At 33.6% G+C, this 60,948-nt stretch overlaps 6 protein-coding genes across 18 annotated transcripts; 2 read left to right on the forward strand and 4 right to left on the reverse strand.

The window, feature by feature from the left end:
* Positions 1 to 18,195: 18,195 nt before the first annotated feature.
* Positions 18,196 to 27,306, reverse strand: LOC126708805 (signal peptide peptidase). The gene is made up of 12 exons (XM_050408758.1): positions 27,130 to 27,306; positions 26,831 to 26,956; positions 25,193 to 25,308; positions 24,938 to 25,089; positions 24,748 to 24,833; positions 23,751 to 23,878; positions 22,136 to 22,186; positions 21,203 to 21,289; positions 20,988 to 21,057; positions 19,879 to 20,015; positions 19,690 to 19,767; positions 18,196 to 18,570 (listed from the first exon to the last, which is right to left on the reverse strand). The coding sequence occupies exons 2-12, from the start codon at positions 26,868 to 26,870 to the stop codon at positions 18,484 to 18,486; spliced, it is 1,032 nt and encodes a 343-aa protein (XP_050264715.1). The 5' UTR covers positions 26,871 to 26,956; positions 27,130 to 27,306; the 3' UTR covers positions 18,196 to 18,483.
* A 1,722-nt stretch (positions 27,307 to 29,028) lies between these two features.
* On the forward strand, positions 29,029 to 31,431 carry LOC126709796 (rhomboid-like protein 11, chloroplastic). Its single transcript, XM_050410137.1, has 7 exons — positions 29,029 to 29,388; positions 29,811 to 29,935; positions 30,176 to 30,261; positions 30,366 to 30,406; positions 30,507 to 30,673; positions 30,760 to 30,822; positions 31,153 to 31,431. The coding sequence occupies exons 1-7, from the start codon at positions 29,145 to 29,147 to the stop codon at positions 31,351 to 31,353; spliced, it is 927 nt and encodes a 308-aa protein (XP_050266094.1). The 5' UTR covers positions 29,029 to 29,144; the 3' UTR covers positions 31,354 to 31,431.
* Positions 31,432 to 33,119: 1,688 nt separating this feature from the next.
* LOC126710055 (pentatricopeptide repeat-containing protein At5g25630) lies at positions 33,120 to 38,990 on the reverse strand. Of its 8 annotated transcripts, none has more exons than XM_050410439.1 (5): positions 38,774 to 38,990; positions 38,262 to 38,372; positions 37,151 to 37,374; positions 35,586 to 36,497; positions 33,120 to 34,223 (listed from the first exon to the last, which is right to left on the reverse strand). In XM_050410439.1, the coding sequence occupies exons 3-5, from the start codon at positions 37,253 to 37,255 to the stop codon at positions 33,327 to 33,329; spliced, it is 1,914 nt and encodes a 637-aa protein (XP_050266396.1). In that variant the 5' UTR covers positions 37,256 to 37,374; positions 38,262 to 38,372; positions 38,774 to 38,990; the 3' UTR covers positions 33,120 to 33,326. The 8 variants fall into 8 exon arrangements, with proteins under 8 accessions (XP_050266396.1, XP_050266393.1, XP_050266392.1 ...); XM_050410436.1 differs by having other exon boundaries at positions 37,151 to 37,388; XM_050410435.1 differs by having other exon boundaries at positions 37,151 to 37,388; positions 38,262 to 38,390.
* Positions 38,991 to 40,991: 2,001 nt separating this feature from the next.
* Positions 40,992 to 45,833, forward strand: LOC126708633 (uncharacterized). Its single transcript, XM_050408454.1, has 3 exons — positions 40,992 to 41,328; positions 44,224 to 44,315; positions 45,167 to 45,833. Exons 1-3 carry the CDS (start codon positions 41,179 to 41,181, stop codon positions 45,573 to 45,575), a joined length of 651 nt encoding a protein of 216 aa, XP_050264411.1. The 5' UTR covers positions 40,992 to 41,178; the 3' UTR covers positions 45,576 to 45,833.
* A 1,148-nt stretch (positions 45,834 to 46,981) lies between these two features.
* On the reverse strand, positions 46,982 to 52,928 carry LOC126708632 (proline-rich receptor-like protein kinase PERK1). The gene is made up of 8 exons (XM_050408453.1): positions 52,248 to 52,928; positions 51,108 to 51,590; positions 50,912 to 50,998; positions 49,545 to 49,615; positions 49,152 to 49,237; positions 48,643 to 48,790; positions 47,952 to 48,113; positions 46,982 to 47,568 (listed from the first exon to the last, which is right to left on the reverse strand). The coding sequence occupies exons 1-8, from the start codon at positions 52,894 to 52,896 to the stop codon at positions 47,365 to 47,367; spliced, it is 1,890 nt and encodes a 629-aa protein (XP_050264410.1). The 5' UTR covers positions 52,897 to 52,928; the 3' UTR covers positions 46,982 to 47,364.
* Positions 52,929 to 56,007: 3,079 nt separating this feature from the next.
* LOC126708634 (uncharacterized) lies at positions 56,008 to 60,729 on the reverse strand. Of its 6 annotated transcripts, XM_050408461.1 has the most exons (10): positions 60,433 to 60,729; positions 59,617 to 60,280; positions 59,473 to 59,516; positions 58,621 to 58,825; positions 58,151 to 58,241; positions 57,725 to 58,059; positions 57,523 to 57,615; positions 57,318 to 57,422; positions 56,883 to 57,227; positions 56,008 to 56,209 (listed from the first exon to the last, which is right to left on the reverse strand). In XM_050408461.1, the coding sequence occupies exons 6-10, from the start codon at positions 57,947 to 57,949 to the stop codon at positions 56,123 to 56,125; spliced, it is 855 nt and encodes a 284-aa protein (XP_050264418.1). In that variant the 5' UTR covers positions 57,950 to 58,059; positions 58,151 to 58,241; positions 58,621 to 58,825; positions 59,473 to 59,516; positions 59,617 to 60,280; positions 60,433 to 60,729; the 3' UTR covers positions 56,008 to 56,122. The 6 variants fall into 6 exon arrangements, with proteins under 6 accessions (XP_050264418.1, XP_050264414.1, XP_050264412.1 ...); XM_050408457.1 differs by lacking the exon at positions 56,008 to 56,209 and having other exon boundaries at positions 56,624 to 57,227; positions 58,621 to 58,822; XM_050408455.1 differs by lacking the exon at positions 56,008 to 56,209 and having other exon boundaries at positions 56,624 to 57,227.
* Positions 60,730 to 60,948: the final 219 nt, after the last annotated feature.

Consider the following 60,948-nt stretch of genomic DNA (forward strand, 5'->3'; position numbering starts at 1 on the left):
AAAACAAACAAACAAACATATTCACTATATTTCTCTAATACCCACAAAAAGATATCTCAAAGAAATTCACAATCATTCTAAAAAGTATAGCAAGACAAAGCATAGTTAGTAACCTAGATACTGAGCATCAAATGAATTCACATACCTAGTAGAAGAATGAGAAGCATAGTAGTCCTAAGCATTGACCATCAAAACATTCTCTATGAACTTCTAAAGAATAGTTAGGACAAAAAAGAAAGAGGAGAGGAAGACACTTAGAGAATGGTGGCATTGAGCAGCGGAGGACGGTGGCAGCGAGTGGCGGAGGCTGGGGAGAGAGAGAGGGGCTGTGACAAGAGAGAAAGGGAGAGTGAGGCGCTGTGGACTGTGGTGAGAGAGAAGACGAGACAGAGGGAGAGTGATATAAATGAGAAATTAGAAATTTAACCTAGGATAAAACGACGTCGTTCCATAATTTTGATTTTTTTTTTTAAAGTCCAAAACGACGTCGTTTTAGAATCAAAAAGTTTAAAAAATAAAATACAAAAACGGCATCGTTTTATATCAAATTACCCAACCCGTGTACTTCTTCCTCCTTCAGATTCAACGATGCCTCTCTAGCTTTCTCAGTCTCTCACTTTTAGTCTCCTCCATCGTCTTCTTCTTTAAGGCTCTCTCTATCCCACTGAAACGTAAATAAATAAATAAATATATATATATATATATAGGCGGTGCGGTGCGGTTCTCATCGGTGGGCAAAACTCACCACCGCTCCCCGCACCTGTTTGCTTCGGTTCTCGGAAAACGCTGCCGTCCACCGCGCCGGACACCTGCGGTGGAGCTCTGCGTCGGTCGGTGAGGTGCGGTGAGGTGCGGTAATATCGGTGGCGGTCGGTGGCTGAACAAGCCTAGTCACTAGATGATCAAAAGAAGTAGGAAGCGACGCTAATAAGAGTAACGCTTTATCTTCATCCTCATAATTCACCCCAAAACTTGACAGCTGGGTGTTTAACATATTAAATGTGTTAAGATGTTCCAACAGATCTGAACCCTCCTTCATATGCAAACTATACAGTTGCTTCTTCACGTACAACTTATTCGTCAGATTCTTTCTCATATAAAGACCTTCTAGTTTTTCCCAAATCTCCTTTGCGGTCTTTGCTTCTAGGATGTTGTGAATTACCTCATCACCAAGGTTGAGGCGAATAGCGCTAGCTGCTTTCTCATCCATCTCTACCCATTCTACATCCTTCATCGTTTCCAGTTTCTTCTCCTTCCCAAGTAAGGCCTTATGAACTCCTTGTTGAATTAGGAGATCCTTCATCTGCCTTTGCCAAAGAGAAAAATTTCCCTTACCACAAAACTTCTCTACATCATACTTTGTGTTTGACATCTTTACTGTATTCAAAGGATCTAATCCTAACTTGGCTCTGATATCACTTGTTGTGCAGATAGCACCCCAGGACTCAAATCAATAACAGTAAATAAGCGGAAATTAAATAACAAGCATACACAAAGAACACAAGAATTTACGTAGTTCGGCAAACTGCCTACCTTCACAGAGATGGTGGAGAAATTTCACTATAAAAAATAAGGAGATACAATAATGCACAATAACACTCTCAAGAAACCCAAATCCCAATTACACCCTAACTCTCTCTCACCCACAAGACAAGAAAACACTATTCTTCTTCTTATGCGGCTGCTGCTAGGGTTTTAGGAATTACTCTAATTCTCTCTCTATATTACCATTCAACACAAACCTAATATATATATATATATATATATATATATATATTATAGGTCGGCTGTACTAGGAATTATATTCCTAGTTGAATTCGGTTTACTTGTGACTGACTTTGGGCTTGTGGCAATTCAAGCCACACACACGACCCACTTCAACATATCTCAATTATTTATTCCATGGGGTAGATATCTTTCGTTTAAATTCTTCATTTCTCTATGATTCTCATTCATTATAACCATGCAATGCAAAGGTAAGTTTAACATAATATATATTTTTTTGTCTAAATATAAAATTTGATAATTATTATATATAAAATTATATATTATAGTATTAGATATTTATTATGAATTTATGGTTGTGTTTGTAATAGAATTTGTAGGGACATGATTTTTAACGACTCAAGAATGACATTGGGCTCGTATGTAAAGGGCCCGAACAATATAATTCATAGAGAGTGGGCTAGAAAGGCTGGACCTTGGTTGTTGGACGACGGTCTAATCATAATTTTCATGGAAGCTCATACGAAGGTAGGTTTGGCCTGAATAGTTAAGCCTCATATCGGTGTAGCTCGGAGGGTTTGAGTCCTCGGACTTAGTCCGAGGAGCAGCGCATTCTTCCGATCCTCCTTTTCGTAGGATTTTTTCTATCTCTCCTCCTCTTGGCTTTCGTTTCCTTTTATACTCGTATTTCCTTCCCCTTTTGTGTCCACGTGTCAATTTCACTTTTTGAGGTATGGACTTGTCCTATCAATCCATACATCCGAGTGGTTGGGGGTGATTGGGAAAGGTTAAATAGCATGGTCTGAAGTATGGGCCTGTCAGATGTAGGGCTCCATACTGCGGTGTCGGCAGTTTTTTCCTTGTCCTACCCCTGTACTGAGTTTGTCCTTTTCTTCAGGCGTTTTGTGAGGTGTTGAGCGTGAGATCTTCCTCGGCAATAGGGCTCCTCGGCCTGGGCTTTGGGCCCTGAATGTAAAGTGGCCTATGACCTCAGACTTCGGACCCCACAGAATTATATATATTACTATTAAAGAAAATATTATATACTAAAATTTCGATGTAAGATTTAAATATAAAATTAAATTAAAATTCAACTTTTATATATATATATATATATATATATTACAAAGTCAACTAAAAGTTAAAACGGTTTTAGTTTAATTTATATAGATTATAAATTAAACACCTTTAACCACTTATTATTCTAATTGAGAATGGTTATGTTCTAGGCAGTTATTGTGGTGAAAAGTCACCTCCAAAAGCTGAGAAAGTATAATTAACTCTTTGTTTTTTTTTTTTTTTTTTTTGGGATAAAACCCTATTTCAGTATCTACCAAGAGCAACGGTATCCTTCTTTCTTCAATTGTTCAGAAACAACGGGAGGAAGAAGAGGTTAATTACTTATTAGAAGATCCAAAATGAGTTTTGAACGTGTATACTATTAGAACGAGTTTATCAAGATAGATCACATCACATGGTGGAATAGAATAATTGTCTTTCAAAATGTGCTTTTTTCTTCACATCTCAACAAACAGTTTTGGAGGCATGTTTTATTATCTTGTGAGTATGTTATGCAAAAATATTCGCATATTGTGGAATCAAATTAAGCCTCCTTCATATATTATATATTATAACACTGCTATTTTTTCATTTGAACATTTTACTTATTAGTATGAGTATCTAGCATAATAGCATTACATATACCAAAAAAAAAAAAAAAAAAAAAATCCTGCTGCCTATGGAAACGTACGTAATGGGAATTCTGTATATCGGCGTTAAAAATGGTGGCGGTGTCAAGGGAAGTACTGGTTTTGAGTTATCCCATAAGAATTCGTTTATTGTATTTTATGTTTCATATGGAAGTGCTACATGGTTCTACATTAGGATGCACTGACACTTCAAGGCGTCGTACCTATATTATACCAGTGTCGTATTTGTCATTTTATGTTATAATTTTTTTTAAATTACTTATATTGCTGTGTCGTCCCGTCCCGTACCCATGTCCGTGTCCATGCAAAAACTACTTTATGTCACATCATTACATTTTATATCAAAATTTGGATCAATTTTATAAAGTGTAGAGCTAATAAAATTAATTTTTCGTCAAAAATTTGATATAAAGAACAATAATAAGATATAAAGTAGTTTCTCAACGAGCACCTTATGGTGCCCTTAACATTTCCGTTCATTTAATAGTTTTATAATTCATAGGTTAATGCCTCTATTCCAAAATCCAGGGGTTAGATGGCCCACTGCTTTGGGATGAGCAGCTTTAAGCCTCTCCATTTGATTATGGTAAGATTTCCTTTAAGGTAATATTATAGTACTTGCGTAAGTTGCAGCCAAAATTTATATATATATATATATATATATATATTTTTTTTTTTTTTTGAAGAGAAATTTATATTTATTTTAGTATAAGAATTTATTTTTTTAATTGTACATTAGATTATCTGTTTTATACTAGATTTTATTAAAATATTAATTTTCTTGATTATTTTAATTGTTTCTCTTTCTTCACATATAATAATAACTAACATCTATTATCTTTTTTCATACTCAGGATATATAAAGAAATAATAAAAAAATTAAATACAAAACAAATAGTGTTAATATAAATTTACACGGTTATTATAGCATATTTTTAGATTTATACAATTATACATTCATTAATATAGGTCATTTTTAGGCCAAAATCTATAAATTTTACACATTTTTCTATTATATACTTGCTATTATATATTCACATCGGTCAAATAGAAAGCTACAATAATCATATAAATATACACAATTATTGTAGCAATTTTGGAAATGTACAGTGTTATAAAAGGACTAATGTGAGTAGATTTTGAGCAAAAAATTATAAAATGAAACACTTTTTCTATTATAAATGGACTAATGCAATTGCTCTTAGGTACGAAATAGTGATGGTCCTTGTAAATTGTTGAAGGGATTTGATTTTGTTTGATCACCGGAGCTTCCAACTTATCACGTACTTATCTAAATTGGGACAATATTAAGCATGTCATATAAGGAAAGGAGTAGACCTTCTTGAACATGACGTTTCATGAAAGTGCATTTATATGTCATTATTTTTGCATTATTACCTAAGCTAACTGGACAAATTTGTAAGGTACTGTCACATGAATTAAGGTTATTTGGTGGCTTGTTACCTGGCATTGTTTCCAATGTTTGTAATGTTTTGTCATCAACAATCTATGTATCGATCTGGCAATAATTTTATGCCTGGCAACATTCTGTATGAGTATTCTCATACGAAGATGCCAAAAAAGAAAAAAACATTTTACCTCCAAAACTACCAAAAGTCACTTCATTAGCAACAGATTCTTCAAGACCACATTTAGACAAAATTTTGCCCTCTAGTTCTCTCTTAAATGGTTTATACAGTTAGCAAGATCACAATTTGAACAATGTCAAATGAAAATTAAAGGTCAATCAAACTTATTTTGCTGAAACTGAAAATTGAAAATGAAAAATACTGTAGTAAAATAATTTTTAAATATGTGAATAGTACCGTAAAACCCATTTTTAATAAAAAGTAGCTGAAAAGTGAAGTTTGTGGGATCTATAAACAGTGCATGAGTACACTATTCACTAACAAAAAGTCAAAATATGCGGCTGAAAAAAAAAACGCAAATGTGAACAGATACTACTTATTTTAGATACAACTTATTTTTGTTAAAACTGAAAATTGAAAACTGAAAACAAAAAATACTGTAATAAAATAATTTTTATATGTGTAAATACTACCGTAAAATTTATTTTTAATATTTTTTTTATAAACAGTGCACAAACAGTTAAACAGTATATAAACAGTGCCACTAATGCGCACTGTTGGATCAGAATGGTCAATAACTGCGGCTGGAAAAAAAGGAAAAAAAAGAAAGAAAGGAAAACGCGCAAATAAGAAAGCGCACAATGCAAACGTGGATCCAGATCTGTTGAACAAACAAAGAAAAGGACAGAGAAAAAGAAAGAAGAAGACAAAGCAGAAGAGATAAAATTAAAAAAAAGGCAGCTCGACAAGGGGTGGTCTGATGAATTTTTGTATATTAAAGGGGGGGGTTTTTTCGAAGGTTGGGTCCCAAGGCAGGTCTGTCTCTGGCTACAGTGATAATAAAAATGATATACTATTGGGAAAAAAAATCTCTTTAAAAAAGTTTAGTAATGAAATACGAATTTCATGCAAACTTTTAGGAAAAAAAATATTTTAGCCTTTTTTTTAGAATAAAATAATATTTTAGCCTAGATAATTTTATCTCATTTAAAATCAATAATATATAATTAAGGTAATATATGCACGAACTTTAAATTTAAAATTATATATATATATATATTGGTGGTACAAGTACTTCATATTTTACTATAAAGTGGTTGAAATTTACGAATCTTATTTATTGTCACACTTGCTGGCATTGAGCTTACAAAATTACAAATTGAAACTTAATTATCTCAATTTGTAAACATTATGCGGGAAAACTTTTAATATTTTTGCATTTTGGTTAGAATGATTTAGGCCAGGAAGGCGGGATAGTTGGATGGGAAGTGGAAACTTTTATAGATCCCAAGTGGGAATGGACCATTCCCACAAAGTAGCAATGGACCATTCCCAGTTTTCCACGAGGGCTGGCCTGTGGCAAGTGGCAACCACGCGTGCCAGCCAAAAGCAGCCAGACTGTCATAGAGAAGATTAGAGAATCTTTTGTGGTCAGTGATGATTATTGACTCCAACAGAACAGAAAAGAACTCATCATCAATCTACTTAACGCAAAGCTGCCCATTAACATTTCATTTGTTTTTTTTTTTTTTGCACGTTGCTTCTTATACCCTTTTCTTTTTTTATCTTTTTCTTATACACGTGGACTTGACAAATTTTTTTTTTCTTTGCTTTTAGAATTTAAAATTAATTATTAGAATAACTACGTCAGCTTGCGTAAACTTTTGCAAAACAAAAAAAAATGTACTCCTTTTACACATTTTGGCCTCAAAAAAACATTCACGTCAATAAGTGTAAAATTGTACATTTATGCACAATTATTACAGTAACCGTGCATATAAGCATTTGCATATAATATTTTAGTATTTTTATTTTTCTCTTCTTCTCTCTATCACATCTGACTCTCACCTCACTCTTTCGTTTTCTCCATCAGATCAGAACAGTGAAACACACACTCTCTCTCTTTCTCTCATCTCATTCCTCTAGCTTCCACGATCGCCGATCGCCACCGATCACTTGCCGCCACTACCACCAATTGCCACCGCCACCGAGTGCTAATCTCACCACCGATCTGATTGCTTTCCTTTATTTCTGGTTGTTTGATCATGGGTTTCAGGTTGAATGGGGTTTCCGGTATTTAGGTTGATTTGGCTTTCTTTTGGGTTGAATGGGGTTTCGAGTATGTGGGTTGATATGGCCAGGTGAGTTGATGATGTTTGGCTGGATGGGTTGATAATGGTGGAGGTTGGTTGCTTGATGATGACGATTGGTTTGTTAATGATGGTGGCTGGTTGCTTGATGATGGTGGTTGGTTTGTTGATGATGGTGGCTGGTTGCTTGATGATGGTGGCTGATCTCTTTGACAGTGGGTGTGGTTTGGTCATTGATGGTGGCTGGGTGTTGGTGATTTTGGGTTTTGTTGGGTCTGTGAGAGAAAGATAGGCAGTGAGTGAGAGGGATGTGAAGAAAATAATAAAAAATTGTAAAAGAATGAATATTTTATTGAATAAATGTGTAGAATAGATAAACTGACGTGAGTGTTTTATAAAAATGAGTGTATAAAATACAAAAAGTAGGTTTTAGATATGCAAATTTACAAAATTTTTGCATCTACTGATGCGAATGCTCTTACACCCACAAATTGCAATGCTTCTAGCCAAAAGCCTCTCTAGCAAAGGTAGTTCGGAAGCAGTGCTTTGTGTTATTATGGGACTCATATCTCATGTGAGAGTTTGAAATATTGCTCTAGGATTACTTGAAGTTCTACACTTTGTTTGGTTACAACTGATTAAAGAGAAATGAAATGAAATGAAATAAGAGAAAAGAAAACATTTCTCTCATGTATGTTTGGAAATAAGAAGAGAAAAGAGAAGAATTTATTTTGCTTTCCTTTGTTTGGATTGTAAATGGAATGAAAGATATGTGTATTTTTACTTTAATACCCACCTAAATTGAGAGAGATGAAAGTAAAATTTTGAATTAAAATGTAAATTTAATGTCATAAAGAGTCAAAGTGTCAGATTTTTTTTTTTTTTTTTTTAATTTATACAAGATGGAAATTCTACTCTAACCTAATTTAAGTGTATATATGTGTAAAACTCCTTTCTAGAGACTTGAATTTTAGCCCTTACCCTTCACACCCCGCAAGTACTTATTCTTGTAGAGTGACCATTGCGCCAAGGGGGCCTGATGGAACTTTTATCCCTTATTTTTCTCTCTCCTTGAGCAACCAAATGGAGGAAATGGCCAATCTTCTCTTTTTTTCTCTCATTTTCTCTCCACCTCCACCCTTTTCCAACACAGTGTTATATATCCTATGTTTTAGGCATTGTGTGAGTGAGGTGCTAATGCCATAGATGAATTGTTTCATGTATTTCGTGTGCCAATATTGCACAGGATATGTATCCCAAATTAATAGGTGTGTTTTGTAGAAAAACTTACATAGTGCAAAAATTCCTGTCTATTTTAGCATAAGAATTTTTTTTTTTTTTTTTTTTTTACATATTTATTTTTCAAAATACCTCACATTAGATTATCTATTTTATACTATATTTTATTAAAAAACCAAATTTTCTTGATTTTTAATTTTTTTTTTCTTTTTTCACACACAAAACCAGCATCCACTCTTTTCTTTCATCCTCAAGATAAGTAAAGAAAGAATAAAAAATTAAATATAAAATGAATAGTGTCAATGTAAATTTACACGGACTGATGTGAGTTATTTTTAGGCAAAACAGTGTAAATTCTATATATTTTTCTATAATATACGAACTGATGTAAATGCTCTTATATGTATAACTTGACGGATGGAGAATGCTTAATTAGTTAGGTCTCAAGTCTCAAGTCTTAATAACATTAATGGCACTATGGCAATGAGAAAATACAAATTACGTTTTAATTGAAAAACAAACATTCACAGTCACAGCACAGGGAGTCACTTGAGTGGCACTGAGGAGCTCATGGACTCATGGACACAGTAGTGTTAGCCTGTTAGGATCGAAATTTGAGGCTTCTTAAAAATGTCAAACATTGTTGGACCCTTAAACAAAACCCTAACCCCATCCATCGAATTCTCAACCCTCTCTTCTCTTACTTGCCATTTCTTCTCCTTCTAGCATTTGAGGGATTTCGAAAATTGAAGGATGTTATTTCCTTATGTCCAATTATAGGTAAGGGAGAGTGTATTGATAGGCTTACATTTATTTCTATATATTAAAAAAGCACGAATGCGCAAATGCGCAAATCCATAGTAGTTACAATGTTTTTTTGGTTTGTTCAATTGGTATTGTAACTACAGTAGCTATATGGTCCGTTTGGATTGAACTTATTGTTGCTAAAATTGAAAACTGAAACTGAAAATTGAAAACACTATAGCAAAATAATTTTTAAATGTGTGAAAAGTACTGTGGGACCCTTTTTAATATTTTTAAATGCATGAACAGTGCTGCTACAGTACGTAAACAGTGATTTTTGTCTCTGCACAGTAAATTCACTGTTCATGCGCTGAAAAAAAAAAAGGGAAGGAAACGTGAAATGAAAACGTAGACGCAGGTTTCAGTCATATCCAAACACATACATAGTTTTTTTTGTTTTTGTTTTTTTTTTTGTTTTGTTTTGTTTTGTTTTTTTTGTTTTTGTTTTTTTTTTTTTTTGTTTTTTTTTTTGTTTTTTTGTTTTGTTTTTTTGTTTTTTTGTTTTTTTTTTTAGTCATCAGTTTCTACTTATTTTTTCTTTTAAATATTTATATGAGCTAGCATATATATTGTTATACTGACACAACAAATTTCACAATTATTGAGGTGTCAATTTCTTATAAATCAAAATAAAATAATAAAATATGAGACTGTGATCAACTACAACTAAAAATAAATGTATTGTAAAAATGTTGTAACACTTGTTATGTGAATGTATAAGAGCTATAGTATTTTTTGGTTAGTTCAATATGCACTGTTCATCACTTCATTGGCTTTTTTTTTCTTCAGCCATTGGTTTGCTTTTTTATTTTTTATTTTATTTTTAATATTTATATGAACTGGCATATATATTGTTATACATATTGTTATATTGATACAATAAATTTCACAATATTTTCATAATTATTAAGGAGTCAATTTCTTATAGGTCGAAATAAAATAATAAAATATGAGACTGTGATCAACCACAACTGAAAGTAAATATTTTGTGAAAATGTTGTAACACTTGTTGTAAGGACACGATTTCTTTAACGGCCCAATAATGATGTTGGGCTCGCACATGAAAGATCCCTCACAATATGATTTGTAGAGAGTGGGCTTGAAAGGCTTGCCTTTGATCACGGGGCGATGGTCCGGTCCTGATTTTAGAGGAATTCATGTAGAAAAAGGGGTTGGGTTTGAACATTTAAGCCCTATAGCGTTGCATCCTGAGGGGTTGAGCATTAGGGTCTTCCCCGATTACCCGGCGGTGGGTTTTTTGTGGTGTGCATACATCGTTAAGGTGTTTTCACCCCTGGAGTCTTTCTCCTGGAGATGGGATGTGAGGCTCTACCTTTTGGCCCCCCTCCCCCTTTGGCTTTAGTTTCCTTTTATACTCGTTTCCCTCCACTCTTTAGGGTCCACGTGTAGAGTTGTATTTATGGTCCTGATACTTGTCCCATCAGCCCATCCCTAAAGTCGTTGCGGGTGGTGTAAAGGCTGAAAAGCAGGGTTCCTTTAGTTGCAGAACACTTAATGCATTGGTAGCAGCTTTTTATTGGATATTTACATGCTTCCTTTTGTCCTTTTCCTTCTTAGTACTTATCTTCTTTCATGGAGTGGTCTGATGCGTCCTTTTCTCCTCGGCCTGGCCTGTCCGAGGAGGAATCCTTCCTTGGGCTGAGCCCTTGGGCCTTGATGTATAATGGGCTTGGGCCCTGAATTCTCAGGCCCCACACTTGTTATTATCACAATTGTTGAAATCTTGGTTTCTTATAGATCAAATAAAAAAAAATGCTAAGTCCACAACATTTTCATATTAATTTCACAACAAATCATAGGTAAGTTACTATTGATGGATAAAAAAATGATATCAGTCGTGGATCCATTTTGAAATCAGTAACAACTTGTCATCTATAATTTGTTATGAATATATTATGGAGATATCATTTCTATAAAATAAATAATAATATATCAAACTGAAACTTACCACGGCTGAAAATAAAGATATTGTGAAAATATTGTGACATTTTATTGTGTTCCTAGACTTCTTTTTTGGTTTAGTCAAATTTAGTGAGCAAAAATTCACTGTTTCATGGGCAATTTTCTTCTGCTGGTTTTTTGTTTGTTTGTTTTTTTTTTAATGCATAGTTTAAAGTGGTTGTCCTAATTAAAAACCAATAATAATTCACTACTTAGGATTTGTTGTAAAAATATTGTGGATATAGTATTACTCTAAAATAAAATTATAAAATATCACACTAGGGCCCATCATAGCTAAAATAAAGGTATTGAGAAAATATTGTGATATTTATTGTGTTCCTAACTTTTTTTTTTTAGCCAATTTGTTGAGCCAAAATTCATAATTTTATGGACAATTTTCTTGAGTTGGCTTTTTTTTTTTTAATTTTTAAAATTTTTTAAACACATTGTTTAAAAAAAAAAAAAACACATAGTTTTACCAACAAAAAAGAATTATGGAAAAAAAGTACTTTTCCCCTTTATGTTTGGGGTAGTTTCACCGCCCCCAACTTTAAATTTGAATAATTTTCTCCTTTATATTTTGTAGACAAGTATATAGTCTTTGTTGTTACTCTCTTAGTCAAACTCTAACAAACTCTTATGATTCTTAGAATATTTCATTGTGCAATATTTAAAATGCCTCACTAAATTTTAATGTCCCAAAAATGTTCTTCGTGTATTTTGAGTTTTATGTGTTAGTCATACTTAGAAAGTAAAAATGGTGATGTGTGATATTCTATTTGTTACCTAGAGAACACTAATTTATTAGTGGTTTAAATCTTCTAAATTTATAATTTTATCTAATAGAAACTTAAATGACATATGTCTTTTGTTTGTTTTTTTTGTTTTGTTTTGTTTTTTTCTTAAAAAGGTATTCATTAAAAATTAAGTAGGCTAAGCATCGTAGTTAGGCTTATAAAATAAAATGATAAAGAAGGAAGTATAAATAACAAAATATTCATTGCAAATGGTTGTAGGTATTTAATTTAATGAAGAGTTTTAATTGTAACATATGTCATCATTTATTGCAAAAATTTAAATATTGTAACACTGTTTTATTAAAACTTAGTTATTTAATATTGGAAGATGACGACATTTGTTGTCATTCTTAGTAGAATCTTTAAGTGAGTAGATACTGTCTTTAATAAATAGGCTCTAAGAAATGAAAAAGTATTTTGTATCAAATGAAACCATGTTATCCATATCAAAATCCAATAAATGAGAGATATGTGTGCAAAAATAACTATCCACTAACACATGTCTTTCAATTATTAGTGGATTAGTTATTTTTTACTGACATGTTTCACACTTATTGGATTTTGATAATGCTGACATGGTATCATTTGATATCGAATACTTTTTCCTAAGAAACTATCATACTAAATAGATAGTCATATGCTAAATAACTATTCTAAATTTAAATACATGGTTTGATACTACTTTAGGGTTTGATTCTACTTCAATATATATATATATCTTAAATCTTCTCACTCAAGTGGTAGCACGCTCCTTGCACGTGGAACCCTTACCAGTAAAATATAAAATGTAGAAGTTTGGTTTGGTTTGTACTTAATTCCAGAGTTAAAGCTATATGTATCCCTCGAGTTTAGGGTTTAACTTGTTACGTTTTTTAAACTTCAAGATTCAATCAATTACTTCTTAAACTATAGGATTTATTTAATTTATAAGTTATAACACACCCTCAACTATTGGGTTTTTTTTTTTTTTTTTTTTTTTTTTTTTTTTTAAGTTACAAGCTTCTGCCTTTGTAGATGGCAATAGATAAAAAGAAATCATCCTTCATTTGGAGCCTACCCTTCTCATATAAATTAAGGTAAACCCACTCAGGGGTCTCACATATTGAATACACCCTAATGTGAAAGGGAATTGGAGGGGGAGGACTTCAACACAATGTAATAATTTCTTGTACTTCGAAAGAAATGGTTAAGATCAATGCACATCCAAATGCTGTTATTTTTATAGGATTTTCAAACATTTGATTAGTTGCTCTCTTTTTATAAAGAGTATTAAGATTTAAATTATCATTCATCATTGTTGTAACTATTGAATTATTGGAAAAAAAGAAGAAGAATATTTAGATACTCCATAAATAATTTAGATTTGCAAACACCATGATGGACTTAGTTTAATACAACTTAAATGAATCTCAATCCATTCAATGGCTTCTTAAAGCAATAATAAAATTACCAACGTTTTTAGCTTTATCAGGATCAAAATGTGAAGTAATGATAGCTAGTTAGTTTTCACATGAATCATGCCGGGAATGTTTAATGACAATTTGATACCATCTTGAGTGATCACCAATATCCATCATTGCTAAATTAACCACGAGACAAAGGAAAAATGTTAGCCACATCTGCGCTGTACCTCAAAAGGACTAGTCACAATTGAGGCTCCTTGTAGTTGTTAATAAAGCCCAGTTCAACCCAGTAAATACCCGATATGAGACTCATCACACACCCACACACATCAAACAATCAATCAAATTGGAGCATCACAATAATTATGTTCAAAGTCAAAGATTTCAACTTTCGGCTGCACTTTTAGACTCTACTCTGCGTGTGTTCAAATTGTGCCATCCACTCCGCCATTGATTGTCCATAAAATAATAATGTAGTGTATATATATATATATATATATATATATTTTGCTTATTAAAACGTGGTCAGTAAAAATAAAAAGATTGTTTACATCTCCTAATAACATTTTATTTTTTTTTTTTAATAAATAAAAAATATCATCATTGGATTATATATCCTTTATGTTCTATACAAATTTTATGTCAATCTAACTACGTTTATTATTTAATCTATAAACTCATCTTTGATGCATATTTAAACTATTAAACCTTGAACTTTAAAACATTTAATTGATTATATAGTTATTGACTTTTGATTGTCTTGAAATTTTGCAAGCATAGAAAATATTTGAACATAATATAATCCAATGATGAATTTGTTAAAATTTTCCTTCAATATATTTAAACCATTTCTATAAGTATATATATGCACCTATTCTAACTCCCCCTCCCCCCAAAAAAAGGTAGGTTTGTTCGTATTTCTTGTTGCAAAACTCACTTATAATTAAAAAAATAAGTGAATAATAATTAGTATTATTTACTTTTTAAAGTTGGCATGCCATTTGAAAATAAGAGTAGTATTCTGTATCCCTTCTTTTCCAGCAAAAAAAAGAAAAAGAAAAAGAAAAAGACAAAAAAAAAAGAAAAAAAAAAAAGAACAGTACTATTCCTCTAGTAAGATACACAATAGGTACATTAGAATTTTTTTTTCCCCTTTTTTAAAAGGGAGGACTTTATCAGTTTCGGATAAGAGATTATCTAAAATGTGTTATTATGAAATGGTAGTGTGATTCTCTTAGCAATGATGATTGTTGTTTGCTTTCATCTAATGATTTATAAAATAAATTTTAATAATTAATTTCCCTTACACTTTATAGTAGAGGATCGTTTCTAGTTCTTCTCTCTCTCTATCAGATGGTTGGCTAGCTCATGCCACACGGTCTTTAAAAAAAAATTAAAAAAAAAAAAAATTCTTAAGATAAAATTTATGTTAAAAATTATTTTATAAATTTTTTGGTATTTCATGTGGCTAAAATTATTTAGAGAAAAAAAATATTTTATCTAATTAGCATAGAAGTAAAAATAAACCCAGAAATAAGAAGTTAACGGTCTTCAATTAAAATTTCATTTTTATTTCTATTTTAAGGTAGTTCCTTGCTCTTGTATGCATATGCATGTGTACCATTTTTCTATATCAATATATTTCATATTAGTTCTTTTTTCCTCAAATTTTTGAAGAAGATGGTACTAGATTCAAAGCGCACACATACTTTTTATTCATCATTTTTTATATTGAATTATGGGCAGGATTTGTAGGAACTAAACTGTTAATTAACCTACCAAATTTATTTATAGACTAGTCATATACACTTATTCTTACTCTTCCAATTTTTACTACAAGTCTACAACTATGCTATAAATATTTTCAACTGACAATATGATCAAAATTAGGTTCTCAACAAAAATTAAAATAAAATTTTAAAGGACTTTTTGATGTGGTACATTGAAAATGAAATTGCTAGGAAATTTAGTAAATAAATTAATCTTATATGATTTTAAAGATTTGGATCCAGCATTTACATGGCGCTGTGTGTCACAAAAATGAATGCCAAAATTCCAAAAAAGAAGTTGTCTTGACAAAATGGCTGCATAAAGTATTTATATTGCATCTTTATAAAGTCTTCTTCTAGAGGGTACAGTGCAAATAAGGTCCTTAATCAAAGAAGTTATATCACTGTCATTACATTTGTATATTCTTATTTTTAGCTAAGTTTTTGTACAGCAAAAGCTCTCGCACATGTCTTTCAACATTTCTAAAAAATAAAAAAATTTCTCTTCCCCTACTAAAGCTCATTGCTTTTACTTTTTAGATTTCCACGAGATTGAGAAGGAATTCAGGTACAGAAATGGCAGTAATTAATCTTTATGTGCTTGTGATCGTAATGGGTGTAAAATAGAACAAATTTATCAACCTAAACTTTAGCTAAGATCAGTTTGCATTAAGATTGTTTGTATAGGCCTCAACTCTCAACCAAACTCTTAGATTTAGAACATTTTTGTTACCATTGTTTAAACAACAGTTTTCAGTATTTAAACAATATTACACGTATTTTTACACACTTTTTTACTTACGTATATTTAAGTTTTAATTTACATTCTTAGAACAAAATTACCAAATGGACTCTTAGGCATGAAGTTCATGCAAAGGCCAAAGTGTAAGCTTTAAATATGTTCTTTTTAAACTTCAAGCGCAAAGCTGAGCTTAGCATGAGTTAAAAAATGACACAATTCTACTGATCAATGGGAACATGCATTTAAAAAAGTACCCCACTTATATATTTAAAATTTATTTTTTTGGCTCATGGACTGAATCGAGAGTCATCTTAAAGCCGTAGGTAATGCTGTCACAGTAATCTTCTATGATTAGATAGTGCCTGGCAAAAGTCATGAAAAAGGTGTTCAAAATTGGGGTCAGCTTAAGTGGGTTTTGCTTTTAGTCCCTATTAAAAAATGAAGAAGATGAATGTATTTCTGTTTTTTTTGGAATGAATAGGTGCTTAGCTTAAAAAGTATTTTGTCTTTTTAATCGAACGATCTGGATATTGGAAATTGAATATATTCTCTCTCTCTCTCTCTCTCTCTCTCTCCCTTTTTGGCAGAGCAAGTCATGTGGTGAAATGCCTAGACCCAAAATGATAAAGCAGAGCTTTTGGCAGAGCAAGTCAAGTGAGATCAGGCTTTTCTGATAAAAAAAAAAAAAAAAAAAAAAAAAAAAAAAAAAAAAAAAAAACAGAAAGAAGAGGAAGAAGAAGATAGAGATAAGAGCAATTGCATCAGTTGATGTAAAAAAAATTTCATTTTGTACATCTAAAACCCACTTTTTCTATTTTATACTATTATTTTTATAAAATACCCACATCAGTTTGTCTATCATACACCTTTATTCAAATAAAATATTTATTTTTTTTATCATTTTTTATTATTTTCTTCATTGCCTCTCTATCCCTCTTAGACCCAACCACCATCATATTGGCAAACCACTCAAGATCAAACCAACCCAAGATTAGAAACCATTCAAGATTAAACCAACCCAAGATCATAAATCCATTTAGGCTGAAACCCACTCAATCCGAAAGCCAAATCATCACCCACCCAACCCGAAACCCACTGATCAAACAATGAGAAATCAGTGAGTTGATCGGCGGCGATTTGATCAGGCTTCGTGCGGCAGTGGTTTGATGTTGATCAACAACAGTGGTTTGATCTTGATTAGCGGCAATGGTTTGATCTTGATCAAATGAGAAAAACGGAGAGTGAGGAAAGAGTGATCGACGGTGATTTGATCAGGCAGTGTGTGGTTTGATGTTGATCGACAGCAGTGGTGTGATGTTGATCAGACGAGTTCTTCGTGCGGCAGTGGTGTGATGTTGATCACGAAGAGTGAGGCGAGAGGGTGAGTGAGGTGAGAGCAATAGAGACAAAGCAAGAGAAAAAATTACTAAAATATTTATGCAAATGCTATAGTAACCGTGCATATATTGTACATAAATGTACAATTTTACACCCATTGATATGGGTGTTTTTTTGACCAAAATGTGTAAAAAGAATACCTTTTCCTATTTTGCAAAACTTTCTACCAGTTGACAATTTGAAACGATCACTCACAAATCACAAATATAGTAACCTGATTAGCTGGTTGCAGCCTTGCAGGTTTCACTTTCACAGATTCCAAACTGCTCCTTCACAAATAATTTGGGTGTAATTATGACATTCAAAATCACACATACTTCTTTTTCTTTGTATTGCCTTGAGTCCTAGACCAAAATGAGTTGATCGCGGTAAAAGAAAGTGTGAAGTTTTGTTTGTTTGTTTATTTATTAATATTATTATTATTTTAAATTATTGAGGTTTTTTTTTTTTTTTTTTTTTTTTTTTTTTTTTTTTTTTTTTTGTGAAGATCAATTATATGAAGTGATTATAGAGGTTGAATATCTTTTGTTTAGTTTTTGAATTGATTGATTATGGATTAACATTGATTATTTGACTTTTTATGTTTAGAGGCCTAGAAGCAGAATTTTACTACAATATATTAGAATAGATTATTAAAAATAAATAAAAATTACAGACTGTAAATAGGTCATCGCATTCAACATCTTAAGGTCAATTTTACTTATGTTGTGCAGCCTTTTGTCCTTTGTCCTTCCATCCTTTGTCAGTCTTTTTTTCTTTTTCTTTTTTGTGTAGAATTGCAATTTGCCATGTGCTACACTTTAAACAAATATTAATCCATGAAAACCAAAACCTTTTTCCTTTCACAAAACATATCACCAGAAAGTGTAACTTCATGAAGGCTTAAGAGAAAAAAGAGGGTTGGGAAATAAGATTTAAAAAGAAAAAGAAGTATGCAATAAAAATTGGGTGATGTTAACTCTTAACTCTTAAGACCCCCAAACGGGGCAGTAGAAAAAGATATTATTGAAAAAAAAAACAGTTGTATTGGGCCCCTTAATGAAAGAACTTAAAGAAACGGCTGTATTAGGTTATAAAAGGCTAAAATATTATTTCTTCCTAAAGAACTTAATCCCAAAATCTGTTACAGCGGTGTGAAGTTGAATAAGTTAGCCATGACTAAGCTTTAAATGCGTTTGGGGGCCTCAGAGAAGATAAGAGAAGAGAAGTATTTCTTTCCTTGAGGTGGAAAACTCCAGAGTCCAGGGCTCTGCAACTTATTCCTCCTTCTTGCTAGAATTAGCATCGCTGTCACTACTTTCTTCGGATGAATTAGCAGCCTTAGACTCGTCAAACGCCAACAACTGCATAGTATGACAAAGAAAACAGTACATTAATCAACCAAGTATGGCCATATAACAAAATCAAGATTGACAAGCTTTGCATGGTCAACATGAGCAATTACATATTGTGACTTTCATATTTTAGAAAACCAAACCATTCTAAGCAGTATGATTTCAACTATTCTTTAGGATAACATAATAAACAGCATTCTGTTGGCCATGTTTTGCAACTTAGTAGTAATACTTGAGATTTTGCTAGCGATCTCAACTCATACATTACCATTTACACAGCTAGAAGAAAGGTTGAGAACAACTCTGTTAAATTGATAATGATCTTATTCCCCAAAAAAAGATAATGATCATGTGTTTCTAACGACAATGGTCGCTAAACTTATGACAAAAATATGAAGACAAATTATCAACAATAAAACTGATCATTTTTAAAACCTTGAGCTCTTGTTCTTTAACTATAACTTTGTGACCAAGATCTCTTTCTTCTTCTTTTTTATTTTATTTTTCTTAGTAAGTTACACACGCACTCAACGAGTTTTGAAGAAAGCTGCAACCACACCTTGCATCCATTCTTATGAGGGAAGGAAGTGCCATTTGAGCTAAAAGCTAATTGGCAAGACCAAGACCCCTAATTGTTACCTTCACTAAATTATTGTTTTCAGGCTTGAAGTATACATGAATTTCATTTTTCGTTTCTAAACTTCAAAAGGTTTGTTTTTTGTCCCTAAACTACAAAAATGTAACACTTTCTGTTATTAAACTTTGAAAAGTATCTTTTTTTCATCTCTAAACTATTGAAAAAAAGTTCTTTTTGGTCCCTATTTTTTGCCTCTAGAAAACTCGTTTTTTAGAGAAAAAAACGAACTTTTAAAAATTTAAGGATGAAAAACGAAATTCATGCAAACATTGAGGGATAGAAATAAGAGACTGGCATATCGTTGGCTTAGATCTCTGTTGGCCATGCATAGTTCTTTGTTTGTCACTGGCTATACCACACATAGATTTTGTAGGACAAGTTTCTAATTCTATTTTATGCATATGTACTTATAAAAAATTAATTGAGTAGATTAAAATGAGACAATCTGTGCAGATAGCAGAGACTAATTAATATAAGGGTGATGAACAAACCGGTTTGACTTCACCATTCCATATGCAATGAGCCGCCAAAAATCCAATGACACAAGGTACAATATACAATAGAGCAGGCTGGAAGGTACAGTTAAAAAAAAAACCATCAGAATCAAGCAGTAAAGTGAGGGAACATTCCCAAAAAGTAGAATATAGAGATGAATACAATAAAGAACATGCAATAGTCACCTGTGCAGCCTGGAACCAGTTCATGACAACAATTGTAAGCACCAAACCAACAGAATATCCCAGAAATGCACTCCTAAAGTACTGGCTGTGTTTCCCTCTAGACACATCAAATCGCAAAGCCAATGCTACAAAAATACCTAAGGGGAAAATAAATACAAAACCATGTGTAAGTTTATAAAAAAATGACTTGAATGAGGCACACATTAAACACATTGGCAAGCTATAAACTGAAGAAATTCACATTTAAATGACTGCCCAAAGACTTAACATAACATCTGATACATAGATGAGGTAGCTGTGCCATAGGAGTAATTTTCAGTGCTCATTTTGCTTCCTAAGGGTGAAGATGCGTCCAAACAGTTTTGTTGAACCAGAGAGAACATTGATCACTTGATCAGTTTAATTTGCATCAAAATTTACTAGAACTGCCTTACCATAGTAAAAAGGAAATTTTTTTATTGATTTATTTACCTAAAAGGTAGATATGCTCAACTTCTCACGTTGAAGCGAATGCAGATTGATTCTAGATTATAAATTATAATTAAGGGCAAGAGAATTTTTCAAAAAATCCTCAGATGAAAACAGAGGTTGAAAATTTTCTTCTGGACAACTTCCATCCACCACCCAAAGAATAAATTGAGAGAGAGAGAGAGAGAGCAAAAATAAAGCCAAACTAGGTAATGCAGGGTAGAAATGGGTCCTAGAACACATGCTCTCAAGTGGAAGCTGCTCGCAAATTTTATAAATGTGCCATAAAAAGCATAACAAAGACATTTCTGGCCAGTTCAAACAAAAAGTTCCCCATGTGCCTTGAACATAAAGTCTCAACACAACACTAGAAGTGATGTTAGCTGCAAATGATGCACAAGATTTTGAAAAATTAATCCCAGAAGCAAGGGAAGCTATTCATGTCAAGACAATGCACCACTGGATATAGACAGCATCTGCAGTAATGGTTTTAAAAAAACGTTCAAGGTCTGCAACAGCCATGAATGTATCCCACTTATTTCGCATAATCCAACACTCAAGACCCAAGTGACTTTAGTAACAAAATCACAAACTTCAAACCATACATAACCTTCACAGACCACTTAAAGGCTCAACCTTACCAGGGATTACGATGTCACCAAGTCCAAGCATAGAATATGGTCGAGCAGTATCTGCTGTAGGGAACAAAAGCTGCAGAGAAATTGAATAACATGGTAATTAGAATGATAGGCAGCATCAACTGCAGATATGAAGCAGTGGAACACATGTAGAATTCAAAAGACTAAAAAGAATTTTAATAGGGTACATGTACATTTCAATTAAGTGGATTACTAACCTTAATAGGAGCATCAAAAGATTTTGCAACACTAACCATCACTGGAGTGAAGAAAACCCAGAAAATATCATACACAAAAAGTCCAGCCTGCAATAGATGAGAAAGGGAAAAGTTACATATACACAGAAAGATGATCTGAGCATGGTAATTGCATTTTAAGGTATAGGTATACAACATCTCAACAGTGTCAGACAATCTGCAACAGGAAGCATGTTCTTAATGCATTACATCTGAAAATTCCAAAATATTTCAAGAAGCTAACATTAAATGTATAACTTAAGAGATAGGAAGATTATCAAAAGGGGAAAACTACAGTTAACACATAAACATGAAGCACGACTTGACAATAGTCTAAACAAGTAATGTAAGATTAATTACAGCAAGCTTTAGTTTGTTATCTATCTTATGGATCTGTAACCAAGCTTAGTTCACACTATAAGTCCATGTATTTTCATGCTTCACTTGTTTTTTTATGAGCCTGGAAAAGGGTGACAATACAGGCTTAGTTCATAAGCATGCTGAGCCAAGCCCCTGATGAGCTGCACCAAACAGCTCAGCTAATTGGCAGACCCCTAACAGCAACAGATCTTAGGAACAAGATATTCGCAAAAAAGAACAACCCATAGAGATATTTTTTTGATAATTCGGTACTTAGGGAAAGAGAAGGAAAGGGGGGGGGGGGGGTGTTGTGGGGGGTTTAAACTCTGGACATCTAAGTTGAAAACACCAAAAGGTGAGAATTGAGCTACAAGGCTATTAGCCACAACCCATAGAGATATAAGATATATATGAATACACACACACACACAGTACATGTTTCTTTTTGGTACATTTTGCACCATGGGGGAAAGCACAATATACATTAGACAATGTATAAAGTCAAAGTAACACTAATTAGTAGGAAATAACTAAACCCAAAGTCCCACATCTTACCAAAAGAATGGCGCCAGTCTTGAAAGACCCAAGAGAAAGCATCTCGATTCCCTGCAAATGATAAAAAATGAAATCTATCAAATCATCATACCCAGTCGGTAACTATAATTTACATGAAACAAAAATGGATCTAAAATTGTTCATAACAATATTGACTAAATAAAGCTTCCTATTTGGGTGGTGATCATGCTTGGAATCCTCAGTTAAGCAGTCACCTTAAGCTTGGGAATTGAAGTTTGTGGGTAACTTCTTTGATCTATTGAACTCGAATTCCCTACTAGACTAGAGGAGGATTGAGTACTAGGTTTGACTGAAGGAGGATTGTATAGCTTGAAAACCAGCAAAAGCAGGGAAGTTAGATGTTTGCTCTTATTGAGTTTTGAGAGGTGCCATAAGGGCTAATTCTCCATTGAAAAGTATCTGGAGTGATAAGGTGCCTAGAAAGGTGGCATTCTTTGCAGGGACAACATCATTAGATAGAACTCTAACACTCAATAGTCTACGGAAGCAAAATACGTTGATTACCGATTGACGTTCTATGTGCAAGAGTAACAGGGACTCAGCTAAGCACTTTCTACCTCATTGTATGGAGGCTAGAGATATTTGGTCTTTTGTGTAAACAGCTTTATTTGGAACTTCTTGGGTTATGTTGGAAAGAGAGTTTTTCGACATAGTTTTCATTGCTAAAGATATTTTAAAGCCTGGAATGCGGTTCCTTTATGTGTCTAGTGAACAATTTGGCATGAGTGAAATAGTATAATGTTTGATGGAGGTTAATGGCCAATCCACATGATCAAACAGTTAATACTACAATGTTTGTCTGATTGGATGAAATACTTACTCATTTCCTTTTCTAGCATTTTTAGATAATCCCTGAAGTTCAGGATGTTTTGTGTACTTTATTAATCTCTTTGTTAAATAGCACAAAGAATCCAAAAAAGTATCTCAACGAGATTATTTTCGTACACCAGTTGGAGTTAATGATTGAATATAAAACACACGTGGACATATCAGGATGATGAAGCACCGTGCCATTGTTACAAACCCATATGATACCATTAAATTAAATGCCTTATGTCAATGGGAAAGTGATGAGAAATAATCAAACAAAATGCTTAAAGAGCATCAGTTTCTAAACAAATTATAAAAAGTAGAGCGCATGCCAGATGCTCCCTGAACAGAAGCATGTGCCAGATGCTCCCTCTCTTTTCGGTGATTTATTATTTCCTTTTCAGATATAAATATCATGGCAGGAACTTGATATATGTCTCGCCCAACTATAACTACCTTGATTTGTTCCTAAAGAATACTAGAAGTGTAAATGATGCAAACAAAGCACCAAACAATTACATTGACCAAGCATTATTAGTTACTTGATATCAAGAAATGATGGCGAATTAAGCAGGAGTATAACTAAATTGCTTACAAGTAAAACTCATAGTTATAACATGAAATATAAGACATTATGATACATGAAATTATCCATCATAATTCATAAAATACTACAGGAAATTTTCAAAAAAACTAAAGATTCAAATAAGTAATGGCAAGGTGATTCTTATTGAATAAAGACACTAGCAACACACAGGTTTATTTTAAGAGGATGCTAACAAACCTGAATGCAGAAGGAAAGTCCCAGTATATTGTTAGCTAGCCAATGCTTCTGTGAAGCATACCATGCACAGAAAAAGGTTCCAGGGATTGCAGCAACAATCTGAGACCTTGTGAACTCAACGTCCAAAGCTGTGTAAGAAAGGTGAAGGAAAAATATCATTCTGCATAATACAAGCAAGATAAAGTCAACCGGATCAAATGAAAACTCAGCAGAGTGGAAGACCAATAAGAATGCTTTAACATCATGACAGACATCAAAGAGGATAAATTATCATGCACTAGACCAAGATTGGCATATAGAAGCTAAAACACTGACTTATAAAAAAAGATGTTAAAACACAGTGTCCAAAGAAGAAGCTGTTTAGACACTAACTAATTGAGCACATACGACAAGGGGCATTAATGAAACTATGTAATAAACAAAACATAGCACACACACACAGACAGTATCTCTCTCTGTGTCCCTCTCTTTCTGCCCTCAATTCCTTTCTTATTTCAAGATGCAGAATGACTCCATTATATTCAAAGAGTGCAAAAAAAATATATAGAAAGATTAGCATGGCCCATAGGAATGCATACACAATGTGAAATTCACATAGTATACTTTTTTTTTTTTTTTAAAGAGAAAGTTAAGTAGATGTCAATATACTTTGTCCTTAAATTTATACTCACAAACTTGCCATCCCAGAACAAAGTTCAAAGCCAAACTAAATAAATATTGAGAAGGTAATTGAGAAAACAAATACAATCCATTACCAAACCAAAGAACAGTTATGGCCCAATTAAATCTCTGAACATACTGCAGAATAACAATAATATATAGAGCAGTACCATATTTGCATAGTCTATCAAATATTTACTTAAAAAAGATATTAGCATCAATTTACTAGTGATTTTAAGACTTGTGCAGATATGAAAAAATATGATTGGATTCCAACTATCACAAGAATATTCACAATAACAATTATAAGATAATAAAAACCATGGACAATACATACAACGGAAGTAAGGAAAACGCCAGCTAATAACGTCCTGATTCCAATGCGTCGGTAAATAACGTTTAATAGCAGGTAAAAGTGTTGCCCTGACAAATTAAAAGAGAGACTATGTAAGATAAAGAAGCATACAAGTAGCGGATAATATTTCAATTATTATAAATAATAATAGTCTCATATGGAAGGAACATACGAAAGGGCAACGATCCCAAGCACAAAGAAGTAGCATGTCAAAACGGCATTGACCAAGTCCTTTGATAGAAACTTAAAAAGCAAAAATAGTGATAACAGCATCGCACTCCCAACAAAAGGGAAACGCATGGCATGCTCATTAGACATTGTCTCCTGCATAAATATAACATATTTCACAAAGCTTGATCCGGAGATGTAAAAAAACAAATGTTGTGTAAGATGTCAAGATGATGAATATTAGTGCTAAAGTACTTACAGAAGGTGGAGTTGGCTTGACAGATCTGTAGCAACCCACAAAAACTGTGAGGGACGCAGTCAAAATAACATTTAAGTTTGGATCTACCTTCATAACAAGTGGTGCTAAAGTTAAACCTGCATTAAGAAAACAGCATATAAGTTGCATAAGGTCAAGTTCCATAATTTCCAGGACATTTTTATAAGGCAAATATAAGTACAACTCATGCACCCATACAGGATTGACCCATGCCCAGCCTCCACCCATGTTAATAGAGAGGAGATTCCATTTGGTCTAAAAACCACAGGCTCGACTATCTCAAGGACATGAGAAATACACTACAGAGTTTTTAACAAAATAAAAATTTTGCAGCAGCATCTCAGGGACAATGGGCTACAACATAGAGTCATTTGAAACACACATAACCAATTTCAGAATACCTGTTGCACTTTACTCAAAAAAAAAAAAAAAAAAAAACATAGGAGGTTTTCAGAAGTTTCTTGAAAGATTAATGCCTACCAAATACTACCAAAACAGCCACCCAGGAAGTGAATGCAGAAACAGATAGCTTCACCACTATTTTTGAACACACATTTGCAATTTTTTTAATTAGTAAGATAAACACACAAGTCACTGGGTTTCAAACCCAAGACCTCACCCTTCATCCCATTATTGTGGGAAGAGGTGGTGTCATTTGAGCTAGAACTCACTGGCACAAATTTTCTTGGGTTTTCTTTTTCACCATACCAAAACTAAGGGTCTAAGAGGGTAAACTCACAAAGACAAGTGGAAGAAAAAACCTAACAAGCAAATTAATCACTCATCCAGACAAATATATAGTAAACATATAAACGAACAAGCAAGGTTATACAAACATGAAGACAGAATTCTGTATAATATTCAATTTTGTAAGACAGCCACTTTATCTAAAAGTGGACAAAGCAGCCCAGAGCCATGAATTAAATAAAACTTAACAAACAGCCAAAAATATAAATTGATTGCATGTATAAAATAATCTAGACCAGGGTAAAAATTTCAATTGCTGAATTTTTTTTTCTTAATAAATATTGGTTTCAATTGGTGATATTATAAGGAAAAAACAAAAAGAAAATTGGTAAATTTATGCACACTAATGGTCCGTTTGGATTGAGGGGGAAGTAGGGTAGAGTAGAGTAGATTTAATACAAAATTAACTTATTTTTAGCCAACTCTACTCTACTCCCCTCCTTCCCCCTCCATCCAAACAGGCCATAAATGCAAGACTTCGAAGGTCCACTTAACAAAAGGTGTTGCTTTGACGTAATTCATGGAAATGACAAAAAGTCATAGCTGAACCACCATAGCTGAGCTTCAAATTTCTTTTTTTTATTTGAAATTCAAGCCAGTGTATGCATGTTCTTAAACATAAACCCAATTTTAACAACAACGCAATACCCATTTTCTTATGAAAAGAAAAGTATTCAATCCAAGAACCACAAGAATTTTCAATCTTTACCCAATAAACAATCAGCCTCAAGAACCTAAATTCCATTGCAGTTTGAACAATACCATAAAGTCTCACTCTTTAAATAAAAGCAATTGATAATTACACACAAAACCGAATCTCAGCAATAACACACCAAAAAAAAAAAAAAACAGAACAAGTAAAAAAAAACCAACCTGCTAAAGCTACATTCGCAATTCGCTCAACGCTTTTCATCGTTATCTTATTCTAAAATCGAAAAATTTGACTAAAATTTCCGATCAGATTAAAAAACCAAAACCTTTCCTCTGCGATCACAAAACCTACAAAAAACAAATCAAATCGAAACGCCTTAGAATTACAAAGATTCATCTGAATTGCGCTCGAAAACCTAATTGAATTTCGCTTTCGCATCAAAGAAACCTAAATTTCAATATCTGAAACAAAAAATAACATAAAATGTCGAAATTGAAATGAGATTAGAAAATGGCCGTACTGTTTCGTCGTCGTCGGCGGCTCAGATATCTTCTAGCGTCTTGATTTTTTCTCGCAGATCGGAGAGACCACCGAGGAGAGAGAGAAAGAGAGAGAGAGAGAGAGATTCAGATTTTGATGAAATGAAACGAAGAGATTAGGGTTTTACCAAAGAAGGAAACGGAAATTTGAGCATGTTAAAAGAGCTGGTTAAACAGTTGGGGGATTTAGATTAACGACGAGTGGACATGTCGGTTACGTAGAATTTGGTGACAGCCAATTAGAATTGTAATTTTGTGAAAAGTTGGAAAATTTTGAATTGAGATTCAATACGTGGCGAAATTCTATTGGTTTTAGTGACGAGCATAGTGTGGTGAACGTGCTGTGAGCATAGTATTTTTGGTAGTAAGTAGTAGTAGTAAATATATATATATATGTATATATAAATATATATTTTTTTATAGATAAAGTAGTAAGTATTTTTTTTTTTTTTTTTTGGATAATGGATTAATGGGTAAAATATGGGAATGTGTCATAGACGCGAGATTTGGCTCCCTTTTAAGAGATCCACGTAATGGGAGGTCTATTGTCCAATCAAATTTAACCACGTCAGACTTTAAAATACACTTCTCCAAGTCTTACCGTGCTCGTGGCGTCTAAAATGAACGAATTTGCAAAAGTTTGTGCAGTGCAGTGCACATCCTCCTTATCCTGTTATCCATAGATTAAGAAAGAATCTTTTATCGGAAAAAAATAATAATAATAAAGAATCTTAAATTATTTTTTAATGTGTTCAAAACGAAATTGTTTTAACATAGATTTATTTTAGAAGTTGTTTCAACTTTCAACATAGAATTTTTTTTTAACTGTTTCAACATAGATTTGAATTTAGTTGGAATTGTCTAATAATTATAACATATAGTCTCTTGTCCCATCTGATTTAAGGCAAAAATATAATTTTATTCATGTTATTTTATAATTTGTGTTTTAAAAACATGATTTCATATTTATATATCTCTAATACAAAATCTCAATAATATTGTGTCTTAAAACACAATTTCAATTCATACAGAAGTTTGGATATAGGCATCCACCTTTAAGGAAAAAAGAAATACAATTTCATTCATGTTATACAAAAATCATGTCTTAGAAACACTATTTCAATTTAACATCAAAACTTAAATAGTGTAATATTGTGAATGCTTAGGGGAAAATGATGGTGAAGTTGAAAGATTGTTTCATCGTATCAATATAGATTTTCTCGTTCAATTTCCCTTTAAAAAAAACCAAGAACACCCAAAATTCAATTGTCCATTTTCAATTTTCCCATTGCATTCTCTTAAGCTAGAAGCTCGACTAGACCATAATAGTCCATCTTTTTAAAAGCTCAATTGGACCCTTGGGAGAAGGAGACGGTTGTGTCTTTGGCTAAGCCAACCTCTTCCATTATAACTAGAGCCTACCCGTGTTCTTCAAGAACATAGCTAACCTCCATTACCCATATGCTCTTCAAGTGTTAGGTCATTTGATTGGCTTATTTCTAGATAATATGAAAAATGCTTACTTAGCTAATTGTATCATATTTTACTATCTTATTTAGCCATGTGGCCTTTGTGTGTACCCATGTGTATATTTCCGTGTGTGAATAGACACCACTCATGTCAAAATAGAGTAATGTTATGTATACATAAAAATGCATAATTTTGTGCCACAACTTGTCATGTGATGAGTTGTGATTGATGAATGTGTGATGGTGGGCCATGTGAGGATATACTTTCACCGCCCACAACTCACAACGTGATGAGTTATTGCACAAAATTATTCATTTTTATGTGCTCCTAGCATTACTAGTAAAAAAAAACTCGGAGGATGCCTTCTTGTTAAAGTCAGGACGTGGAGTGAGATGGGCATTCTTGAGGTGGAGAAGAGTTCTACGTTTACCGAGACCTACACGCGTGTTTGTCTGTACTCTCTATATATAAAACGAGACTTGTCTACGGTTAAGACTTCTCACAGTTCCCTCCAAAATCCACAACAATGGGACAGTTACAGTTTCAGCAACTCCCACTCCGAACTCTCGGCCTCGGACCCTATAATTCTTATTCATGTAAACTCATGCCCTTGGCTTCTTTTCCTCGTCCAACCAAATCTCCAACCTTTGCTTCTCATCCTCTCTCTTACACTCATCAAACTCTCACCAAACCCAATCAAATCCTTCATTTTCACCCTCTCTCCTCTGCCGCTCCATCTCGCAGCTTACTATGTAAGATGAATGGATCAGGTAAATCCCCTCCCCTCTTATTGAAATAATTTCATTTACTGCTTTTGCTTCTCTTAGGACTTTTTACAAACACTTGGTGTGGTGGGTATTTTAAGTACTTAATTTTAAGTATGAAAAGTTAGTAAGTGCTTATTGTGATACATAATTGAAGTATACTTTTTTCTTCCAAAGCATATTTGGGGTATTTTTCTTCCTTTTGATGAAAACTTGAAAGCAAAAAAGCGATTTGTAAGTTCTAACCGAAGGTCCAAAGTTTATGATGTGATATTTATGAATTTGTTAATGGGGGGAATTTAGAGCTTCACCTTAATGCTCGTGGGGATTGTGGTTTTTGTCATTGCCTTCCTGCTGGATTTAAGTTCATGCAGTTTCATATGTAGGGAATAGAACTGTTTAAGCAACCTTGTAATTATGTTTGTTAGATATGATATCACAGCTGGAACTCGGGAAGCCAGAGGAGAGACGAAAGCCTGAGAAACAAGTAAACGGGATATTCTGGATCATACTTCTTAATATTGGAATATATGTGGCAGATCACTTGTTTCAGGTACTGATTTCTTCTGGCTTCTAGCCATGGATTTATTTGTATTTTTAGCAGATTTGTTAAATTTTGGTACGTTTGGAGGCTGTTTCTTCAACTCTTGTAGGATGTTATGATACCAAATGGATATACTTATGACCTCAGGGGAAATTTTTTTTACATCTGTTTTAGTTCTATGATTCATTGCTAGTTTTCTTGTATAATATAATTCAGACAGTCAATCTGACACAAAATTTTTTTTGCTAGGTTCGTGGCATTAGAAGTCTATATTTGTACCACAATTGGCCTGCTTGGTATCAGTTCGTGACCGCAACGTTTTGTCATGCCAATTGGTGAGAACTATATGTTTTTGAAGGTTGCATGAAAGACAGATTTTGCCTATTGTCCTGTCCTCTTACTTTAGCCCTTTTACTCTATTGCCATGTGTCATTTTCAGGAATCATCTTTCGAGCAACCTTTTCTTCTTGTATATTTTTGGTGAGGGTCTTAATTACTCTTTTTTCTAGTTAGTGATTGTTGACAAGGGTGCTCTAGAATGATAAATCAAAATTTGACAGTCACGTATTTCCTCAAATAGGAAAGCTCGTTGAAGAAGAGGAAGGGAATTTTGCATTGTGGCTTTCTTATATTCTTACGGGTGTTGGAGCAAACCTTGTCTCTTGGCTAATTCTACCAAGGAATACAGTATCTGTTGGGGCATCTGGTGCTGTTTTTGGGTTATTTACAATAAGTGTCCTTGTAAAGGTATTCCAAATTGTATGATTTGTAAACCACATCATGAAATTAAATTAATTCACATATAGTCTTCAACCATCTTATGCTTGCTGTAGATGTCCTGGGACTGGAGGAAGATCCTTGAGGTGCTTATATTGGGCCAATTTGTTATAGAAAAGGTGAGCACTTGTTGTTCTCTTATATAAATTGAAAGGGTAAAATTCATCAGAAAAAGGTGCTCATACTCACTGATTTTGTTCTTATGGAAAGTTGGAGTGGGGGAAAAGCTGTGTTTTACTTTGTGTGTGTTGGTCTGACATGTATACATTTCATTAAGTTTTTGCGGTGGACAAATCCATGTCAATAGTTGTAAATTTGTATTGTATTTTATCAACTAGCTTTGTAAAAATATGTCATCTCTCATGTGATGACGCTGTTTTTCATTTTTTTAGTTTTCTTGGGTACCTAAACCATAATTCTCCTTAATATGCTTTTCTTTGACACAATAGGTTATGGAAGCAGCCCAAGCTTCAACGGCTTTATCAGGCACCTTTCGTGGAGGCAATTCGTTGCAAAGCGTCAACCACATTGCACATCTGTCTGGTGCTCTTGTTGGTGTAGTCCTTGTATGGCTTCTCAGCAGGGTTCCTTCTCAACCTCCTAATGGAGAAGTATCAAATTCGCATAGGAAAAAGGATAGAACTCTATAATTAATTTAAACAATTCTTTTTTGTATGGTGCATTATATTTATATTCAAAGAGTTAATTTCACGATTATATTTGCACTATTCTGTTATTCTTGGTCTTGCGTAAATATTTATGGCCTGATTTTTAATTATTTAACTAAAGAAAATGGAAAATTTCGGATTTTCAAGAAACCTTGAGGAGTCCCATAAATGTGCATAGCGCGCAACTTGGATGTAGAGGTTATTGTCACTAAAGAATGTCTCAGAGAATTCTGAAGAAGCAGTTCGGTGCATGGCATTCTCAGAGAACAATTCCCAAGTAATGTCTGCCTGCATATGGGGGAAAAGTTTCATTGGTAGCAGTACCATTCAAATGCGTATTAGAATGGCTTCTGAAATCACCATTCACCAGCAGGCAGCAGCTTTTATAGTATCCACAATAAGACATCTAAATATTCTTACACTCTTTGAATAATCTTGTAGAGGACTCTTACCTTCTTTTCCTTTTTTTTTTTTTTTTTCTTTTTTTTTTTTTTATTTTTTACAAGATAGAATTTTACTCTAACCTAATCTAAGTGTATATATATGTGTGAGTCTCCATTCTGGAGACTTGAACACCGGTCCTTACCCCCCACACCTCACAAACACTTATACTTGTGGAGTGACCATCACACCTGTGCGGTGGTGACTCTACCAAAATTTTGATATGGAAACTTTTGAGAACATACTAAAGTGTATATATATGTGTGAGTCTCCCTTCTGGAGACTTGAACACCAATCCTTACCCCCCACACCTCACAAACATTTATACTTGTGGAGTGACCATCACACCTGTGTGGTGGTGATTCTACCAAAATTTTGATATGGAAACTTTTGAGAACATACTAAAGAGCTCATTTATTGAATTTCCGTTTTTCCACCCTTATTAAAGAGTTTAATGGACGTTTCCTCTCTCTCTCCACAGAAATTGTTATTTATTAATCATTTAATGCTAGCCATTACTTATATGATAAGAACATTCATATTAGTCTCTACAAGGTTTTAGCCAAACTAACCTAAAAAACTTATATGTTGCTATTTTAACAAATAGACACTTACATCAGCCTTAATATTTTTTTCTCTATCCATATAAATATTATTTTTCTCTCTCCTATCTCTACTCAATTTTTGGCCAAAAAACACAACACCGGGTTGCACTAACCAGCCCAAACCACTGCCCACACTAGCCACCACAAACCACCCCAAAGAGCCACCTACCACCCAAACTGCCACCCACACAAACCATTACAAACCAAAATCTCCTCAACCACCTGGAATGAAAATTTTCTTCACATTTATCATTTTTCCTGAGAATATAAGATAGAAAAAAAAAAAAAAAAAAAAAAACAATTGACCTATTAAATCCACAATCATTGACACAAAGTGGTGGCTGTGATGATCTTTAAATATCCAATTGCCCTCCTATTTCTGGTAATCTCCACATACCCATTTTGTAAAATCCATCATCATTAATTTGCGCTGGTCCACCACATCTAACCCTAAAAGCAAACTAACAAGAACTTCTAAACTAGTATGGATATAAAAGCTCTATGGTCAATGTTCTACTAGTCATTCCTTATTGGCTTTGATGAATGGCAAACTGGTTGAAACTTGAAAGAATAATGCTCCACGGCCAAGTGCTGGATACTCATATTTCAAGAGAGAGGGAGCAAGTATTTTATTCTTTAATTGAAGAGAGAGAGAGAGAGAGAGAGAGAGAGAGAGAGAGAGAGCAGAACATTTTACAAGAATGAGCATAAAAGTTTCATGAACATTTGATGGGTTGTAAAAAAAAAATACATGTTAATTTATATTGACTTTGCATATTCGGCAGTGCTCAATCAAAATGAAATGAAGCAGCTTTCTTAGCTATTGACAACATTTATAAGTTGAATTTCTCTGGGAAGGCTTCGTGGATGCAAATACATCAACAAGCATAATTGATTTCTGTATTTCCTTCAGTTCAAGAATCCAACCGTACATGAAAGTGCAAGCGGAGCATACATTCCAAGCTGCCCTTGTGACTGTTTCCGGCATATGATTGGTGATCTATCCCCAAATTTACAAGTATGAGTAAGATACACAGTTTTAGTAGCAAGGCATGAACTCTCTAATGAAAAATCACCATCTCTTAACACCATTCGACTTTTTTTAGTTGCTGCAGCTGATCCTTTTTGATCACTGGTAAATATTGCTGGTATCTGTAACAAATTGGAATAAGAGGCGCCAGTAGGCTGCCTCTGGTAAATTTTCTCTAAGCTCTCCTCTTGCATCTCTTCTTCTGTTGGTATTAGATGTGTCATTCCCTTACCTTTCATAGTACCCAGTATCCGATTTGCCTCTTTTGTTAACCCAGTGGCTCGCCAAGCTTCTGCAACAAGCAAGATAGTGGATTTCTCTGGCTGAATGCCAAATTCTTTCATAATCTGGAGCATTTCTTCTGCTTTCCATGGCTGCTTTGCTTCTCCATATCCCCAAATCAGGGTCTCAAATGTCTTCAGATTGGGAGAAACCTTGTATTCACACATCTCATTGAAAACCTTGATTGCGTGATCCATTTTGCCAGAACTGCACCAACCACTGATGATAGTTGTGAAAATCACAACATTTGGACGGACTCCAGATTTAATCATTGCTGTCAATAGTTCTTTGGCTTTCTCTGGTTCTTGTGCACGCACATATCCTTTAGCAAGAATGCTGTAGGCATGTGCATCAGGTTCTATTCCAGCCTTCATCATGTCATCAAAGATTTCCCTGCACTTCTCCATGAACCCTGCTGTGCTCCATGCATTCATGATGGTACTATATGTTATCACATCTGGTTTGACCCCAAATTCAGCCATCAATGTCATAACCTGCATATTAATGCTTCCCATGCATTATACTATTACTGGCAGGTGAGATTTTCTCTCTTTTATTTTTTTTGGGGGATGGGGGTGAATCTTAGTATGTAACGTACCAAATATTAACTTCTTTCCCTACCAAATACAGAATCAATTAAAAGGATACTAGATAGAGAAGAAAAGAAATGCTCTTAATCATGCAAACTAATGTACTAAGAACATGTCAACAGAGCAACAACTTGCAAATTGCAATGAACTCAGGAAAGCAGTACTGGACAGTTTAACAAGTTCATAAAATTTTCTGTTTGGCTTGGAGGGATGTTAAGTTCTAAAACAAATAGAAGAACTGTTTTGAAAAAAATAATTATACAGATTAACACTGGGATTAAGTGAAAATGCCCAAATAATACCACCTCTGAGTTCTCAAGGTTACCATATAAGTTGTACTGAATGAGTTATGATGCTGGTGATTTTATAAATAGCCTTTCCATATACCACCCATTTGATCACATGTAAGTATTTAAAAACCTTAGGCATATCATAATATAATATTATATTATATAATGAAGGGAGGGGGTGGGGGGAAGAAAATCAACCAATTGGGAAAAAAAAATATATATATATATATATATATATTAAATATTGTGAATTTCTTCATAAAGCAAAAGAAGAAGATGAAAAGATGAAACCAACTGATTAAAGAAACCACTGGGGCCATTGTATTCTGTTTCTAATGATTTTAGTTAGATGGCTAACCAAAACCAAAGAAAAAAACATATATGGGGACTTTTCTTTCTTTGTTTTTTTATTAAGAGAGAGAGAGAGAGAGAGAGCACGAGCTTCTAGCCAAGTGGACCCATTGCCTTTATTTTCCAGTGAATTTAGTTAGATGGGCAGCCACAACCCCCCCTCCCCCCAAAAAAAACACAACATAATCAATTTGAATGCTTGCTAATGAAAAAAAGATAAGCGTGGGGGCATATTACCTGATGCACTAGTACTTTTCTAAAAAAAACATAGGATTTTTGTCCAAAAAAAAGTTTTGAACTTTCATATATAGTATAGATTTATGTCACTACATCAATCAGAATTTGATTTGTATATATAGTGGGTTTGATGCTAGAGTTGTAAAGCTTATTATCGATTTTTACTTTTAAGGTTGCTGAGATCTTTACTAATCCCGTTAGGATCACTTATAACACATTATATGTGGATTTTGATAATTGTAACAGGAGGACTTAATAGTGAATATATTGAACTGCTAATACGGTTTTGGCTAAACAATCAAAACAATATGCCATGCAATAATGAGAAGAATTTGTGGGAAGAAAAAGATAAGAACCAGAAGGCCAGACTATCATAGTTCAAACTCACCTCATCCGCCCCATCTCTGTCCATAATTTCCACAAATCCTTTGATCAATGAGTTAAAAATGACAAGGTTAGGGTGCACCCCAAGATCCTTCATCCTATGCACAAACCTCAAGGCCTCCTTTAATTTACCTTCCTTACAATACCCACTTATGATGATGCCACAAGTTCGCTCATTGGGCTGCACTTTGTTGTTCTGAATCTCTAAAATCATCCTTTCAGCCCGATCTGTCTCTCCATTTTGAGCATAAGCTGTTGATATTGTGTTGTATGTAACTGCATCAGGTTGCATCCCAGAATCTACCATCTTATATACCACATTCCAAGCCTCTGTGGTGTTGTTCTTCTTACACCATGCTCTGACAAGCATATTATAAGTCCTGAGATTGGGCTTTACATTTCCCTCTTGGGACATCAAGTCTAGCAGCTTCAGAGATTCTGTAGGCTTACCGGCAATCCCATAACCTTTAATTAATGTGTTATAAGTGCAAGTAGTGGGTTTTAGTCCATTCTCCTTCATTTTCCAAAAGGTTTCCATGGCTTCCTCTATGTTCCCAGATTCAGAGAAAGCATTTATAACAGCATTAAAAAATATTGAGTCAGGCTTCATTTCATTTTCTTCCACCTGTGAGATAATCAAATGTATGGACTCAAAGCGCTTCTGGATGGTCAAGGCAGCCAAAAGGGTTGTGTACGTTACAAGGGATGGCCTGTGCCCTCCTTCAATCAAACTGTCAAATATGGACTCGACTTCCTGGGGTTTCCCTCTTTCTATCAAAATGTTCATTAACTTTGTTCTTGAGCGCACTGTTCTGCAACTATTTTTGGTCTTGCAGATGATGCAGTAGGGTTGATTTTTTGAATTTGTAGACTTTGATGTCGGATATAATTGATTCTTGTCATTAAGGGAATGCTCCTGATAAGTTAAAGGCTCAAGAAGCATTAATTTTTGGACAACACAAACTTCAAACTTCCATCAAAGCAGCATTCATATAAACTACATATGATTAATACACACAAGTTGGGTCCACAAGGCAAAAATCATTAAGCCTTTACATTTAATAGATCTTTAATTATTCCAAACCAAAGAATCATCATAATTTTACCTTCTTTTTTTTTAAGGGGGGGAGGAGGGGATGAAGGGTTTGATGATGACAAGATAATGTTTTTAACACACAAGTTCTACATTCACTTTTCTATATAGTACTATTTTTCACATACAGTTTACAATAGGCTTGAACTGCTATTCTTGGATTGTTACTTATAGCAGGAAAAGCTACATATAATATTAATTCATTCTTCTTGCGATTCCTTAGAAAACTTTTGTGTATATACCCTGTGTACATAAAGCTCTTCCTCTTCTCAATACTTATTACTTATCCAAAATAAAAAGACTGGTGGAGTAAAAAGGAATATCCAGAGATCGAAACCATGGTAGCTAGACCTTAATCTCAAGTCCCTTAACAATGATACGTTCTCAGACTCAAATTGAGGCCAGTCAAAGTAAACAGCAGAAGAAGTAAAATGACACAGCCCAAATATTCAGAAAAAAGCTATTGTTGAACTTACCTTGATTGGTAATGCTTGAACCCATCCTTTCTTGATAGTGGTAGTCCTCACTTGATGTTTTCTGGTGGTTTTGGAAATAGCCTTCTCATTGCCAGATTCTCCCATATGGTCCTCTTGTCTTTTCCAATTTTAAAGTCTTCAGCTGGAGATAACTTTACAAGGGCACCCACCAAGGCCAAGACTCAAATTTCTATTTCGTTTTCACATTCCTTCGTAGGAAGTTCCTAAAGAAAAATACCTGTAAGTCCCAAGTATTAAATTTATTATGTCTTATAACTGAACCCCAATGAGCCAACCATGTCATCGTGATTGATGCAGGATATAGCCACTAGAGCTTTACCATAAATTTCTTTTTCTTAAGAGAGATATAGAGGAAGGATGCTATTAGCATATGGATTGAAACATTGGAAAGCTGATGGTTATAAATGATTCCAGAGTCTAAACTATATGTCTCGTGATATGAAAAAAACAACGATCAACATGCATTAGACAGATATCTGTAGCTCAACAGTGTATTGGCTCCTGCCAAATTTAATATGCATCTTGTCTTAACAAGGGTCTTCCATCAATTTTATTCCTGCTTAATTAAAGAGAAGGAAAACCAAAGCATGAAATTTCAAACTTCTACAGAAGTAATGAGATTGCTTCCCCAGCCGATACCAAAAGGACAAAACAAACTCACATGATTGCATAAGGGGAAGAAAAAAAATAATTATAAGTGCCCATTCTTGTTCTCAATTTGCAATCCTTAAAATCAATAGTAAAATTTTCATGAAAAATAGTTCTAACAAAAAGGGCTGTCTTTTGTCTCATTTAACTAGTCACATTTTCTAGAATATTGAGAACATCAACAACATAGAGAAAAATTATTGAGATTGACAACCATGAATGTTATTCTGAACATATATTCTACTTTCTATCCATTCACTTCTGTTAAAAAAAGTTTGGAAATAAAACTTAGGCAAGTATTTCATGACAAGTTTCCAAAAGTTAAACGAAAAGAATAGTCTTGAAAATTAAGAACTGGAAATAAACCTCAACATGGGGTTTTCAGAAAACTATTCTCACATAAATAAAGGGTCCTATCATGAATTTAATTATAGGGACTTACTATTTTGTGAGAGCAGGGAGCAAGTACTTAATAATTACTTCGGCTTTTCACCAAATATGTTCTCCATATCTATAGCAAAATTCAACCAAAGGGTCCAAGCATTGTGACAAACTAATCAAAAATCCAAACCTGGGTGTCAGAATTTGCATCATTTCAGCACTGAAACCAATTGCTATAACAAATGAAATTCCACAACTTTATAGATTGTATCAACCATACCCACTATGCATAACAACCAATAAGCCTAACAAAGACTCTACAACATCAAAATCCATCAAAAAAGGAAACTTGAGTTCCAAAACAAGCAAATATCAACATATTTAGCCGAAGAAAAAAGAAGTAAAAACCCAAAGAAATAAATATATTAGTGGTACTGAGCAATTTAATTAGTGCAAGACAGAAACTTTCTTTGTGCAACAGGAGTTAGAACCTAAAGCATCAAAGAGTAAAGAAGTTGTTGATGATTAAAAAGATGCTATGTGAGCGTGGCGTTACTTGCATAGTTGTTGTACCTGTCTGGGCTCAGCTCAGGAACTGTAGACTTGGAAGCAGAGAGAAAAAACAATATGGATTTTGCAATTGTTTGTGGAGTTTATGCTAGTTTATAATGAATGGAGTCCTGTCCCATAATATCCAATGGAAAATATTATCCACAAATATTATCGTAATAGGGGAGAGTGGCTGACAGAAGAAAAATACAGATAAAGGGTGGGGCTGAAAGCATGGCTCTGAAATGTCTCACTGGTTGCTATTTATCCTTTTCTCCGATTTTTATTTTATCGGGGCAGCATAAAATCTCATTGCATCAAATGAGGTATCAATCAACTCACAATAGGTTTAAAGAAAATAAAAATAAATACTAAGACTCCCCACGAGCCAAAATAAAGGGTTTTGTAATCCAAAATTGGCACATCTTAGTGTTTTTAATGGGAATATATAAAATGTGATTTTTCCCTTTATTGTAACCATTAAATTATAAAATTAAAAAAAAAAATTGCCTTTAGGCAGATTATATATCTAAAAAATAAGTGTTGTGGCAATTAAACTAACCATAAATTAGTTTTTGGAAAAATGAGCATAAATAATATAAGTGCGGTTTGTGCTTTGGAGATAAATAGAATATTTTTGAAAAGTTTGGATAGTGCTTAGTATTAATACTTTTTTAATTAATACTTTCTTAAAGCATAAGGTTGAATTTGAAACTACTAATAGAATTATGTAATTTGCTTGTTTTTTATTAATATCTTAATATGATATAGATGTTTCTCAAAAAAAAAAAAATAATATGATATAGATTTTTAATATTTCTAATTATTGAAAAGTAATATAACCCGAGTGTGGGCCTAGTGATTAAGCACTTCACCTACCTCATTATAGCGCTTGGGTTCTGAGGAGTGCGAGACTCATTTATTAGCAATATACTAATTCAAATATATATTAATTAGATTCATCGTACACGCATGCAATGAAACTCTTTTTTATTTACCACCGGGCCTAGTTGTCCAAGTGGTACCCGGTTTCTTAAGTAACCTCAAGCTCGGGGGTTCAATCCCCCGAATAAACAATTACCCAGCCAAAAAAAAAAAAAAAAAACTCTTTTTTATTTTTTATTTTGGGTTTAGTGAGATAATGTTTATAAATAAGATAGAAATAATGTCCTAAGTTTTAAAATATTTGAGCTGATAAAAGTTTGAAAGTCTAAAACTTAGCAACTTAAAAAAAAAATAGTAAATTACTCTTTAAAAAAAAATACAAACAATACTGTGGGGCCAGAGGATTTGTGATCCCGGCCCACTTTACATTAGGGCCCAAGGCTCACGTCGAGGAAAGACGTTATCGAGGACATTCAACGAAAGTCCAGATGGCCTAGAGATGTCGGCATCCTAAAACTTAGAAGGAAAGAACGGCACGCCATCAAAGGCAGCTCCCAAAGCGCTCCCAGAAGAAAGGGCGAGTACAGTATAGGAGCGGTTCAAGGAAAAGCTGTCACCTCCGCATTGAATGCGCCAACAAACGTCCTGGCCGCATTAATGGGGAAAGGACTCCTGAACAGTGTGGAGACAAAGAACAAGGGAAAGACTGCCATTACTGTAATTAAGTATTCTGTGCCTGACAGAGCCATGCTCTTTAGCTTTTACAGCCACCTCCAACCACTTTGAGTATGGGCTGATAAGACAAGTATCAGCCCTATCAAGCTGAACCTACACGTAGACGTTCGAGGGAGGGGAAAAGCTAGTATAAAAGGAGGAAGAAGCAGTCCAGAGGGAGGGAAAAAAAAAATAAAGAGCATTATGTATCGTCTTTAGGACCATTGTAACCTAGTGTAAAAGGAATAATAAGAACATTAAGCTCCTCGGACGAGGTCCAAGGACTGGAGCCACCTAGGCCGTGCCGAGGAGAAAGTCTTCTTGGATACGCTAAGTTCACCTCTGTGCGATCATCATGAACACCATGACTAACGACTATCCGTTCACCAAGGCCTAGCCTTTTAGCCCACTCTCTACAAATTTATTATTTCAGCCTTTAACGTTCGAACCTAATACCAATTTGGGATCGTTACAAATTGAGTTCTTACAAATACAAATTCCTATAGTTTTGGGTCAACCTTCCTACAATAGAGATTACTCTTTTCATTTGAGCACTTTCTAGAAATGACACTATTTATTTATTTATTTATTTTTGATAAACTAGAAATCACACTATTTCATGCACTTGGGAAAAGTACTAAAATCAAAGATGAGATCAAAGGTGCATCTGAATATTCAGGCCTTCGCCAAAACGAAAGCCCAAAAGGGCATGACCGTCCAAAATCCATAATTCTCGTTTCTTTCTTTATATCACTTTCTCTGTCTTTCTTTCATTCTTTTTTCTTTTCTGGAATTTCTTTCTCTCTTGTGTATATACATACTTTTGGAAAATGTTGAAGTTGTGGAAATGGTACCAGAATTGCTTGGCTGTCCATCCAGTTAAAACTCAGGTCATCAGCTCAGCTATCATATGGGGTGTTGGAGATATTGCTGCCCAAACCATCACCTATTCCACTGCCAAGAACAAGCATCAAATTCAGGTTAATAGCCATAAAGAAAACCCTATTGTTGATTAAAAAAAAACATGACTTTGCTATTTTTTTTCAATGTTTTGGCATATGGGTTTCTCTCATTTTGCTTCTATTTCATCCTTTTGCCATTCTTTCTTTGTTTATATGTATGCATGTGTATATATTCACTGTTTGGCCAATTGGGTATCTGTCATTTTCTTGCTATCTGCTTAATTTCATTTTTTTGGGATTCATTATTCTTATTTGCTTCTGTAATTAGCTTCTTCTTGTTGTTCATTTTATTCCCTTAAGATGTAGTGGATTATGAGGTTCTAATGGAGAAATGAAGAAAGTACATATTGTTAAGAGATTCCAATGAATTACTGATGGGATATTATGCCTAAACTGTAGGTTGCAAGAGGCAAAAAGTGGAGCTTTTGGCATGTACTCTACAGGCCTACTAAGTTCTGGCTTTAAGAGGTCAAGTACGCAGAGGAACTTTCCTCACTAGGATTCTACAATGAATACACTTTTGTATTCAAATAATTTCAATTTTGTCAAATGGCGGTTTAGGTTTATCTTTAGATATTTGTTAGTGTTGGATTTGACTTTAGATTCCTGACAATTTCCCTGTGCTTTACAAGATCAAGGTAAACTTTTCTTTTTTTGGATTGAGATTTGAGAGTAAAATTATTGATGCTGAAGCCAATGTAGTATAATGGTGATGGCGCAGCGTTGAAAGAGGAGACTGTAAATAGGGGTGGGATTATGTTATGAACTGGAAAATTAAAAAGATAACTTAGTCGATTCGAGGTGACTAGCCTCCTGAACTTGAGAGGGATAATAGAGTTTTTGGTTTAATTTCTGCTCCCTTCATTCATAATTCCTACGTACATAAATACTAGTGAAGAGATAATCCTCATCACCACAAATTCCTAAAACATAGGACCCAACTCCTATTTGAATTGAAATACAAATATTAATCCTAATCCTAATTTATTGCAGAAATTCTCATCCTAATCTACTGCAGAAGCTTATTTGAATTCAACTTGAAAACCATCATCCTTATCTTCTTATATTGTTATCCACGTGCAATGCAATCTCCTTTTGGTGTTGTCTGAACCATAGCAGATTACTCTATACAAATATGATTAACAGCGAAGATATCCAACTCTGTGATTAAATTATCTGACTCTCTATGTCGGTACTCCACTTAGGTGCTCCTGTCCAACGTGCAGCGCTTGTGTATGTTCTGAATATTGTGAGAGAAATCCATGCCATAAGGTGATGAAGATTTGTGAGTGCTTGATGCCAGAAAGATATGAAAACTTGTCTACGGTTGATTAACCAGTGGCATAGTGTTAGTTGAAATTACTATTTTATTGTTGGGATTGTAAAACAATAGGCCTAGGATTTGTAGAATAATTAGGGGTTGAATAGGCTTTAAGTGCCTTCCACCCAAAGCGGCATGTCAAAGGTTTTAGTCTAAAAATCAACCTCTTCAAAAAAAATTGGGGATGAGGCTACCTACCAATCACTTCTCTCAGACTCTGCAAAAGTGGGAGTTTTGTGCACTAGTTACGACCTTTTTATAGCCTCAAAGTTTAATGGGAAAACGGCTGAACATTAAAATATTTGATTGTTATCATTTAGTTTAGATCAGATGATGCGGGAAATGTTCCTACAAGTTACACAAAGTACTTTGGATTGTGGCTCGCAATTTCAATACTCTTGAGATCACTATGATAGTGTCTGTCCAGCTACTTACTTTTTAAATTTATTTTATAAAGTAGATAGTGGGGGAAGGGGAGGTGGGGTTCGAACCACAGACATGGGGCAACACAAAGGATGCCATTACTATTGGGCTATCACTTGTACCCCATCTAGCTACTTACTTGATTGTTCAGAGTTTGTAGTCTTCATTGTTTTACTTCTATGCTGGTGCTTGAGGGTTTGGCTTTCTCATTGAACACAAACTTCTGGATTTTTTTTTCTTTTGTTTAAAGACCATCTAAAATTTTCTGAACCATATTTTCTTCTATCTATGATTATCTTCATCGTGAAATTGACCAGTGTAGATCATGTCTATATCTGTTCATGGATGGTATTTTTGATATTTCCTTCTTCTGGGCAAGGTTTGATTAAGGCTTCTTTATGGTTATAATGGTCAGTGTTTCTGCAATTTTCATGTTTACAAGGGTTATAATGTTTATATCAGCAACATTATGTTTGGAGAGGATTTTTCTAATTACTGCAGCCTAGAAAAATAATAAGAAGAGATGAAAATTAGAATGGGTGACATCATCCTCATGATATATGTTTAAGTGCCAAACATGTTCCAGCTTCTTTTGAACTGTGTTTACTCAAATTAGGAATTTGATTCTACCCATCGAATAGAAAGTGAAAATAAAGGAGAACAATAAATAAATCAGTCACTTGTTTTTTGGCCAATATGTTTATTTATAAAAGAAAATATTCACTGGTAGTACCAAAAATCCTGATAGCCCCTTTTGCAAGGGAACAGTTTCTAATTATCACTGTAATCATGGACCTATCAGTCACAATATGGCAATTGACACCTATTTCATTTTATGACAATGCAAGACAAAAAGACTGAAGTATCCTTTGTTTTCTCTGTGGAACGAGTCAGCAGTGATGACCGGTCAAATGCCAGTGATTGTGCAGATTATTGTGGAGCCACTGGCTGCCCTTTCTGCACAAATTCTCAAATTTATTTATTTTTATGCTTTCCAGTTTCTTCTTTATTTGTTTTAAATAGATTATTCAGATGATATAAACACAGGCATTTTGCAATTGTTAAAAAATTTATGTGACTCATCTTTTTGGCCTAATTACATGTTACGAAAGCTTTAAGCACTACTTTTATGTTTTATTCGAATGACCAACCTATCTTGCATGCACCAGGATAAAGATAAGGAGCTGAAAATCAATTGGAAACGAGTGGCTGCAACCAGTTTGTTTGGGTTTGGATTTGTTGGGCCAGTAGGCCACTTCTGGTAAGTTTAATTATTTATTTTATTTTATTTTTTATAGAAAATAACCTTCTATGACAGATTGGGTCTATTGATTGATATAAAATGGGGTATTTATATAAGTATTTGTGTTGAAATTCTTTTGACAAAAATCTGTCTCTTAAGGGAAGCTAAAAGAAACTTGCCAAAATCATTCTGAAAGCATATAACATAATTTAATTTACTTTTGTAATCTGTTGCTCTTCTTGCTATAAGAATAAGGCTATGAAGTGTGCACCCCCATAAAAGTATCGAAGTCTCTTTCAGTCACATAATTTTTTGAACATTTACTTGATACATGTGCCTGACCTGTTTCTAGAGTAAAATTTAAGGTATTCATTAAAAATCCCTGTTCAATGCATTTTCTTTCAATCAAACACATGGGTGGGTTCTCCGTTTTGCTGAAGTTGTTAATTCCTGCCTCTTTCACTTTGTCTTTTGTATGTAAACAATCCTGAAAAAAAAATTGAAGTTGGAAGTTTGTTGGTGAGTTTAACATGTGGTTGCACACATCAGAGTATTGCTTCAAATTTTCAATTAGAGGAGGCAGGCTTATCATAGGCATCTTAGGCCACATGCTAGTCCTGATTTAAAATATTGTGGTATTCAATGGAATTTGGAGGTCCTGTAGATTAAACTGTTTTAAAGTTTTAAAGCCTCCTGCCCGGATAAAAAGAAATGTAAAAGAAAAAAAAGGGACCATCAAACAGAGGTATAGGGAGAGAGGGAGGTGTTTTTTTTTTTTTTTTTTTTGAGTTTTTCACACACACAAGAAAATAGTGTATATCTTTCCATTAGTTTATCAAACTATTTCGTATTATTCATTTCATTTGTAGGTATGAAGGTTTGGACCGATTTATAAAGTTTCGACTTCTAATGCAACCCAAATCCTTTCGGTTCGTTGCTACTAAAGTTGCTCTTGATGGGTTCATTTTCGGCCCATTGGATCTACTCGTTTTTTTCACTTACATGGGATTTACAAATGGAAAGAGTGTCCCTCAAATCAAGGAAGATGTGAAGAGGGATTTTCTCCCAGCCTTGATTTTGGAAGGAGGCATATGGCCAATTCTTCAAGTTGCGAATTTCCGATACATACCTGTGAGGTATCAGCTTCTTTATGTCAACTTCTTCTGCTTGGTGGATAGCTGTTTTTTGTCATGGGTTGAGCAACAACAGGATGCTCCTTGGAAGCAATGGTTGAAATCTTTGCTACCTTTGAAGGACCAAAAAGGCCAGGGTGGGTGATGTTTCTTCAACAGCTATTTCATCTTTCATCCCTGACCTTGCTCATCATAGTGAAGATACATGTCAGAAAAGGTAAAGAGTTCACTGTGAACCCACCAAAAAGACCAATTTAGCTTTTTAAAGTTGGGATGTGGGAAGTAATGAAATTGTTCTCACACTGACCTGGTTTTCACTTGTAATACCCAAAAAAAAAAAAAAAATTTGACATTACGTGTTATTCTATCATCTTTAATCAATAAAGATTTTAATTTTCTTTGATATTGGTTTTTGGATTTGGCTTGGTGTTGTATCACATTGGCTATGATCTCTTACATAATGTTAAAGGGTTTGGTTTACCGTTTACTTCTAATACTTTTTTAACTAGAACCTCCTTTTGTTTTAATGAAAAACTGTCATATCACTCACTAACTAAATAAAATGTGGAGATTAAAACCCACTATCACTTGTCATTGTATATTTAAAATAACAAGAGATATCCAGTTAAAAAAGTACTAGAAGTAAGTCAAACCTTCTGCTAAAATACTTCCTCATAAATGCATAGTGATGAAAAAGGTTATAACACATGAGATTTGAGCTGTGATCCTTTGTTCAATTCATTTTGTAACAAGTGCTGAATCAAGAAACTTTTGATTGTTAATGTCGGTTAGAGGATCACTTGTCTCCAAAATATCTAATTGAATTTCTTTTAGTAAAAGGAAACTTTTACAAAAAGATTGGGAAAATGGATCAAAATGGATCGAAATGGTGCATTTTGCCTTAAAAATGCAGTGAAGAGGAGGAAATAAAAGGTAAAGATCGATAATCAGCAGCTAAATGGAAATCCAATTAGCACTGGAGTTCCAGGATGTTCATATTACATACGAACTTCTTTAGAATGCATAAGCTATGATGGAAATCAGCCCTGCTCAGGTTTGTCGTTGCACCAACACTTGTTCAACGTTTCTAACCTTTTGGAGACATGACCACCTCATGCAGCTTTGTGAAAATGGGTAATCAATGGGGACTGGGGAGGAAACAAAGCTGAGGGTGGATAACATTGAATGGGCTATGAAAGAGTATGAAGAACAATCAGGATGATTTTTGGAACTGATGAAAGCAGCTGTTTGACGAGCCTGCATGGTTGGGTAAAGCCTGACCAAGCCAATTATGCAGCTGCTGGCTGCCACAGAGTCTGCTTACTGCAAAGTGAGCAAAGTTGGCGGCTAAAGAAGAAAAGCATGAATGGAAAAAGCCCACATTGTTTGGGCAGTGAATTGTTTTTTTTTTTTTTTTTTTTTTTTATAGGAAGGCAGTGAATGGTGAGCATAAAGCAAAACACAGAAAGTGAGAAATAGGATTTGTATTTGATATTTAACTTCAGACTTTAGAGCACACTACGGATTGACACATAAATTATAGCCTATGATTGCTGAAATACACTTTTATCACTTTTACCATAAGGGCCAGCCATTTATGGCATTGCATGGTAAATATGTAAGGGGAGATTTAGGATCCTCTTTGTTTCTTGTATTTAATCATGCAGTGGCTAAGCTGCAATGATAAGCATCATCACCTATCATGCTTCCACGATCAACTTTAAATGCAACCACATACAACAGATATTGAACAGACCTGAGTAAGAAAATTTAAGCAATTTTAGTACCCCCTGCCTCCCCATTTTTTATCTCAAGGAAATGAAGTAAATAAAATCCAATAGGAAATCCCCCAGAAAGAAAAAGCAAGTGTTCCAAGGGACAAAAATGAGCATTCCATATATTGGCCCTCCATCCTCATCTCTGCGATCTTAATCTCAGTTTGTTTGGTGGGACTCACTGCTTGAGCTAGATGGGTAACGACCAAACTCACTGGTGTTTCCAATATCGTACTTACTGGTGCCATATCCATGACCTTCAAATATCGACTTCATGTTTTTCATGTATGTATTGCCATGCTCCGGTTGCATTTCCTCACCAAGAGACGTCAGAGAAACATGTCCTTCTAAAGCATGAACTATCTGCTTGGTTTCAAACAAATTTATTTAAAAAAAAAAAAAAAATTAGTTACAGACACTGAATAAATATTTCTTATTTTGCACTTGGTTTTTTAGATATTCAGAAGAATACTATCAGGGGTCAATAAAACTTAACAATATACCATTCCAACTAGGGGGGACTTGGACAGTGGAGGAGGCCATGTGAGTAGGGGGTGCTAAAGAATATACAAGTCGCCTGAATACACACACACGACTTCTTTTTTCATTATTGAATAAAGAAAAAGCTTTTCTTAGTTTTCTAGTAATATTTGAACTCTCTATATTTTCCAAATTAGTGGGGTCTCCTACTCTTCTTACTACTTGCTCAAAGAAAAAACAAACAGGGAAAAGAAAAAAAGGATTACTTGGCTCATTGGTGGACGATTGCATGCTGTATAGCGCACACAAGCAGCAGCACAAGCTACCATTTTAGTCATCTCATTGAGGTCGTAATTACCCAGCAATCTTGGATCAACAAGAGCATCGAAATTGCTAACCATTCGTGCTTTAGAGAGCAAAGGCCTAGCCTATAATGTCAAGGCAAATAAATGTGGTTAATCAAATGAAGACTCATAGTTCTGCAGCTGCACTCAAGAATTTTTGAAGTTCAAAAGAAATACTTTCACCAAATGATCAAATGGTTCTCTTGTACCATATATTTGATCTCATATTGCTAAATTGACAACAAACATACTTGGTCTTGCATGAAAGCATATATAAATGTTGACTAACATGACTAACACTGAATTTGATAAAATAAAAATGTTGCAACCATATGAAAATAACTTGAATCTTCAGTTTCAAACCAATGATTTGGTGGTTTCTAAACCACTATTAGATGCTATTAAATTACCCCATCATCTCAGTTCTTCAAACCATATGGAAATAACTTGAATAAAAATGTTGCATTCATATAGAAATAACTTGTATATTGAGTTTCAAACCAATGATTTGGTGGTTTCTAAACCACTATTAGGTGCTATTAAATTACCCCATCATCTCAGTTCATCAAACCATCTAAAGCAGATGTTATATTAGTGATGCAAGAGAACTCACAAATTCAGCCAGGCCTATATTTGTTGATGACTGTGCTTGGCTGATAGGTAATCGTCCAGTTATGAGTTCTAAGAGCATGACTCCATACGAATAAACATCTGATTTATCTGTTACTTTACCACTTGATGCATACTCTGGAGCCAGGTACCTGAAAGAAATAAGCACTTACGTTGGTTGAAAACATGTATCACTCAATGCTATTCATGGCTATGGTTATCCTAATGAATTTGTAAATGACAAGTTAATCATGCTAAAGAACATGAGCAGTTCACAAAACTCAAAAATAGAGAGAGAGAGAGAAAGGTCAACTTATTCAAGTCAAGTTAGACTCAGATCCAATGCTTGAGGATTACTCAAAGCAGCACTAGATAAAAAGTAAACTTAGTTGATCATATAAAAGATGGAATTGTGAGAATGACTAAGTTCATCTTAATATTTATCCAATAATTATATACAGAAGTAATGTACACTGATCTAGTATTGTAATATAAGAACATGAATGATCTTACCCAAAGGTTCCCACCACTCGAGTAGAGATGTGAGTAATGTCAGCAGTGGTATCTGAAAATATTTTGGCCAGTCCAAAGTCGGCAACCTGAAAATAATATTTTTGATTATTAATATTTAACATAATATATGTAGAGATTCTTGTTTTTCATTACACATCATGTATAGATCATTAAACGAGTGGATGAATTATCAACTTATCAACAAAAAAAAAAAAAAAAAAAAAAAAATCTAAAAAGAGTGTCTTGAAGTTACTTCAACTTACGAGTGGATGAGTTTTATCAATCAAACATCTGGTTTAATGAAACAGATTTCCGGAAATAAACTTCATTTGAAGATCTAAAACATTTTCTGAACTAAAACAAATACAAACACAAAAAGGAGAAGAGTCCCACCTTTGCCTCAAACTTAGAGTTAAGAAGAATATTCGATGCCTTGATATCACGATGAATGATTTTTGGATTACCTGCAGGAATGAATAACTTTAATTAGACTCTGATACTTTTATTCTCAAGCAAGTGACGTTCTTATGAGTAACTATACTAATCACAAACACGTGGGATGAATGGGATTCATAAAAATAATGAGACAAAAATCTATTATTGTACACAAAACACATATACTAACACAAATTTGTCAAATAAAAAAAAAAAATACTACATCAGCCCAAAACATAATTGAATTGATTAACATAATAATATTGATAATATTTTTAAAAACCTATCAAAAGAGAAACAAAAAAGAAAAAATTGCGCGTACTAAGCAGATGATGGAGAGACTCCTCTATAAATTTTAACCTTTGCATGGAATGGAAGGGGGAGAGAGATGCAAAGGGAGTATTAACCAAATTTATATAGAAACAAACTCCTCGGCTGCAAATTACACCGACAGCGAACTTGATGTTTTTGCTTTTCGGTCTTTAATATACATTTTCTTATTTTTTTTCTTGGTTTCGTGGAGCTGTAGGCCACTGTGCCTGGCTGTTTTTGGCCTTTATGTAATACAGCTCCGGTCCAAGGTCTTTTCTTTGTAATTTTCCATTTCATACATTAATATACTTCTATCTTTGACGTAAAAAAGAAAAAAAGAAAAAAAGAAAAAAAAGGATAGAGGAGGAAGGTTGCAATAAAATAAGAGATTAGAGTGAGAAATTATGAAGGAAGAAGAATAGGGAAAAGTAACGAGATAAATGCTAAATAAATTTAACTATAAAATATAAGAAGACGTAAAGGAGATAATTGAATAAGGCTTTAAACGAAATGAATTTGGAAAAAAAAAAGGAAAAAATGTTAATGATGCGGTGCAAAAAGAGTTTTGGAAAATTAAATGCAATATTTTTTTTTTTTTTTTTTTTGAGATAGAATGCATACTTCTGTTATTATATATGGTATAAATTTAATAAGAAGTCGAGCGTTGTTGTTAAGGAGATGGTAAGCTAATACAATTAGACTTGGAATTCACTTTATAATGTTATACATTAACATAACAGATGATTTGAAGAGGAAATTGACAATAAGTTCAACACGAGTAATGTAGTAGATGGGTATGTGAGGCTGTGTGATTTTAAGAAAAAAGTTAAAAATCTTACACTTTACCACTACATCAGACAGAAGTGATAGATTAATTGCTCAACACCAAAGCGTATCTACCAAAGTTATTGTTACTGTCATGCACAAGAATTTCTCAAACTTGGACCGCAACTAGAACACCATATTCATCATTCTTTTAGTATATTAAGAGAGAGACAGTGTGAAAAACTTACAATCTTCATGAAGATATGCTAGTCCTTTTGCAGACCCAACAGCGATTTTCATTCTATTTGCCCAGTTCATAACAGGTTGCTCTTCTCCTGCAGTGCATTAATGTATTTTTTTTTCAAGTGACACTAACACCATATATGAAAGATAGAAAATTGTATTGGTTATATATCAGAAACATCATGCAGATAATAGGCTTACCATGTAAGTGGAATGCCAAGGTTTTGTTTGAAACAAACTCATAAACAAGCAACCTCTCAGCCCCAGTAACGCAGTACCCAACTAATGAAACAAGATGTTTGTGGTGAACCCTACTAATGGTCTCCACTTCAGCCTGAAATTCTCTCTCCCCCTGATGGCTATCTATCTTTAATTGCTTGACTGCAACTTCTTGCCCACCTGGAAGGACACCCTTGTGTACGTACCCGAAGCCACCTTGTCCAAGAAGGTTGGCCTCAGAGAAACCATTGGTGGCTACCATTAATTGATCATATGTGAAAACTACACATGAAAAACCCAAGGCAGCACCAGGGCGTGGAGATGGAATTTCAGACACTGGACTAAGTAAACCAGAACGTCCTTTGCTGCTCATGTGAGAAGGTTGGGGAAATGGATTTGGTAACACCTTGAGAAAATGTGCCCTTGATCGTAGAACATTCTTTTGTGAATAATGTTGGGGTAGTACTGCAACATAACATTTATCAATAAGACCAACCACCCAAAAAAAAGGGGTTTATTAGCAGATTAGATTCAATAATTACGACTATGAATGCATGTGTCTTAAATTAAACATGAAAAAGAATTACTATAAACATTATTCGGAAAATCATAAGCTTGTACATGCCAGGGAAATTCCAAATTTAGGCTACAAATCCTAAAATAATATCTAAATGATAGTTTCATTATTTGTGGTGTGTTTTTGTGTTAAAACTCTTTTTCCTCTCTTATATGTGTGTGTTTGTTTCTAAAAAAAAATAATAATAAAAATGATAGTTTCATCATGACAAAGCCTAAGAAGCCAACTGGGGTGGTTCAACCATAGAATATAATTAAAAAAAGTAAGGCCTCTCATCAAGGGGGAAAAAAAAAGACAGCTTCTATTAGTCAATCGAATGCCTTATCTATTGGTCTGTAAAAAATTTAATTAAGGCCAAAAAATGTAATGGATAAAAATTATTTTTAAAAATATTATATTGAAAATCCATCAAATTAGCATCTTAATGAATTTCCATCAAATTCCCATTAATACAAAATAAAGATATTAATGAAGAATTCGCATGAATGTTTTGTAGAAAACTTTGCCAAACATAAAACACAAAACAAACATTTAAGATCTCTCACCTTTTGAGGCCACGAAATAGTAATCCTCATTCTTTTCGTGCTTATTTTTTCTCCGGCAAAAAACAAAATATATGCCAATCACAATAGCCAGAATACCAATGAAACATCCTACTACAATCCCGGTTGATACATGTGGTGGCAGAGGTGGAGATGTGATGGGACTGTTTGTAGCCTGAGGAGATGGCGGAGACAATGCTAAAGGCGATAGTGACCCACTAGGAGTTGTAGGAGGAGTACTTGGCAGTGATGGAGAGGCTGGTGGGGTTGGTGGAGGAATAGTGTGTGGTGAGGGTCTCGCAGATGGAGGATTTGGAGGTAATGAAGGTGTAGGAATAGGAGGAGAAGGAGAAGTACTGTGTGGTGGTTTTAAAGGCTGAGAAGGCAGTGATGGTGGTGGAGGTGGTGGTGGAGAAATAGTGTGTGGTGAGGGTCTCGCAGATGGAGGATTTGGAGGTAATGAAGGTGTAGGAATAGGAGGAGGAGGAGAAGTACTGTGTGGTGATTTTAAAGGCTGAGAAGGCAGTGGTGGTGGTGGAGGTGGTTGTGGAGAAGGAGGAGAAGTTAGAGGAGTTTGTGATTGATTTGTTGGAGCAGGAGAAGAAGCAGGTGGAAGAGACAATGATAATGGTGATGTTTGTGGACTAGCCATTGTTTGCAAAACAGGTGGTGATAGAGAAGAAGAAAACATGGGATGTGATTTGATTTGTTTGTATGTAAAGGGATATTATGGGTGTGAACACATTAGTTTCGACCAATTCAAAACTATGAATTCTAGTTATTTCAAATTTCGAGATATATGTTTCTCAAAAAAAAAAAATTTCGAGATATATATTACTGTTATCACGGGTGGATTTCGAATGGGATTTTTATCTATCTTCCACTGCAATGATATCAAAATGAATTTCGATCATTTTGGAATTTGGATATCCAAAATCAATATTAGTCTCGCACTATTACTGATTGTTGGAAAATTAAAAATTAAAGTTAATTACAATAAATATTAAATTTTATTTTAAATTTCTTCAAATTTTACTAATTCAAGTAGAATTTTGAATTTCATGAAATTTAGATGATAAAGTTTTATCTAAATTGAACTATTCTAATAATTAAAATAAAGTCATATAATTAGATGAGTTAAAGTATAATTTTTAACCATCGTGTAATTTTTGGCATGATGGTCACTCCACAAGTATAAATGCTTGTGTGGTGTGGAAGGCTAAAGTAGAATTTTGAATTTCATGAAATTTAGATGATAAAGTTTTATCTAATTTTTTTTTTTGAAAACAAGTTTTATCTAAATTGAACCATTCTAATAATTAAAATAAAATCATATAATTAGATGAGTTAAAGTATAATTTTTAACCATCGTGCATCCTTGGCACGATAGTCACTTCACAAATATAAGTGCTTGTGTGGTGTGGAATGCAAGAGCTAAAATTCAAGTTTCTAGGAAGGAGTTTCACACACATATACATTTAGATTTGACTAGAGTAAATTTCTATTTTGTATATAAAAAAAAGTATAAATTTTAATTCTTTAAAACTTTGTTTTTGATAATTTAATATTTAATTTAAAAAGGGAGATAAATTTTTTTTTTGGTGAAACTTTAGGTAATAAAATTTTAGGTAAATTAATCTATCCTAATGAGAATAATATATAAAATAAGAAATTTAATAATGAATGACAATGTAGCCACTTGCCTAGAGGGAAAATAGACTCATGATACAATCACAATTTTTAACACGCAATTTTTATTATATAGTATACAATGAAAAAGAGGAACTGCCATAAAAAGATTAAGGAACATTGTAGATAACTTTTTATTTAGTCTCAACTCTCAACAAGTCCAACGTAACAAATGCCAGAAAAATATAGTCTTCTTTTTATTTATTTTACTCTTTCATGTGGCCAAGCCATTAAACTCCGGTAAGAGAAGGAGTGGCCTTGGAAGGTAGAGGGACAAGTTTTGGGAAACAATGGTCGTGGCACTCATGCACATTGACACCTACATGCACTACAAAAAAAACAAAGAAAAAAAGTCTTATAGCCGCGTTTTAAAAACGCGACTATAGCTCTTGAAAACATGGCTATAGGTCAATTCGGCTTATAGCCACACTTTTTTTAGCTGCGTTTTTAGCCGTGGTCTAAAACCCGTAACTATAGGACATACTCTAACCGCATTTATAAAAAGTGACTATAGGGGATAGCTATAGCCGCGTTTTACAAACGTGGCTATAGGTTATATATTACCCGCCTATAGAACATGTTTTAGATGCGTGTGAGACATATTTTAACTTATTTGTCTTCATTTTTTTATGTAGTAATATTAAATACATGTTAGGAATATTTTTGGAGTATAGAAAATTTAACCCAAAAAAAAAAAAATTATATTCCAATCATATATATAAAATTTACAATATGTTAACCTACCAAACCTACAATTGCTATTGTCATTTAGAAAACCCATACCACTTCCACAAATATTTATTTTCTATGAAAGGAAGGACAATGCAAATGTGCTAGTGGTATTTATATATGGCTTTGCATGTGCGGTGCATCAAAGAAGCAAATTCTGAAGGAGACAGATAGATTTACACATTGAACAACTTTTGCATAATATTATAATCTATACTTTAATTTGGATCCCATCTTTCAAACAATGAATTAACTAAAGTAGTGTATCTAAGTAAACACAACACATTATTCATATTGTTCTTAAGTAAGCACAATACAATAATTATTAAAAGAAAAGTTAGTGCTTGATCCACTATACGAAAAGAGTCTACTAGCGAGGCTCAAATACCCTCGCAAAAATTCAAATATCATCACAAAAGATTATTAGCGAGGGCATATGACCCTCGAAAGTCGTCGTATTTGCTCTTGTTGCTAAAAGAGATCTTGCGACTATACCTTTGCGAATAAATAATTTACGAGAGCAATCCACCATCGGTACTGAATAAATTTGCCCTTACAAATATATTAAAAACGACGAGAAAAGTCGATGACTTATTTTTAGCGAGGGGAAACAGTCGTTGTTAACAACTATTTGTGAGGACCTTTATACCCTCACAATTAGTTATTTGCGAATTCCAAATTGACGACATACTTTTTAGTGAAAAATAATGGCATCGCTAAAATTTATTTGTGAGAGCTTTTAACCCCTCGCAACTTATTTTTAGCGAGAGAAAGTAGTCGTCGTTAACAACTATTTGTGAGGACCTTTTTACCCTCGCAATTAGTTATTTGCGAATTCCAAATTGACGGCATACTTTTTAGTGACAAATAATGGCATCCCTAAAATTTATTTATGAGGGCTTTTAACCCCTCGCAACTTATTTTTAGTGAGGGGAAGCAGTCGTTGTTAATAACTATTTGTAAAGACCTTTATACCCTCGCAATTAGTTATTTGCAAATTTCAAATTAACGACGAGACAAATAATGACGTCACTAAAGTTTATTTGCAAAGGATTTTAACCCCCTCGCAATTAGTTAGGAATAATAATGATGACAATAAGCTGTCACTTAAAACATTTTTGCAAGAGGTTAAGGAGTGTCGCTATTCTATTAATTGCGAGGGACTTTGTCGTCACTATAAAGTTATTTATGACCAAATTTTTATGTCATCAGTGGTTATATTTTATATAATTTTTGAAATATTTTATTATTTATTTATTTTTAATTTATTTTATATCATTTTTGTTTAACTAGTACAGTAATTACTAAAAATTGATACAATAGTCCAATAATTACTAAAAATTGATCTATCGAAGGATAAAAATTCATATAAGTTCAAACTTTAAAATTAAAATATACAAAGAAATCCTGAATTAAAACCTTGTTTTAAACTTAAACAACTAGAATTATGACAAGATCTATTAGTCTTCTTCTGAGTCACCCTCCAAGTTGTTTTCAACCTCTATGTTATTGGTTGAGTTATCCTTTTCATCTCTGATATTACCATCCTAAAAAAAAAAAAAAAAACCCATTAAACATGACTTAAAATGAAACAATTAAAGTGAATTTGTATTTGTATCAATGCTTCAATAGATAAGAACACATATACCATATCAAATCTAATCATATAATAATATATCATAAACAATAGTAAACTCCTTATGGTCTCGGATAAGCTATAAGCAAGAAAGCTGTATTGCAACTTACCTTTTTAGTAAAGAGGTTCTGAGACTGGTTAAAAAGTTAGGTTTGCTATTCACTGCTTTGTATTTAAAACAGTGTGCAACATCCCTACAGATTGCTTATGGAGGCATAAAGTGACCACATGAGCAGTTACCAGTTCCAGTATCCCTAAAATGCTCAGGGTAACTTTTTTTTAAAATTTAACAATAACAATAACTTAATTTGATTACTTAAACCACTATCAAAATTAAATATAAATTAAAATAATATAACAATTGTGAAAAACATAAACCACAAAACGCATATTATATACAAAATTAAATACAAAACCTATACACAGTTGTCAAAATAGTAGATAGTGTCATAGTCCTATTATCATTTATCAAAACTAAATATAAAATAATATAATATAATAATAGATGCAAGCTGTAAACCACAACAAACCAATAGAAAGTTGTAGAAGATCCAAGAGGCAAAAGCATAAGTTTGAGATTGTACTATGGTAGTTGGATCTATGTTAGATTGTTGTGGTATGCCCATTGACTGCAACTTTTGTGCAAACTTCTCCTCAAGCTTCTTCACAATTTTTGCAAGTTTGGAATCCATTTCCTCTCTAAGACGTGCCTCCAAATCTTCTTTTTCTTTTGTAAAATCTTCTCTGCAACATTTGCTACAACCTTTACCAGATGAAGTTAAGCCATACACATCCTTAGCCTTAATACCTATTCCCATGCCAAGAACACGACCACGACTTGGTTCACCAACCACTTCATGAAAGATCTGATAATCATTTGTCTTAGTACCTTCAAAAACAGCTTTGGCCTTTATGGCATCCATTTTTTCCTACACATAAATAAAAACTACGTGGATAATCAAAACAACAAAAAAACTAAAGTTGATAACAAAATTAAAATTTTGGTATAAGTTGCATACATATAATGTCTTAGCATGATCAGTTGCCCATTCTTTGCCATCCTTCTTTGTGTGAAATTTCTTAAAGCAATCAATAGGGCTAGGCTCAGAGCCCGTCTCAAGATACTGCAATATTTAAAAGGATAAAAAAAAAACATTGGTAAAGTTATTAAACTATGTAAATACACAATAAAATGTAAAACTATTTGATGATAATATAATATACCATTTCATATCTGTACTTGGCCATTGGTACAGAACTTGTAATGGAGAAAATTTTAAACTTATTTTTGTTTTCCTTATTTGTCGAACTTGTCTCCTGCATGCATAATTCATACACTAGAACATTAGTTTCTATGAAAATATTAACAAATAATGGTTAGAGAGAGAGTGAGAGAATTTATGACATGTATTTCATTTATACTCACCCCCCAATCTCCCTCCATCCATTTATCCACCATCTCTTTCCAAAAAGGTGTAGGAATGAAGGAAGGACCATTCTTGTAACGATCTTCTTTTGCTTCATACATATGAAAAATAGGATTTCTAATGTGAAACATCCAATCAGAATAGCGGTGTTTCACTGATTCTATAATTCTTGTCTTCCTCATTAGGTTGCTTATGCTTAAAGAGTTGAGCTCTATATCGAGCATATAAAGTGTCTAGCTCAGAATTTGAGTTTTCTATAAAAGTTGTCCAAGCTCCATTAAGTTTTTGGTGAAAAAGAATGGTAATCTCTTGAGTGGCTTTTGATGTAATAATTCTGAAAATAGAAATCAAACATGTTAACAATATCATATAGCTATGATACCATAATTAATTTCAATAAACCAGTATTGCAATAAGTCACTCACTTGCCATCATAAATCTCAACCTCTATTTCACCATCTTCGGCATTGATGCCTTTAGCCTTTCTTCAACCCCTCTTTTTTCCAGCATTAGTACCTATTGATAAAACAAATAATAATAAAAATTTGATAAAGAACGTGTATCTATTGACATAATTATCTAGAATTATGTCATTTCATCCTCTTTGATACATCATTTACCTCGGTCATCTTAATTCTTCGAATAAATCAACAGTTTTATCATCAATTGGATCACTATTATGAAATTCAAACTTCTAACAAAGAAACGTGTAAGATCATCACAATATTCTCAACCAACCACTTGCAATGATGCTATAGAAATATGATGGATTTGGAACTGTCATGCATGATGCAGATCCTTGGTGGAAGTGCAATAATGAAGGTGCAACCAAATCACAACATAAATTATGAATATAAGTAAATGCGATAAAAAAAGGTACATAATGTAATACTACCTATTATAATGGAATTAGAGGCCTAATGTGCTCCTTCATCAATTTGAGGCTCAGATGATGGACGTAGAATTTGTGAGAGCTCTTACTCAGAAACTTCATTATGATCAAAGGAAGGCCTAGTTGACTGAGTTTCTTGTAGTTGAGAGTCTTGAGACTCACTAATGCCTTTACCTTTCCTCTTACCTTTCCTTGCCATGCATACCTACTATTAGAAAAACTAACATTTATAAATGAAAGGAGAATATAAATATGTTAATGCAGTCACAAAAAATAAAGAACACTAGCAGTTATGAATATTAATGTGAAATTACACATGAAACGCAGCTCTACCTAACTCACAAAGCTTTTACTTCAATGACATTACTGTGAAAAAAAATATAACAAACAATATTTTCAGAACTAAATACATGCTCATCATCCTATCACATTGATAAATTGAAACAAAAATTTTTAACTGACCACTATAAAAGGTGCAACTCAGGAACAACCTCAGAACAAATGCCAAACCACCATATCAACAAATATAGAAATAAATGGTGATATTGACATTAAATTTTAGATACAATTTGTATAAACTGTTGAAAAAGAGAACAAACTTAAACCATTGCATAGTTGCTACACAAGGATACCTTATTTTATGAAATAACCTTGTTAAGAAATTCATTACAATACAAAAAGATATCACAAAATTCAAAAAATTATATACCAATAAAATAAACCAAACGTACTATTCTATCACATCAATTCTTAAGATTGATTTTGTAAAGCTAGTTATCCTTGTAACATTAGTTTATTCAAAGTTAAAGTAGGTATTATTTATAGAGATAGTAAAATATTATTTTAGATGTGTACCTTTGACTGATGGATCACCTAAAGCTGTAAAAGATTGAGCAAATCTGCTAATAGAAAACAGAAATATGAAGTTAGGAAGAGAGAGAGAGAGAGAGAGATAAATTAGAAGCGCAAAGAATAAAATTGGAGGGGATAAATCAGTACTTGGCACCCTTGTCTTTGGTTTCATTCTCTAGCCTCTCTGTGATGAACTGGAGGTGTAGCAAAAAACAAGAAATATATAGTAGAATTTGTGCGGGAAATTTTAGTAGAAAGTAGCGGCAAAGAGTGAAAAAATTATGTGAAGTAGCAAAGAGAAAAATAAAAAATAAATAAAAATCAAAGTAGGAAATATTTTAGGAAATATCTGAAAGCTTATTCAAAGATCCTATAACCATATACAAAACCCATTAAAAATAAAATATAAAACATAAATTAGATATTGAAAAAAAAAATACTAAGAGCATCTCGAGTACAAACAATTGAGTACAAAGTCATTTTTGGGAGAGCAAACCCAAAAAAACAGCTCCTTTCCTCTTTCTTCACTCTCTCCCTTCTCAACCGAACTCATTTCTCTCTCTCAAGTGTAATGGTAACACAATCTAAAATTAGAAAAAATTTAATTAGAACAACAAATCTAAAATCAGAACAACAACAACAACAATGGATCAAGAACATGGAAAAAGACAAATTTAATTAGAACAACAAATCTAAAACCGATCTAAGTTGGCTAATCTTCAAGAGGCAACAGAAAAGAGGTGGTACTGATTGAGCGGCAGTGAAGAGGTGGCAATGGATGGACTATTTTTCTTCTCTCCTTCGTGTTTGACTATAATGAAACCAAGAAGGAAGGGGTTAGGGTTTCATATTATAAATCTTTGGGTTTACTTGATTTTAACTTTTGATTTCCATAACAAATGAAAGTATTAAACCAACGACACTAACAAAAAAGTAAGATTAGAGAAATAGAGTAGTACTGACACCGGCAGTAGCTATGGAGAGAGGAGTGGACAGCGGTGGCGGCAGCTAGGCATTGGAGGCGGAGAGGGGAGTGGGCTATGGCATTAGAGGCGGCTAGGATTTGGATTTGGAGAATTGGTTTGAGGATTGAGACTGTGAGAGTTTGAGAAAGGCAAGTAGAGAACTAAGACTGAGTCCCATGACCACGAACATGGAGCATTCAATTTGACCTCTAAGACTGAGTCCGAAGTGAAAAGTGAAGAAAGTCAAGAGAGTGAAGAGAGCCATTAGAGATATGGAGAGATATTCTGATCTATAGAGTGTAATTGTCACCGTTAGATTGGGTTTGATATTTTTGGATTATAAGTTTATAATTGTTGATTCAATTTTGGGTTATTGTATTTGTGCCACACGTGACACAGCCCACACTGCCACTGAAATCAGTCTTCAGTGTTCAGTCATATCACTGAGTGGAGTGCTCAGTTTTTACTCTCATTAAAACCGTTGATTTGAATATTAAGTTGAGTTAACGGTTGA

Source organism: Quercus robur, chromosome 12, assembly GCF_932294415.1.
Source record: "Quercus robur chromosome 12, dhQueRobu3.1, whole genome shotgun sequence".
In the NCBI taxonomy this organism is placed as follows: Eukaryota; Viridiplantae; Streptophyta; class Magnoliopsida; order Fagales; family Fagaceae; genus Quercus; species Quercus robur.

Excerpts from the sequence above, each read along its gene's own strand:
- LOC126708805 (XM_050408758.1), bottom strand. The coding sequence starts at position 26,870 with ATGAAAAGCGTTGAGCGAATTGCGAATGTAGCTTTAGCAG. Across the intron at positions 25,090-25,192 it reads TCAAGCCAACTCCACCTTCT|GAGACAATGTCTAATGAGCA; the intron begins GTAAGTACTTTA and ends ATATTTATGCAG. Across the intron at positions 20,016-20,987 it reads TGGTGACATCGTAATCCCTG|GTATTTTTGTAGCATTGGCT; the intron begins GTAAGGTTGAGC and ends TTTTCCCCTTAG.
- LOC126709796 (XM_050410137.1), top strand. The coding sequence starts at position 29,145 with ATGGGACAGTTACAGTTTCAGCAACTCCCACTCCGAACTCTCGGCCTC. Across the intron at positions 30,407-30,506 it reads TTTCTTCTTGTATATTTTTG|GAAAGCTCGTTGAAGAAGAG; the intron begins GTGAGGGTCTTA and ends TTCCTCAAATAG. Across the intron at positions 30,674-30,759 it reads CAATAAGTGTCCTTGTAAAG|ATGTCCTGGGACTGGAGGAA; the intron begins GTATTCCAAATT and ends TGCTTGCTGTAG.
- LOC126710055 (XM_050410432.1), bottom strand. The coding sequence starts at position 37,255 with ATGGGAGAATCTGGCAATGAGAAGGCTATTTCCAAAACCACCAGAAAA. Across the intron at positions 36,498-37,150 it reads TTCAAGCATTACCAATCAAG|GAGCATTCCCTTAATGACAA; the intron begins GTAAGTTCAACA and ends TTAACTTATCAG. Across the intron at positions 34,224-35,585 it reads ACAGAGATGGGGCGGATGAG|GTTATGACATTGATGGCTGA; the intron begins GTGAGTTTGAAC and ends ATTAATATGCAG.
- LOC126708633 (XM_050408454.1), top strand. The coding sequence starts at position 41,179 with ATGTTGAAGTTGTGGAAATGGTACCAGAATTGCTTGGCTGTCCATCCA. Across the intron at positions 41,329-44,223 it reads AGAACAAGCATCAAATTCAG|GATAAAGATAAGGAGCTGAA; the intron begins GTTAATAGCCAT and ends TGCATGCACCAG. Across the intron at positions 44,316-45,166 it reads GGGCCAGTAGGCCACTTCTG|GTATGAAGGTTTGGACCGAT; the intron begins GTAAGTTTAATT and ends TTTCATTTGTAG.
- LOC126708632 (XM_050408453.1), bottom strand. The coding sequence starts at position 52,896 with ATGGCTAGTCCACAAACATCACCATTATCATTGTCTCTTCCACCTGCT. Across the intron at positions 49,616-50,911 it reads AGCATATCTTCATGAAGATT|GTAATCCAAAAATCATTCAT; the intron begins GTAAGTTTTTCA and ends TCATTCCTGCAG. Across the intron at positions 48,791-49,151 it reads CGAGTGGTGGGAACCTTTGG|GTACCTGGCTCCAGAGTATG; the intron begins GTAAGATCATTC and ends TATTTCTTTCAG.
- LOC126708634 (XM_050408457.1), bottom strand. The coding sequence starts at position 57,949 with ATGCTCGATATAGAGCTCAACTCTTTAAGCATAAGCAACCTAATGAGG. Across the intron at positions 57,616-57,724 it reads GGATGGAGGGAGATTGGGGG|GAGACAAGTTCGACAAATAA; the intron begins GTGAGTATAAAT and ends TTATGCATGCAG. Across the intron at positions 57,423-57,522 it reads CCAAGTACAGATATGAAATG|TATCTTGAGACGGGCTCTGA; the intron begins GTATATTATATT and ends TAAATATTGCAG.